General features: G+C 52.4%; 1 protein-coding gene across 1 annotated transcript; it reads right to left on the bottom strand.

Moving 5' to 3' along the window:
- Window positions 1–18214: 18214 nt before the first annotated feature.
- Window positions 18215–65481, bottom strand: LOC146859600 (endogenous retrovirus group PABLB member 1 Env polyprotein-like). Its single transcript, XM_085646555.1, has 2 exons — window positions 65388–65481; window positions 18215–21171 (listed from the first exon to the last, which is right to left on the bottom strand). The coding sequence occupies exon 2, from the start codon at window positions 20481–20483 to the stop codon at window positions 18960–18962; it is 1524 nt and encodes a 507-aa protein (XP_085502681.1). The 5' UTR covers window positions 20484–21171; window positions 65388–65481; the 3' UTR covers window positions 18215–18959.
- Window positions 65482–71543: the final 6062 nt, after the last annotated feature.

Below are 71543 nucleotides of genomic sequence, written 5' to 3'. Positions count from 1 at the left end.
GCGGACAGAACTGAGCCTCCTGCTGGCCACCGATGACGGGGCCGAAGATGAGTCGGATCCCCTCCCGGACCTCCTGTGTGTCAAGGAGCAGGATGGCTCCGTGGAAGGAGTGAACCTCTCCCCAGCCCTCACTGCCCAGCAACAAGCGGACTGCCGCCAGCTCCTAAGACAATTTTCTGACCTCTTCTCCCTGACCCCCCGGGTCACCAACTGGTGTGTTCATGATGTGGACACCGGGGACAGCCCACCGGTGAGACACCGAGCCTACCGGGTTCCTGACCGGGTCCGGTCCTGCATTCAAGCGGAAGTCTTGAAGATGTTGACCCTGGGGGTGATCGAGCCCTCTGACAGTCCCTGGGCCAGCCCCGTGGTCCTGGTCCCGAAGGCAGCGGCCCCCGGTGCCGCCCCCGAGCTCCGATTCTGCGTGGACTACCGGGGGCTCAACGACGTTACCCGAGCCGATGCCCACCCCATTCCACGAGCCGACGAACTCATTGACCGACTAGGGGCAGCCCGGTTCCTCAGCACATTCGACCTCACCTGCGGATACTGGCAGATTGCGCTCACCGAAGGGGCCAAAGAGCGGTCCGCTTTCTCCACCCCCGATGGGCACTACCGCTTCCGCGTAATGCCCTTCGGGATGAAAAATGCCCCGGCCACTTTCCAGCGACTGGTGAATAGGGTCCTGGCCGGGCTAGAACAGTTCAGCGCGGCATACCTGGACGACATCGCTGTCTTCAGTTCAGAGTGGAGTGAGCACCTCCAGCACCTCCGAAGGGTGCTAATCGCCCTGCGCCAGGCAGGCCTCACAGTAAAAGCCAGCAAGTGCCAGATCGGGCAAGGATTCGTGGTCTACTTGGGGCACCAGGTCGGGAGTGGCCAGGTCGCCCCTCTACAGCCAAAGATCGACGCCATCCTGGCCTGGGAACCACCCATCACCCAGACGGAGGTCCGAGCCTTTCTGGGACTCACGGGCTACTACCGAAGATTCATTCGGGGGTATGGCAGCCTTGTCGGCCCTCTCACAGAACTCACGTCTAAAAAACAGCCAAAAAAAGTGCAGTGGACGGCTGCCTGCCAGGAAGCTTTCGATGCCCTAAAAAGGGCCATGTGTACTGCCCCCGTCCTCCAGGCTCCCGACTACACCAAGGAGTTCATAGTCCAGACCGATGCCTCCGAGCATGGCATTGGGGCCGTCCTGTCCCAAGTAAATGACCAAGGCCTAGACCAGCCCGTCGCCTTCCTCAGTCGGCGGCTGTTGCCCCGAGAACAAAGGTGGAGCACCATAGAGCGCGAGGCCTTTGCCGTGGTCTGGGCACTCAAAAAGCTACGACCCTACCTGTTTGGCACCCATTTCAGAGTCCAAACTGACCATCGGCCCTTATGTTGGCTCATGCAGATGCGAGGAGAAAATCCCAAGCTACTGCGGTGGTCAATCTCCCTCCAGGGGATGGATTTCACCGTGGAACACCGCCCTGGTACGGACCACGCCAATGCTGACGGCCTCTCCCGGTTCTTCCGCCTGAGCGAAGAGAACCCCCCAAGCTGATGGGCAGTTCTCTCCGGCTTTCAGCTGGGGGGGACGCGTGTTGGACCCGGCCTCGTAGAATGGCCCTCCGTGCCCCCGCACCACCGAAACCTGGTACCTACAGCCCAAGCACCCGGCCCAGCCGAACCTCCCCACCAGGACACACGCACCGACCCGGACATCCCCGTCCCTGGCCTCTCTCCTTTCGGCCACCCCGGGCCCGCGTGCCCACTTCATGCACCAAGATGGCCGCCCGGCCCCAGCGCGACCCGGGCCTAGAGGCGCCACTCCGGCTGGAGGACATCACGCTTCCAGGGGATGAGAGAGGGAGGAGCAGTTTCTATCGCACCTCTGAACTCCCCCGGGACGATGGGTTTCGATCGGCCCTCCGGCCTCCCTGAGGGCTGGCTCCACGCCTGCTGGGTGTCTGGGACTCCTCCCGACCCGGCCCGGAAAGGATCAAAAGACTATAGCAGGAAATCCCGACAAGCGACCCCCAGGTGACAAGACCCCTGCCGGCACAGACTCCGGACATCAAAGAGGGGTCGAACTATAACAAGGGGTGCTCTGGGGCTGTCCGGCAGATTCGACGCTGGAACAACGAGAGCCTGCTGACGTGGTCGCGGCTCCTGGAACTGGAACTCACCTGAGCCCTGCTGAGTGACTCGCGGCTCCCTGAAGATCGTAAGACCTCCGAACTTGTACCTGAGCCCTGCTGAGTGACTCGCGGCTCCCTGAAGATCGTAAGACCTCCGAACTTGTACCTGAGCCCTGCTGAGTGACTCGCGGCTCCCTGAAGATCGTAAGACCTCCGAACTTGTACCTGAGCCCTGCTGAGTGACTTGCGGCTCCCCCAAATTCTCACGGTCCCGCTGGACCCCAACTCCGACCACGTATCCCCCAGCTCGAGGATTGTGAGCTGTGCGCCGGATACGTCCCTGCTTTGAACCGTTACCGGAGACAGTCCCGCTACCCCCTACCTTTCCGAGACTCTTGAACCCGTGCTCACCTTGTACATATTTGCAGTGATACCTGTTGGATAAAGCTTTGTCTGAGAATACCCAGTGTGGTCTCTCTGTGTCGTGTGGTGCCAGAAGTACGATCCTAGTTGCGAGATTCCTCCCCCGGGGGAATCTCCCGCCAGTGCCCGGCTACGATACTTTGAGGGTGGGTCTCAGGGTAGTCAGGACCCCTTTCCGGGCTCCTCTGAGGTCGCCGTCTAACAATGGCTTCGCCCAGTAGTGGGGTGGGCGGGTTCTTTGCCTGCGCTGGTTTTCCTTGCAGTGATTCCCTGCGTTCATGGCTTCCACCAGTAGTGTGGTGGGCGGTTTCTTTGCCTGCACTGGTTTCCCTTGCAGTGCTTCCCTGCGTTCATGGCTTCCACCAGTAGTGGGGTGGGCGGGTTCTTTGCATGCGCTGGTTTCCCTTGCAGTGATTCCCTGCGTTCATGGCTTCCACCAGTAGTGGGGTGGGCGGGTTCTTTGCATGCGCTGGTTTCCCTTGCAGTGATTCCCTGCGTTCATGGCTTCCACCAGTAGTTGAGTGGACGGGTTCTTTGCCTGCGCTGGTTTCCCTTGCGGTGATTCCCTGCGTTCATGCCTTCCACCAGTAGTGTGGTTGGCGGGTTCTTTGCCTGCGCAGGTTTCCCTTGCAGTGATTCCCTGCGTTCATGGCTTCCACCAGTAGTGGGGTGGGCGGGTTCTTTGCCTGCGCTGGTTTCCCTTGCAGTGATTCCCTGCGTTCATGGCTTCCACCAGTAGTGGGGTGGGCGGGTTCTTTGCATGCGCTGGTTTCCCTTGCAGTGATTCCCTGCGTTCATGGCTTCCACCAGTAGTGGGGTGGGCGGGTTCTTTGCATGCGCTGGTTTCCCTTGCAGTGATTCCCTGCGTTCATGGCTTCCACCAGTAGTTGAGTGGGCGGGTTCTTTGCCTGCGCTGGTTTCCCTTGCAGTGCTTCCCTGCGTTCATGGCTTCCACCAGTAGTGGGGTGGGCGGGTTCTTTGCCTGCGCTGGTTTCCCTTGCGGTGATTCCCTGCGTTCATGGCTTCCACCAGTAGTTGAGTGGGCGGGTTCTTTGCCTGCGCTGGTTTCCCTTGCAGTGATTCCCTGCGTTCATGGCTTCCACCAGTAGTGGGGTGGGCGGGTTCTTTGCATGCGCCGGTTTCCCTTGCAGTGATTCCCTGCGTTCATGGCTTCCACCAGTAGTGGGGTGGGAGGGTTCTTTGCATGCGCTGGTTTCCCTTGCAGTGATTCCCTGCGTTCATGGCTTCCACCAGTAGTTGAGTGGACGGGTTCTTTGCCTGCGCTGGTTTCCCTTGCGGTGATTCCCTGCGTTCATGGCTTCCACCAGTAGTGTGGTTGGCGGGTTCTTTGCCTGCGCTGGTTTCCCTTGCAGTGATTCCCTGCATTCATGGCTTCCACCAGTAGTGGGGTGGGCGGGTTCTTTGCCTGAGCTGGTTTCCCTTGCAGTGATTCCCTGCGTTCATGGCTTCCACCCGTAGTGGGGTGGGCGGGTTCTTTGCCTGCGCTGGTTTCCCTTGCAGTGATTCCCTGCGTTCATGGCTTCCACCAGTAGTGGGGTGGGCTGGTTCTTTGCCTGCGCTGGTTTCCCTTGCATGATTCTCTGGTTTCATGGCTTCCACCAGTAGTGTGGTGGGCGGGTTCTTTGCCTGCGCTGGTTTCCCTTGCAGTGCTTCCCTGCGTTCATAGCTTCCACCAGTAGTTGAGTGGGCGGGTTCTTTGCATGCGCTGGTTTCCCTTGCGGTGATTCCCTGCGTTCATGGCTTCCACCAGTAGTGTGGTGGGCGGTTCTTTGCTTGCGCTGGTTTCCCTTGCTGTGATTCCCTGCGTTCATGGCTTCCACCAGCAGTGGGGTGGGCTGGTTCTTTGCCTGCGCTGGTTTCCCTTGCAGTGATTCCCTACGTTCATGGCTTCCACCAGTAGTGGGGTGGGCGGTTTCTTTGCCTGCACTGGTTTCCCTTGCAGTGCTTCCCTGCGTTCATGGCTTCCACCAGTAGTGGGGTGGGCGGGTTCTTTGCATGCGCTGGTTTCCCTTGCAGTGATTCCCTGCGTTCATGGCTTCCACCAGTAGTTGAGTGGGCGGGTTCTTTGCCTGCGCTGGTTTCCCTTGCAGTGATTCCCTGCGTTCATGGCTTCCACCAGTAGTTGAGTGGGCGGGTTCTTTGCCTGCGCTGGTTTCCCTTGCAGTGCTTCCCTGCGTTCATGGCTTCCACCAGTAGTGGGGTGGGTGGGTTCTTTGCCTGCGCTGGTTTCCCTTGCGGTGATTCCCTGCGTTCATGGCTTCCACTAGTAGTTGAGTGGGCGGGTTCTTTGCCTGCGCTGGTTTCCCTTGCAGTGATTCCCTGCGTTCATGGCTTCCACCAGTAGTTGAGTGGGCGGGTTCTTTGCCTGCGCTGGTTTCCCTTGCAGTGATTCCCTGCGTTCATGGCTTCCACCAGTAGTGGGGTGGGCGGGTTCTTTGCCTGCGCTGGTTTCCCTTGCAGTGCTTCCCTGCGTTCATGGCTTCCACCAGTAGTGGGGTGGGCGGGTTCTTTGCATGCGCTGGTTTCCCTTGCAGTGATTCCCTGCGTTCATGGCTTCCACCAGTAGTTGAGTGGGCGGGTTCTTTGCCTGCGCTGGATTCCCTTGCAGTGATTCCCTGCGTTCATGGCTTCCACCAGTAGTTGAGTGGGCGGGTTCTTTGCCTGCGCTGGTTTCCCTTGCGGTGATTCCCTGCGTTCATGGCTTCCACCAGTAGTGGGGTGGGCGGGTTCTTTGCATGCGCTGGTTTCCCTTGCAGTGATTCCCTGCGTTCATGGCTTCCACCAGTAGTGGGGTGGGCAGTTTCTTTGCCTGCACTGGTTTCCCTTGCAGTGATTCCCTGTGTTCATGGCTTCCACCAGTAGTGGGGTGGGCGGGTTCTTTGCCTGAGCTGTTTTCCCTTGCAGTGATTCCCTGCGTTCATGGCTTCCACCAGTAGTGGGGTGGGCGGGTTCTTTGCCTGCACTGGTTGCCCTTTCAGTGATTCCCTGCGTTCATGGCTTCCACCAGTAGTGGGGTGGGCGGGTTCTTTGCCTGCGCTGGTTTCCCTTGCAGTGATTCCCTGCGTTCATGGCTTCCACCAGTAGTGGGGTGGGCGGGTTCTTTGCCTGCGCTGGTTTCCCTTGCAGTGATTCCCTGCGTTCATGGCTTCCACCAGTAGTTGAGTGGGCGGGTTCTTTGCATGCGCTGGTTTCCCTTGCGGTGATTCCCTGCGTTCATGGCTTCCACCAGTAGTGGGGTGGGCGGGTTCTTTGCCTGCGCTGGTTTCCCTTGCAGTGCTTCCCTGCGTTCATGGCTTCCACCAGTAGTGGGGTGGGCGGGTTCTTTGCCTGCGCTGGTTTCCCTTGCAGTGATTCCCTACGTTCATGACTTCCACCAGTAGTTGAGTGGGCGGGTTCTTTGCCTGCGCTGGTTTCCCTCGCAGTGATTCCCTGCGTTCATGGCTTCCACCAGTAGTGGGGTGGGCGGGATCTTTGCCTGCACTGGTTTCCCTTGCAGTGCTTCCCTGCGTTCATGGCTTCCACCAGTAGTGGGGTGGGCGGGATCTTTGCCTGCGCTGGTTTCCCTTGCTGTGATTCCCTGCGTTCATGGCTTCCACCAGTAGTGGGGTGGGCGGGTTCTTTGCCTGCGCTGGTTTCCCTTGCAGTGCTTCCCTGCGTTCATGGCTTCCACCAGTAGTTGAGTGGGCGGGTTCTTTGCCTGCGCTGGTTTCCGTTGCAGTGATTCCCTACGTTCATGACTTCCACCAGTAGTTGAGTGGGCGGGTTCTTTGCCTGCGCTGGTTTCCCTCGCAGTGATTCCCTGCGTTCATGGCTTCCACCAGTAGTGGGGTGGGCGGGATCTTTGCCTGCACTGGTTTCCCTTGCAGTGCTTCCCTGCGTTCATGGCTTCCACCAGTAGTGGGGTGGGCGGGATCTTTGCCTGCGCTGGTTTCCCTTGCTGTGATTCCCTGCGTTCATGGCTTCCACCAGTAGTGGGGTGGGCGGGTTCTTTGCCTGCGCTGGTTTCCCTTGCAGTGATTCCCTGCGTTCATGGCTTCCACCAGTAGTTGAGTGGGCGGGTTCTTTGCCTGCGCTGGTTTCCGTTGCAGTGATTCCCTGCGTTCATGGCTTCCAGCAGTAGTGGGGTGGGCGGGTTCATTGCCTGCGCTGGTTTCCCTTGCAGTGCTTCCCTGCGTTCATGGCTTCCACCAGTAGTGGGGTGGGCGGGTTCTTTGCCTGCGCTGGTTTCCCTTGCAGTGATTCCCTGCGTTCATGGCTTCCACCAGTAGTTGAGTGGGCGGGTTCTTTGCCTGCGCTGGTTTCCCTTGCAGTGATTCCCTGCGTTCATGGCTTCCACCAGTAGTGGGGTGGGCGGGTTCTTTGCCTGCGCTGGTTTCCCTTGCAGTGCTTCCCTGCGTTCATGGCTTCCACCAGTAGTGGGGTGGGCGGGTTCTTTGCCTGCGCTGGTTTCCCTTGCAGTGATTCCCTGCGTTCATGGCTTCCACCAGTAGTTGAGTGGGCGGGTTCTTTGCCTGCGCTGGTTTCCCTTGCGGTGATTCCCTGCGTTCATGGCTTCCACCAGTAGTGGGGTGGGCGGGTTCTTTGCATGCGCTGGTTTCTCTTGTAGTGATTCCCTGCGTTCATGGCTTCCACCACTAGTGGGGTGGGCGGGTTCTTTGCATGCGCTGGTTTCCCTTGCGGTGATTCCCTGCGTTCATGGCTTCCACCAGTAGTGGGGTGGGCGGGTTCTTTGCATGCGCTGGTTTCTCTTGTAGTGATTCCCTGCGTTCATGGCTTCCACCACTAGTGGGGTGGGCGGGTTCTTTGCATGCGCTGGTTTCCCTTGCGGTGATTCCCTGCGTTCATGGCTTCCACCAGTAGTGGGGTGGGCGGGTTCTTTGCATGCGCTGGTTTCTCTTGTAGTGATTCCCTGCGTTCATGGCTTCCACCACTAGTGGGGTGGGCGGGTTCTTTGCATGCGCTGGTTTCCCTTGCGGTGATTCCCTGCGTTCATGGCTTCCACCAGTAGTTGAGTGGGCAGGTTCTTTGCCTGCGCTGGTTTCCCTTGCAGTGCTTCCCTGCGTTCATGGCTTCCACCAGTAGTGGGGTTGGGCGGGTTCTTTGCCTGAGCTGGTTTCCCTTGCAGTGATTCCCTGCGTTCATGGCTTCCACCAGTAGTGGGGTGGGCGGGTTCTTTGCCTGCGCTGGTTTCCCTTGCAGTGATTCCCTGCGTTCATGGCTTCCACCACTAGTGGGGTGGGCGGGTTCTTTGCATGCGCTGGTTTCCCTTGCGGTGATTCCCTGCGTTCATGGCTTCCACCAGTAGTGGGGTGGGCAGGTTCTTTGCATGCGCTGGTTTCTCTTGTAGTGATTCCCTGCGTTCATGGCTTCCACCACTAGTGGGGTGGGCGGGTTCTTTGCATGCGCTGGTTTCCCTTGCGGTGATTCCCTGCGTTCATGGCTTCCACCAGTAGTTGAGTGGGCAGGTTCTTTGCCTGCGCTGGTTTCCCTTGCAGTGCTTCCCTGCGTTCATGGCTTCCACCAGTAGTGGGGTTGGGCGGGTTCTTTGCCTGAGCTGGTTTCCCTTGCAGTGATTCCCTGCGTTCATGGCTTCCACCAGTAGTGGGGTGGGCGGGTTCTTTGCCTGCGCTGGTTTCCCTTGCAGTGATTCCCTGCGTTCATGGCTTCCACCAGTAGTGGGGTGGGCGGGTTCTTTGCATGCGCTGGTTTCTCTTGTAGTGATTCCCTGCGTTCATGGCTTCCACCACTAGTGGGGTGGGTGGGTTCTTTGCATGCGCTGGTTTCCCTTGCGGTGATTCCCTGCGTTCATGGCTTCCACCAGTAGTTGAGTGGGCAGGTTCTTTGCCTGCGCTGGTTTCCCTTGCAGTGATTCCCTACGTTCATGGCTTCCACCAGTAGTTGAGTGGGCGGGTTCTTTGCCTGTGCTGGTTTCCCTTGCAGTGCATCCCTGCGTTCATGGCTTCCACCAGTAGTGGGGTGGGCGGGTTCTTTGCCTGCACTGGTTTCCCTTGCATGATTCCCTGCGTTCGTGGCTTCCACCAGTAGTTGAGTGGGCGGTGTCTCGCATTTATGTGAGTTTGAGCTATTGACATTGCAAATGACACTGCCAACCTTGCGTAAATGCGAGACCTGTTGCATTGCAAATGCTTGTTTTTAGTTGCTCCGCCCTGCGAGTCGTGTGTGACTGGGCAGCACCAGGTTGCACGGGGCCTTGTGGTATGGACTGCCACGGGCGGGGGAGGTGCGAGCCTTCGCGTGACCCCAGGTGGGCTTCTGGCCTGTATTATGGTGGTAGGGGCTTGGTGCGGGGCGTGCGGCGTGCATTGTAGCTGGGGTGGGCGTGGGCTCGGCGGGGGGAAAGCCGTTGTTCGTGGAGAGAGTCGCACCCCCTGCACCCCCCCCTCCCAACCAGACATGGCGCTGGACCTAGCGTAGGCCAGCATGCAGCGTGTTGGGGCACCATCGAGGACTGCAGGTTCACGGGTTGGTTTGTTGCCGCTGTGGGCGCGCTTGAACCCCGAGCCCCATGAAAGCGAGGGCACTGGCAGCGTGTACTCTGTGCCTCCTTGTGTCCCCTCCACCGACTCCCCATCAGAGCAGGAAAGCGGAGCTCTAGGGGCATTTTTGTCCAGTAATGTTGCTCGCCTGCGCCCTTACAGGTCTGTAAAATGTGGGCAGTTAAGGCCAACGCCCCCCGCCTGGCCTATTCCACGTCGTACTTTGGGTGTCTCAGGTGTTCTACACATTTTCAATGGGAACGCATTCTTCTCATGTTCACATATCTCTAAGGGGTCTTGTTTACTCAGGCCACAGGTTGTCTAGAGTCCTCGACTGTGTGAGTCAGAGGCTGTGTTCATTACTTGAAGGCTGGGGGGATTTCCTATGTGGAGAGGGGAATCGCGCGCCGTTTCTGAGGCCGAATTCAGCATAGCTTGGAGGATTCTGCATTTGAAGGGGTTTTCTACGGTCACTCTTTAGGAATAGAGGCCAGATGTGTTATTGGCCAGCTCGCATTGCAGGGCTATGTGTGCGTCTACGAAGTGACCTGGCAGAGTGTCCAGCAGACAGATTAATAGAAATCCTGGCTCTTGAATATTCAAACAAGCATTGGAAATGCAATAGGTCTCGCCTTTGATTAAGTTAAAGCCATTTGCTTTGCTAATGGTATTGTATAGCAAAGCAACTGGCTTTAACTGAATAAAAGACGAGACCTATTGCATTTTTAATGCTTGTTAGCTTCTGGCGTGGATTTTTCCTTACAAGTCCCCTCAGCCTCCCTATTGGTTTGAGCTCCAGTTTGACGGCTCGTGACCCCACAGCTCACAGATGTATATGGTTCAGGAGTTCTTTTCTGTGGCTTCTTTTCCAGTTTTTGGAGAAGGAGCGGAAAGTCTCTGGCGTGAGGCCAGAGCTGCTGCTTCTTTGCGAACGCTACTCAAAATGATTACAGAAACTGTTTTGAAATTTCCCATTTATGTAATTCCGAGATCCTGACACACTGTAGCCCTGTGATCATTTTGTAACTGTTTTAAGACATTTAGTGATACCGCCAAAGAGGATGTGTCACGCGCGGCAGTATAGATACTTGCCGCTGACCGCGGCCCCCGCAGGGTGCCACTAGAGCGGTCGGCGCCCTAGTGTCGCCTGGGCACCGGTCACCCCTCCCCGCCTCTCCCTCCTGGGGGGCAGGGACTCCGGCCAGTGTCCCCCTCCTCTTTCCTGCCCGAAAGTGACGTGACGGGCGTCACTTCCGGGGCTCCTCTGGGCGTGGGGGGAGGCTATATAGCCCTCCCCCACCATGCCAGCGACCTCTTGTCGCCCGCACGCCGCACACCGGAGGGTCGCTCGTCGTCGTTTCGTCATTGCCTCCATTTAGAATGGTGAGTCCTGCTTGCTACCCCCCCCCCCCCCCCCGCCCCGGCCCTGTCCCTGGGCAGCACCAGGTTGCACGGGGCCTTGTGGTATGGACTGCCACGGGCGGGGGAGGTGCGAGCCTTCGCGTGACCCCAGGTGGGCTTCTGGCCTGTATTATGGTGGCAGGGGTTGGTGCGGGGCGTGCGGCGTGCATTGTAGCTGGGGTGGGCGTGGGCTCGGCGGGGGGGAAAGCCGTTGTTCGTGGAGAGAGTCACACCCCCTGCACCCCCCCCCAACCGGACATGGCGCTGGACCTAGCGTAGGCCAGCATGCAGCGCGTTGGGGCACCATCGAGGACTGCAGGGTCACGGGTTGGTTTGTTGCCGCTGTGGGGGCCTTAGTTTATGGTTCGCGTTATCTGTAGGGCGGCGGGTGCGGTGATCATTCCTTGGGGGCATCGGTGCTCATGCTGGCTCTCCAGGGCCTCCAGGCTAGACCACCCGTTTTTAATGTGCGGGGCTCGGACGGCCGCGGACGCTGGACAGCTGAGCATGCTGCACGGCGAAATATTCATTTACGATGAGCATCAGGCTCATGGCCTCCGGCGCTCCGGAGAAGGGTCATGCTGCACCCAAGCGTGGGTTTGGTCTGCACAGAAAACAGGGCTTCGCCGGATCCGGGTAAAGGACGCTACTGAGGCACGCGTCCGATCCCAGTGCACAGCTCCACTGTAGGTGCATTGCCATGCACCGCCGCTGCCCAAGATCCGGCCAGGGGGCACCAAGTGGCCACTCCACCGATCCCGGAGGAGGGGAGTTTCGATGGGACCCCCAACCGGCCCCCAACGCCTGGTTTTGATCGCCCTCCGGCCTTCCAGGGCGCTGGCGCCTCTCCCGCTGGGTGTCTGGCCTCTCCCATCCCGGCCCCTCCGCCCCCCAGGCGCAAGGGTCCGGACATCAAAGGGGTCCAGACCTATATCTGGGGCAGCCTGAAACCAGGACGGCAGTTGTATCCTGGAGTCAAGGGCCCTGCTGATCGGATCGCGGCTGACCCTACGGAGAAAGACTCATTACGTGGAACTGGGAACTCTGAGCCCTGCTGACTGCGTCACGGCTCCCCCTTTGCTGAGAAGAAGACCCTCACGGAACATCGGAGCCCTGCTAACCTCGTCGCGGCTCGACCTCGCAGAAGTAAACCATCCGAGCCCTGCTGACCTCCTCGCGGCTCGACCTCGCAGAAGTAAACCATCGAAGCCCTGCTGACCTCGTCGCGGCTCGACCTCACCGCAGCAATCCCCCGAGCCCTGCGGACGACGTCCCGGCTCCCGGAACCCCCCGGCTCGAGGATTGAGAGCTAGGCGCAGGGTGTTCCAGTACCAGGCTAAGACTGAGACTGTCCCGCTACCCCATCCCAACCAGACTTTGAGGCTCTTTTGGATCCCTCGATCCACCTGTAAATATTGCCACAGAAATCTGCCTTGATAACCGATAAAAACGTAGAAGAATAAATACCCCGGCTGTGTCCCTTTGTGGTGATGGGGTTGCTTAGCTGATACGATCATAGGAGAAGGACCTCGCCCAGGAGGCTTCTCAGCGGCGCTCGGCTACTCGCCTACGGAACGGTGGCCCTCGGGGTGGTTAGTCCGACACCATCGGGCTCCCGGAGGGTGCCCTTCTAACATTGGTGGCCAGCGGTGCGATCCGAGCCCGACGCAGATCGTACAGCGAGTAACTCACCCACTACCTACCTAGACACAGGGTAACCATGAACGACCAACAGACCACCCCAACCGCGGAGTTCCGACAAGAACGGTTGGAGGAATATACACATAAGGAACTAAAACACTTTTGTAAAGACAAAGGCATCGCGACCACCGGATTAAACACAAAAGAAGACCTGCAAAAAGCCCTAAAGACCTGGGTAGAGCCTCCCCCCAAACCAAAGAAAACCCGGTGCCAAACGTACACCGGCAACCAACCGCCGCCCCGGCAGAGGGGAGGACAACCAGCATAGAGACCGGCCTCTCCCCGGAAGAGATACGAGAACGGGAGAGGGTCAGGACCCACGAGTTAGAGCTCGCCCGACTCCGCCTGGACGGCGAAATCCTACTAGCCGAAAAGACATTGGCCCTAGAGCAACTGCGGCTGCAAGAAGAGATAGAGGAGAAAAAGCGGCACCGAGAACTGGAAGAGAGGAGGCTAACCCTCGAGCATGAGCGGGGCCTTAAAGAACTTGAAATCAAGTCCAGAAATGGAGAGACCAGCACCCCCGGAAACCGAGACACCCCCACACCGGTCGAGGCGAAAGTACAAATACCCAAGGATGTCGTCAAAGAGTACTACAAGAACGACGACATCCAACAATGGTTCAAGGCCTACGAGGTAGCCATGACCGCCCATCGGGTACCCCGGAAAGATTGGGGTGCCGGCCTATGGGGACGGTTCCTCAGCGAAGGCAGAGACACTCTGCTACAGCTCCCCGACGCAGTGATGACCTCCTATGACCATATGAAGGAGGCCCTGCTCACCCGCTATGGGCTCACCCCAGAGATGTACCGCCAACGCTTCCGGGACTGCAAGAAGCTCCCAGGTACCACCTGGGTGGAATACGTAGACTTTTTTAGCAGAGCCCTGGAAGGTTGGATCAAGGGCAGCAAGATCACCTCCTACGATCAACTGTTCGACCTCATTGTATGGGAACACCTCTCCAACAACTGCTTCATCGAGCTGAGACAGCACCTCCTCGACAGCAAGCTGACCGAGCCGCGGAAGCTCGCCGCCGAGGCCGATCGATGGGTGAACACCCGGGTCCCTCGGAACTCGATGGGGGAGTACCAACGGAACACCACGGGGCCCCCCCGCCAGCGGGGCAGAGGAGGGGGATCGAACACGAACAGAGACTTTCCAGCGGGGCCACCCCGGAGTCCTCCCCGGGGACCGCCCTCAAACCGCACGTCCCCGTCCCTCGCCCGAAGAGGGGCTCCCCCAGCCCGACCAGGGCCTCAACTGACGGTGACGTGCTACAACTGCCAACAACCAGGGCACTATGCCAGTGACCCTACCTGCCCCGTGAACCGACGGGCAGGGACCACCGGGCCACCCCCCTGCCAGTTGGCGGCCGCTGCCCTGGGAGAAGGGGGAGAAGAGGAAGAGAACTACGACGCCAGACCAACCGAGTGGGAACCCGCCGCCATGACATTAGTCTGCCTGGGCAGCCGGGAAATGGTACCCCGGGCTCCCATCCCGAGCAACACCCAGAAGTACCAACAGTGGGTCACCATTAATGGGCGCCGGGCCGAAGCCCTCCGAGACACCGGAGCCAGCGTGACAGCCGTCTGCTGCCACTTGGTGACCCCCGAAAAGATCTTGCCTAATGTACTGTGCCCCGTCCGGTCGGCAGACAACACTGAGAGCTTGTGCCAGATGGCCCGGATCCCCTTCGAGTGGGGGGGAGTGTCGGGCATGCTGAAGGTCACCGTCCGCGATGACGCCCCCATGGACTGCCTCCTCGGGAACGACCTGGAAAGTTCCCCCTGGGCCCCCGTTGAGCGCCGAGAGCATCTGGGGATGCTGGGACTGCCCGAATGGGTCTGCGCAACCACCCGGTCCACGACCGCCCGGGCCATCCAACCGAGCGTCGAGGCTCCCCCCGAAGAGCCGGAAGGGCCCGAACCACCACCCCCCTCCATCAAAGGCCGGGCCGCCAGATCTCGCCCCAGACGAGGTCGCCGCGCTCGGCGACCTACACGAACTCGCCCAATGGCGCCAAGAAGGTGGCCCCACAAGGGAGCAGTTCCGCCAAGAACAAAAGACCTGCCCCTCCCTCGAAGGGACCCGACAGCAAGCAGCCGCCCAGGCCGCCGGAGACCAGACGGGGACCCACTGGGTCTATTGGGACAATGACCTCCTCTACAGCGAGCAGAAGACCGCAGAATTGGGGGCCAGCCGCGTGCTGGTGGTCCCCCTCAGATTCCGGGACTTCCTCCTTAATCTGGCGCATGATGTGCCCCTCGCCGGGAACCTGGGGAGGACAAAACATACAGCCGCCTGGTGACCCACTTCTACTGGCCCCGAATGCGGAAAGACGTGGACAATCATTGCCGGACCTGCCCGACCTGCCAAGCCAGCGGGAAGAGCGGGGGAAGGGTCAAAGCCCCTCTCCAGCCCTTTCCAATAGTCAACACCCCGTTCGAGCAAGTAGGGATCGACATCGTGGGGCCCCTGGACCCCCGAACCTCCCAGGGGCAACGCTTCATCCTCGTCCTGGTCGACCATGCCACCCGATACCCCGAGGCCATCCCTCTCAGTGACAGCCCCCGTGGTGGGCCGGGCCTTGATGGGAATCTTCTCCCGAGTAGGCTTCCCCCGGGAGGTGGTGAGCGACCGAGACACCAACTTTATCTCGAAGTATATGCGGTCCCTGTGGCAACAGTGCGCGGTCACCTACAAATTCACCACCCCGTACCACCCCCAGGGGAACGGTCTAGTCGAACAATTTAACCGGACATTGAAAGGGATGATCAAAGGCCTGGAGGAGCCCCTGAGACGCAAGTGGGACGTACTGCTGCCCTGCCTCCTGTTTGCCTATCGGGAGGTCCCGCAAAAGTCTCTGGGGTTCAGCCCCTTCGAACTCCTGTACGGACACCCTGTCCGAGGCCCTCTCAGCCTGGTCAAGGAAGGCTGGGAGACCACCATCCAAGATGCTCCCCCCGACGTCTATCGGTACCTCCTGACCCTGCGAAACCAAACCCGGAAATTCAGGGAGCTGGCCGAAGCCAATCTCGAGGCCAGCCAGGAGGAGATGAAACGCTGGTATGACCAGAACGCCTCCTCCATCGAGTTCGAGCCTGGCCAGCAGGTCTGGGTCATGTCGCCCGTCGACCCCTGTGCCCTCCAAGACAAGTGGACCGGGCCCTTCAAGGTGGTCGAGAAGAAGAGCCCCGTCACCTACCTGGTCGACCTGGAATCCCCCAGGAACCCCCTCCGGGTCCTCCACGCCAACAGGCTCAAACCCCACTTTGCCCGAACAGAACTTAGCCTGTTGTTGGCTACGGACGATGGGGCCGAGGACGACTCCGAGCCCTTACCCGACCTCCTGAAAACCTCCGAAAAGGACGGCTCCGTGGAGGGAGTCATCCTCTCCGCCACCCTGACTGCCGATCAGCGCCGAGAGTGTCAAGGACTGCTGCATCACTTCGCTGCTCTCTTCTCCCTCACTCCCGGAGTCACACGATGGTGCGTCCACGGCGTCGACACCGGGGACAGCCCCCCCGTGCGTCACCGAGCCTACCGGGTCCCCGAGCGAGTGCGGGCCTGCATCCACGCCGAGATCGCCAAGATGTTGGCCCTGGGGGTCATCGAACCCTCCGACAGTCCCTGGGCCAGCCCTGTGGTCCTGGTGCCGAAAGCGGCCGCCCCCGGCACCACCCCGGAGCTCTGATTTTGCGTGGACTATCGGGGATTGAATGCCGTCACCAAAACCGATGCCCATCCCATTCCTCGGGCAGATGAACTGATCGACCGCCTAGGAGTAGCCCGCTACCTTAGCACCTTCGACCTCACCGCCGGATACTGGCAGATCGGGCTCACCCCCGGCGCCCAAGAGCGTTCCGCTTTCTCCACCCCCGATGGCCATTACCACTTCCGAGTGATGCCCTTCGGCATGAAAAATGCCCCGGCGACTTCCAGAGGCTGGTAAATAGGGTACTGGCCGGCCTAGAAGCGTTCAGCGCCGCCTACCTGGATGATATTGCGGTGTTCAGCAGCCACTGGGCCGAGCACCTGAGGCACCTCGGGGAGGTCCTGACCGCCCTCCAAAGGGCCGGACTTACCGTAAAAGCCAGCAAATGTCAGATAGGCCAAGGATCAGTAACCTATCTGGGACATCAAGTGGGGAGCGGCCATGTGGCTCCCCTCCAGCCAAAGATCGACGCCATCGTAGCCTGGGAGCCCCCAATCACCCAAACCGCTGTGAGGGCCTTCCTGGGACTCACAGGCTATTACAGGCGGTTCATTCAGAACTATGGAAGCATTGTGGGCCCCCTCACGGAGCTCACATCAAAGAAACAGCCCAAGAAGGTGCACTGGACGCCCCGCTGTCAGGCGGCCTTCGAGACCCTCAAGACAGCGATGTGTACCGCTCCCGTGCTACAAGCCCCCGACTACAGCAAGGAGTTTGTGGTGCAGACGGATGCCTCGGAGTACGGGATCGGGGCTGTCTTGTCCCAAGTGAATTCTGAGGGGGTTGACCAGCCGGTGGCCTTCATCAGCCGGCACCTGCTGCCCCGGGAGCAGAGATGGAGCACCATTGAACGGGAGGCCTTCGCCGTGGTGTGGGCCCTCAAGAAGCTCTGGCCCTACCTCTTTGGCACCCAATTTCGGGTCCAAATCGACCACCGACCCTTGCGGTGGTTGATGCAGATGAGAGGCGAGAACCCGAAGTTGTTGCGATGGTCCATCTCTCTGCAGGAGATGGACTTCACTGTAGATCATCGGCCCGGCAACGACCACGCCAACGCCGACGGCCTGTCCCGCCTCGGCGAGGAGAACCCCCAAGACGATGGGTGACTCTCCCTGCCTTCAGCTGGGGGGGGACGCCTGTTGGACCCGGCCTCGTGGCGTGGTCCCGAACCCTCCTACCCGACCCGACGGGGGCAGCCCCCACCCTTCGGGGTCCCTCCGGATTGTACCTGGCTACCCGCACCAGCCTACGCGACACGGCTCGCCCTGGCCTCGGCCCCAGCGAAGCCCCGACATCGAGGCACCAAGATCCGGACAGGGGGCACCAAGTGGCCACTCCACCGATCCCGGAGGAGGGGAGTTTCGATGGGACCCCCAACGCCTGGTTTCGATCGCCCTCCGGCCTTCCTGGGCACTGGCGCCTCTCCCGCTGGGTGTCTGGCCTCTCCCATCCCGGCCCCTCCGCCCCCCAGGCGCAAGGGTCCGGACATCAAAGGGGTCCAGACCTATATCTGGGGCAGCCTGAAACCAGGACGGCAGTTGTATCCTGGAGTCAAGAGCCCTGCTGATCAGATCGCGGCTGACCCTACGGAGAAAGACTCATTACTTGGAACTGGGAACTCTGAGCCCTGCTGACTGCATCGCGGCTCCCCCCCTTGCTGAGAAGAAGACCCTCACGGAACATCGGAGCCCTGCTGACCTCGTCGCGGCTCGACCTCGCAGAAGTAAACCATCGGAGCCCTGCTGACCTCGTCGCGGCTCGACCTCACCGCAGCAATCCCCCGAGCCCTGCGGACGACGTCCCGGCTCCCGGAACCCCCCGGCTCGAGGATTGAGAGCTAGGCTCAGGGTGTTCCAGTACCAGGCTAAGACTGAGACTGTCCCGCTACCCCATCCCAACCAGACTTTGAGACTCTTTTGGATCCCTTGATCCACCTGTAAATATTGCCACAGAAATCTGCCTTGATAACCGATAAAATTGTAGAAGAATAAATACCCTGGCTGTGTCCCTCTGTGGTGATGGGGTTGCTTAGCTGATACGATCATAGGAGAAGGACCTCGCCCAGGAGGCTTCTCAGCGGCGCTCGGCTACTCGCCTACGGAACGGTGGCCCTCGGGGTGGTCAGTCCGACACCATCGGGCTCCCGGAGGGCGCCCTTCTAACACCGGTCTAGGAAGTGAAGTACTGGGTTTTTCAGAACCCCCCGGTGCCAGGGAGCACACCCAAAGACTTCGAGTTCTTCCTGTTTCAGACTACAGAAATACAGAGTCTTCTTGGTTAAGTCAAAGATCGTATTTATTGGCTGCAACCAGTAACAGGTATCCTAGAAGTACAACACGGTGTATATTCGCAGGAGACTGCTCAACCTTACAAAGCCAGCCTTCTCTTTTTATACAAAATATTATGCTTTAGGCAAACATTCCTTATTTTACAGTTGACCATTCACATATTTTCACTACAAAGAAAAAGCAAAGTCATGATGACAAGCCCATATTTCAGTTTGCCCAGCCCTCAATCAATTTCCCGGCGAGGCTCAGTACTTTCATCAGATATCGACGGACCCCCAATAAAAACGGGCACCTCCTCCTCGTAAAGCAAGTCATAAAGTAGGAAACAGTGACAGGTGTGTGTAAGATTAGGCATGGTTTGTGTGTGATGAAAGGTTTTATGATATGTTGTGCCTTGATACTAATCACATTCGGCCACTGGGAAAGGAACTGGCCGAACAGGTTTTGGCTTCAGGCAGTGGAGTCAGCTTGCCCAGGTCACAGAGGAGTCAGCAAAGGTGCATGTGTCCTTCAGACTCAATTTTTGGCCTAGTCATTGGCCTATGTGAGGGCAATCACAAAATGGCTGCCGTACAATAGAAACCGAGGGATCAGAACGGAAACTATGATTTCAGGGTGATTTCTTCACCCGAATATGGCGAAAATACTTATGCATAGTATCCTAATCATTTGCGGTCTGCTGATACCAAAATTGTCATGATACGACGATGTTTATAACACGGGTCCAGAATTTACAGTACCACAGACCCTCCTTTTGCCCTTACATAGGCAATAACCTATACTCACGTTAATCTGAGTCTAGGTCTGAGTCCAGGTCTATATTCATAAAGTCGTTGAGATGTTGCTGTAGCATCATCCTATTACTTAGCTCGTCTCTTGATACAGGTTTCCTTACACACGATGTAGTACAGAGGCCACATATTGCAGGAGCACACTGTACACACACACAGAACAGGAAAAGAATGGCTAAGATCATCCCAATGACTATCAGAATCTTCCATCCCCAGGCGGATATCAGTTCCCAGAACCACCCCATCAATGACCAATCTCCTTTATCCACGTGAATAGATTCGGAGATCTTATCCAGTTTGGAAATGGCCTGGTAAACTGTCGGAGCGTTATCTGGAATGAAAACACAGCAACTTGATTGGATCACTTTACACACCCCACCTCGGTCTGCAAGTATGACGTCTAATGCGACCCTGTTCTGAAGAGTCATAAGGCGATCCGACTGGAGCTCAGCAGTCAAATTACTAAGGGCACCGGCGGTTTCATCTACCGTGGATTCAACCACCCTTGTCAATTGCCTTATGTTCCTGCTGTTAACCATAGGCCCCCAAAACGGCAAAAAACCCTTTACGAAATCTCCAAGTTCTTGTCCTGCAGTGTCTTCTTTACTGATGACACCTCTAACTATCCTTTTCTTGTGGTAATCTGCCGCGGCCGTGTAGGTGGGAGGCAACAGGAACAAAACAAAACATGTGCCTGAGAAGTCAGGGGGCAACCATGTATAGGCTCTATTATGGCAGATGAAATAGGTACCCTTAGCTGCTAAGAACGAAGGGGAAGTCTGAGACGTAAAAACATATGTTTCAGTGCAGATACTTCTCCCTAACTGAGCTCTGGGATTCTTGCCATTACCTTGCAGACATAGGTGACCCTGATGGGGTACAATCCAAATCGGGGAGGATCTCTTTGCTCGCTGGTTCTCACTCACAGTAACTCCATATCCTGTTACGTTCCATCCAATATATGCTAGTGTCTCATCTCTCGGGATAGTCTCATAGGAAATATCTTCCCTAATCATATCTACTATACCCTTAACTAGAGCACTATTCTTAGCATCATCTTTCACAGAACGTAGGGGGTTGGCTTCATGAGCGTATATGAACATCGTTCTATATGCCCACACAGAACCATTATGGCTGAAAGGCAGGACCAGATAAGGGATACCTTTATCAGTAGTATGAGGCATAAGGCCACACACCCAACAGTTAGTTGTGTTCCCTACTAATTGGTGTTGGTGTAGAAGCTGAATTAATGAATTATTGACAAATTCTAATCTTCTAGCAGACTCGTGCTCAGGCAGAGGGTGAAAAGAATGCGAGGAAACAGTAGAAGGAGGTATGGGCTGTGTAGTGGGTGCAAATGTCACTTGAAAAGAGAATAAAACATATCCTATTAAAAACGTCATTACACTAAGCAACATGAAAATACATAATATCAAAAATCGTTTCTTTGTCATCATTATACACATTCTGGCTTTAAAGTTCATCTGTTTGGCAGGTCTCTCATTCTCGAAAAACTCCATCCTCTCTAATTGCTGCTCGTGGTGGTAGGGTGTTCTATGCTAAGGAATGCTTCTGTCAGTCCAGGGCAACTCCCTTAGACCGACCAGAACTGTCGACCTAACGTCTCCAGCTGCACTCCAAAGACTTGGGCAACCACAACCCTACAGCTGAACCCGGATGGCGGTTCGAAAAACAAAAATAAGAAAGTTTCTCAGATGAGAGAGCTGCACTTTCAAAAAAAAAATAGCAAAGAAAAAGAATTTTTTATTTGTCCATAGTTCTCGGCCTCAAATTGTAGCGGGTTTTTCCAGGTACTGTCTGGTTCTGGAACAAGAGTTCAGGCTCTGTAGTGTTCAATAGAATTGACGGTGGCACAAAATATTGTCACTTTCTTGTTCAGAAAGTGTTCCTTTTACACGTGCATCACTAAAAGGCAGAAAACGAGGCACAGTCTCAGTCTCAGAGTCGGCGATCCCCTCCTGGGCCCACCGGTCGTACGGTAGAGGCAAAGGGACCCTCTTGCAGTGTACGCCGTGGATCCAGTTCTTTTTCCCTTCCACTCGATCTTGTTGAGAGAAGGACGAGATGGGGACCGGTCCAACGGGGCTGGTCATTCTTCGTCCGTTGGAAGTTTTTGACCAGCAACCATGATCCAGGATCGATAAGATGTCCTGGAGCTTCAGAGACCTGAGGCAGAGTATCGTGAACCTGTTGGTGTAAAACACGCAATTTAGCCGTCAATTCATGCAGATAATCAAGCAGTACAGGGTGTTGGATCTCACTGAATTTTGTCGGCCTTGGCACTCCCCATATGTTAGCCGGGCGGCCGAACACAATTTCATAGGGACTAAGTCCCACTCGCGAATGCACAGTCATTCTTGTTGATAGGAGTGCTAAAGGCAGAGCCTCAGGCCATTTAAGACCAGAGCGCACTTGTATCTTTGCCAACTTCAATTTGAGCGTGCCATTATAGCACTCTACTAGTCCAGCTGATTGGGGGTGATTTGCAGCGTGAACTTTTTGCTAGATACCTAGTCCTTCACATACTTTCTTCATCACTCGACCCACAAATTCACTCCCATTATCACTCCAGACCATTCTCGGCATTCCAAACCTAGGGAAGAATTCTTTGGCAAGGGCTTTAGCTGTGGATAAGGCAGTGTTGTCTTTTAAGGGATATGCTTCTACCCATCTTGAAAAGGCACAAACAACAACGAGTACGTATTTCAAATTGTTGCACCTTTCCATGTGGATGAAATCTAGCTGGAAACCTCAAACGGATACGTTGGAGGCGCAAAATGACCAGCTGGAGTTGGGGTTCCCCTACCAGGATTGTATTTCAGACACACCATGCAATTCTTGACCACATTCTCTGCACATTTAGGAATTCCAGCATTGTGCCATACTGGAGCCAACAACTTACAAATCCCTTTCACACTGATATGGGCCATTCCATGAGCCATTGTCACTACTGCAAGCACATACGCATCGGGTAACAACCATCGCTGATGTTCTGACAAGTCAACCCAACAACCATTTTCATCCAATTTACCCGTACTTTCTCTCGACACACTCAACTCTTTCTCTGAAGCTTCAGCTTGAAGAGACTTCACACTCTCTATCGTATCTTCACACATTCCAACGTCACCAACCCATCTTGCAGGGCCTGCAACATAAATTCGATTAATCACATCTTTTGCTGTTTCTTTTGCGATTTCGTCAGCAAATGCATTACCACGGCCAACATCATCAGTAACCTTCTTGTGTGCACTGCATTTCACAATTGCAACTTGTAACGGCAAGGTCAGTGACTCAAGAAGTTCATTCACCAACTGACCATGCTGAATCTTGGCTCGATGCGAAGTCAGAAACCCACGTTCTTTCCACAATCGTCCAAAACTATGAGCCACACCAAACGCATACTGGCTGTCAGTATATATGGTCACCCTTATTCCTTTCGATAACACACACGTAAGTACAATCAACTCTGCTGCTTGGGCTGAATTATGTGGTATACGTGCAGCTTCAACAATCGTATGCAAGGTCGTGACAGCATATGCTGCAGTCGTATCACCATTCGGAAGCTTGAAGCATGAACCATCCACCCATAAGGTACCATCACACTTTAAAAGAGGAGTATCTTTAAGATCTACTCTCCCTTTCGTTTCTTCTTCTGTCCTGAGAAAACAATCATGCTGTTCAACATCATCTGTCTCTATTGAAATCGGCAATAACGTGGCTGGATTCAACGTATTGCATCTCTTTATGTGCACATGACTCGCTAACAGTGTTAACTCGTAACCCGACAATCGAGCACTAGTTAAGTGCTGTGTCTTGGTCCTGTTTAACAACGTGTCCACTGCATGTGGAACCATCACAATCAACATATTATTCATCACTAACCCAGCAGACTGTCAAATAGAAACAGCTGCTGCTGCTGTGGCTCTCAAGCAACTCGGCAATGCTTTAGCTACCGGATCCAAAGTCGACAAAAAATACGCGCATGGACGCTGCTTGTCTCCGAAAGACTGTGTCAGCACTGACAATGCACAACCCTCTTTCTCATGGACATACAGCGTAAAGGGCTTACTGTAGTCGGGGGTACCCAACACAGGAGCCGAACACAATGCATTACGCAATTCGGAAAAACTTTTCTGACAATCTTCAGACCATGGAACGGGATTCGGTGTATCTTTACAGGTCAAAGCTACCAAAGGTTTGGCCAGCAAAGAGAAATTCGGTATCCACTGTCTGCAGTATGATGTAATGCCCAAGAAAGCACGTACTTCTCTCTGTGTCCTGGGCACACTCAATTTTGCAATTGCCTGAATTCTTTCTGGGGTCAGTTTCCTTCCCTCCTTCGATAAGAGATGACCTAAGTAGGTCACTTCTTGTCGACAATATTGCAGTTTTGAAAGAGACACTTTGTGATGTAAATCAGACAAATGACGCAACAACGACAAGGTGGCTTCTTTACAAATCTTCTCAGTATCTGCAGCGATTAGCAAGTCATCGACGTATTGAATAAGGGTAGCGCCATCAGGTAAAACAATTGCATCAAGCTGTGTTTTTAAAGCCTGACTATATATTGATGGACTTTCACAGTAGCCTTGAGGAGCGCGTTTGAAGCGGAAGCTTCGGCCTCCTAAACTGAAGCCAAAAATATCCCTGCTCTCCTCGGCAATCGGGATGCTGAAGAAAGCATTCTTTAAGTCAATCACCGAGAACCAGGTGGCGAAAACTGGAATCATAGTCAATAGGGCAGTGATATCAGGAACAACTGGAAACTGTGGCACAACTATTTTATTGACCTCTCTAAGATCAATCACGAACCTGTAAACAGGTGACTGAGAAGGATCAGTACGTTTCAAAACAGGCAGAACAGGACTATTACAAACGTTGCCTCTTGTCTCTTCAATTACATCTTTTTCAATCAAATCATAAATGATCGCTAATAACGCCTTTTCACCTTCACTAGAGATCTTGTATTGGAGAATGCGTGGCAATTTAACATTGGCTTTCAATGTCACAACATATGGCGGTATTTCCAAAAGACCCACATCATTAGGACCAGTAGCCCAAAGAATATCAGGAAGAAACGACAATTCTGTCGGAAGTTTATCCTTCGACAAATACATTGGAGAGATCACTTTCCTACCCAGTGTAAGTTGTACACCCGAAGGAGAACAATATAATGTTGCATACAATCTTTTCAACAAATCCAATCCTAACAAGTTTTCACCACAACCTGTCGTCAGAATAAGGGGTGCTTCCAATTCACAAGGTCCAACAGAAAGGGACATAGGACTAGAAATCGGATTCCTAACCGGGGCACCAGAAAAACCTACTGAAACATTCATCTTGCCAGACAAAAGTGCGCCAGGGAGTTTTGAGTGCATAATAGAACTCTTTGTAGCACCAGTATCCAACGGAAAAGGCTCTGACACACCTGATGTAGTCACCTTAACATACGGTCCACCTTGATCTACTGGAACTGAAACAACTCCCTCTCTTTGTCTATGGCTGTCCTAGCAATCATTACCTTCCATATTCTCATCTTCTGCATAATAATCGTCAGCATAGTACTGAGCCGTCCTACCAGACGCGTTATTTTGCTGGTCAAAACTATTCATTGAATTCTGAGGCGGAAGGGAACGCGCGTTCTGGGGGGCACTTCCACGTCCTCTACCTCTAGGAGCTTGTTGAACACCTTGACCTCTTGCGCCAGAAACACCATTCGCACGCTGTAACAAAATAGGACAACTATACTTGAAATTACCCTCTTCTTTACAATATGAACACTGATTGGGACCTACAGGAACACGTGGTTGAGAATACTCGAACCTTTGCGAGTTTCTCTTAAACTGTTGAGGTTGCTGATAGTTACTCTGACCACCACGTGGCGGATACGCCTGTTGTAAAAGAACCTTCGTCTTTAATTCTTTAGTTTTCTTGTCTGCTCTATCCTTCTCATCTTTATCCCTATTTTCGTAGTACTGTGCAGTAGCCAATATTTGTGCTGAAGAGGAAACGGCCCAAGAACTCTCTGAATCTTTCAATTTCTTACACAGCTCGGGAAGCAAATTGTGCACAAACTTGTCAACGAACAACCGTTGACCACCTTCTGTACTCATGTCTTGACCGCTGTGGTCGATAAACGTTTCCTCAAACCTAGTGAAGAAATCAGACACTGTTTCATCTTTCTTCTGCTTACACGCAGACAATTTATCCCAATTCACACAAAAGTCTTCATGTAAGTAATGATCCTAGCAGGAAGTTCTGCTACCAAAGGCTCAGGCTTGGCACCACCAACTTGTCTATCATTTGTAGTACTAATATTAGCCCATGTGTCACCTAACTCTTGCGCATGATCTGTATGGCGAATCAATCTCCACACAGGCTGTGGAACAACATTCCCAAATACCATGTCTATGTCGGCTAAATTCATAATGCATGAGTCTGCAGTCTGTGAAAATTCCTTATAATACCCTGCAGGGTTTTTACGAGTATCAGGCAAAGTCTGCTTAAGGGCTATAACTTCAGCTCGCTTCCAAGGAACATGTACCCAAACACGCTGAAAATGAGCTGGAGCAGCATCAATGTTATTAACGGCATCAGCCGCAACGGCGTCCTTCCATACCGGAGGGACTTCTCTCATTGGGTATTGTCGCACTTTTTTCCTAACTGAGGAGTCAGGCTCAAACAGTGACTGGGAAGGATCCTTATTCCTAAAGGACAACAACGTCGCAACTGCTTTCTCAACATCGGAGCCCACAATCGTGCCCTTTGAAAACTCAAACCGTACACGGCATAATTCAGGCGGATTTGTTTCTAACTCATTATCCTCCAATTCCTCACAAAGGAAAGCACACATTTTCTCAAAAACGTATCTTTGTTTTGGTGCTTCCCATTGAAGGAAGACATCCATAACAGACTCTATATCATATCTAAAAGGAAAAGTAACCCATTTACGCGCCAAATGGTCAAACGCTTCTCTCTCTCTCGAGAATCAGGCAGTTGACTACGCGACTGTTTACGCTCCGAACCAGGGGTCACACCAGCTGACCCGAAGAGAGGAAATATAATGCTAGCAACAGTGTCAGTCATTCTCTGTCGGATAGAAGGAGAAGTTGACAAAAGAACAGGATGAAAAACAGAGGGAGGCAAGGCAGACGCAGATGCAGATGCAGAGGCAGTATCAGGAGGAACACTAGAAGAGGCAGTCGATGTAGTAGACAAAGTCGTAGGAAGTACAGATGAAGCAAGTAGCAAAGTCGGCGGCCCTTGAGGGGGCTGCGCCATAGGAGTAGGAGCCAACTGAAGAGGAGCTGGCGGCTGTGGAAGAACCTGAGGCACAATAACCGGAGGTTGCCCAACTAAAGGTTGCGGAGGTGCTATAGCACTCTGCGCATAAGGGGGTGGCGAACTCAACAAGTGTGACATTAAAGGATCTTTCTCAATTTCTTTTGCTGCATCTTGCTGAAGAAGCGGCAAAATTGGATAACATCTATCGATCACCATTTTATGTTGCCTGTGCAACTGCTCACTCATCTGTTCTTCTTCATTATCTTTAAACTGCATAGCTGCTTGCATTACCGAGATACCCTTTTCTCTCTTATTTCTCTTTGCTAATTTAATTTCCTTCTGTTTGGCTTCCTTATGCCATAGGCGGAAAGAGTCAAACATCGCCAGCCGGGCTTTCTTCTTAAAAAGTTTAACCTCCAGATTATCCAGAATCTCCGTGTCAAAACTACCATATTGGGGCCATTTTAACGCACCATCTTTCCTGGTGTATCGGATCCATACTTCATTATATGTGATGGGGCCTACGCCATGTTTCACATATAGTTCATAGGTTGGAGTTCCAATCGGAGGAACCGGACACGAGTCCTCCAATCGGGAATCCTTATTACAACTAAGACAAAACAAATTTCCAAGTCTGCTAAGACCAGGCATCTTCGCTCTCTAGTCTAGCTTCAAACTTCAAAGGATTATCGAATACGATAGTCTCGTGAATACACGAGTTCCTCGGCTTTGGTACTTGCAAGTTCCAAATCAAAGATCCCAAGGGGATACCAAACTAAGAGCCAAACTAAGGACTGGGAGACGCTCCACTTATACTTAACTGAGGTATCGATGACGTCACCAGCAGACTCGTCTATCGTTTCGCTCTACCAATCATCAAGGGTCCAAAACAGGGCGATAGTCAGGGCAGCAGTCCTTCGTAGCCGTCGGGAAGCGGGGCACCTCGCAGCAAAGACTTTCGGACCACGTCGACATGCAGGGGTCGATGAAGTGGCGGCCTTCCACCAGAATTTTCACACAAAGCTCCTCACGAACCTCTGGCTTGGACCGGTACCGCTGAAATCGCCCCACGTTGGGCGCCAACTGAAGAACTGGGTTTTTCAGAACCCAGCGGTGCCAGGGAGCACACCCAAAGACTTCGAGTTCTTCCTGTTTCAGACTACAGAAACACAGAGTCTTCTTGGTGAAGTCAAAGATCGTATTTATTGGCTGCAACCAGTAACAGGTATCCTAGAAGTACAACACGGTGTATATTCTCAGGAGACTGCTCAACCTTACAAAGCCAGCCTTCTCTTTTTATACAAAATATTATGCTTTAGGCAAACATTCCTTATTTTACAGTTGACCATTCACATATTTTCACTACAAAGAAAAAGCAAAGTCATGATGACAATCCCATATTTCAGTTTGCCCAGCCCTCAATCAATTACCCGGCGAGGCTCAGTACTTTTATCAGATATCGATGGACCCCCAATAAAAACGGGCACCTCCTCCTCGTAAAGCAAGTCATAAAGTAGGAAACAGTGACAGGTGTGTGTAAGATTAGGCATGGTTTGTGTGTGATGAAAGGTTTTATGATAGGTTGTGCCTTGATACTAATCACATTCGGCCACTGGGAAAGGAACTGGCCGAACAGGTTTTGGCTTCAGGCAGTGGAGTCAGCTTGCCCAGGTCACAGAGGAGTCAGCAAAGGTGTATGTGTCCTTCAGACTCGATTTTTGGCCTAGTCATTGGCCTATGTGAGGGCAATCACAAAATGGCTGCCGTACAATGGAAACCGAGGGATCAGAACGGAAACTATGATTTCAGGGTGATTTCTTCACCCGAATATGGCGAAAATGCTTATGCATAGTCTCCTAATCATTTGCGGTCTGCTGATACCAAAATCGTCATGATACGATGATGTTTATAACACGGGTCCAGAATTTACAGTACCACAGAAGCTTGTTTCCGGTCCAGGGAAGGCATGGCTTGGCAGTTCGGGCTGGACTGTTCCCATGAGGCACAGGGTCAGACTGATTTGCATATGACCATGTCTGAACTGGGGTGGCAGAGTGGGCTAAAGAACGGTGATGGATCAAACCCAGATCTGTTGACTGGGTGTGAGTGTTAGATTGGTTCTGATGCTCCGTCCATCACCATCCCCTTTTGTACCGCTTTGTTCGCCATAAGTTGGCAGGGTATGCTCAGACGTGAGTCCCTTGCTCACTTTGCCACTGGATTCAAGCAAGCCTGGCTGAAGACAGCTGAAATGCCAGAAACCGGTCTAGGAAGCTTGTCTCCGGTCCAGGGAAGGCATGGCTTGGCAGTTCGGCCTGGACTGTTCCCATGAGGCACAGGGTCAGACTGATTTGCATATGGCCATGTCTGAACTGGTGTGGCAGAGTGGGCTAAAGAACGGTGATGGATCAAACCCAGATCTGATGACTGGGTGTGAGTGTTTGATTGGTTCTGATGCTCCGTCCATCACCACCCCCTTTTGTACCGCTTTGTTCGCCATAAGTTGGCAGGGTATGCTCAGACGCGAGTCCCTTGCTCACTTTGCCACTGGATTCAAGCAAGCCTGGCTGAAGACAACTGAAATGCCAGAAACCGGTCTAGGAAGCTTATTTCCGGTCCAGGGAAGGCATGGCTTGGCAATTCGTCCTGGACTGTTCCCATGAGGCACAGGGTCAGACTGATTTGCATATGGCCATGTCTGAACTGGGGTGGCAGAGTGGGCTAAAGAACGGTGATGGATCAAACCCAGATCTGTTGACTGGGTGTGAGTGTTTGATTGGTTCTGATGCTCCGTCCATCACCACCCCCTTTTGTACCGCCATGAGAGTCCCTTGCCCATGGCCACACACTTCAGTTATGAACACTCCTGCGCGTCAGGATTTAGCAAACAAAGGGGACTGTTCAAAGGTTAAATAGAATCCCTCTCGCCAGAATAGCCAGAGCAGCCAGGCGGGTGGGGGAGTCGTCACCTAGCAAGCGAGCTGCTGTCCCATACCTGGGCACGCAGGTTTTCAGGCGCACTCAGGGCTTGGAGAACAACAGCTAGGTGAGATCAGCACATAAACGGGTCCGTGCGAGCCTGGGGGTCAGCGGTCACCCTGCCCAGAGCTGGCTCGGGGCTGAGGCGAGTGAAGCAGTGGAACTTTGACGTATGGGGGTGAATTGCTCTTGGCACAACTCCCCAGGCCTGACGTGCCTCTTGTTTCAGCAGACACTATCTGACCCAGGATAGCGTCAAGGGCTTGGGATATAGATGGGGCCATATAAGGTTCCTAGCGCTTGGACGCCCCCGGGCAGCAATCGCGCTTTTATAAATTTACTTTTCATTTCATTTCATTTCATAACCAGAAGGGATGGTTCTCTTTCATCTGGATTGCAGGAAGCTCCAGACAGGAGAGGTGGCAGGTAAGACTAGAGCTGCTTTGGTGGGGGGCTCTGGCGGCGACGGTGGCCGCCTCCAGAGCTGTGGCAGAGTTACAGGGCGATCTGGAAGCAGGCCGGTACCAAGGGTACCTCTGCGCGGCACCATAGGGGTGCCAGAGCCAAATCCGAGGAGCCTCACGGGAGGGTCCCGGAAGCCGTGTCGGCGCCCCGCTAGTCCTTCGGGCGGTTGTGGGCCTGAGTGTGTGTTATTATTGGGTAATGTATTTTGTTGGAGGGGGGACTGAGGGGTGCCAATGGCGATACAATGCCACTGAACGCGGCCCCCGCAGGGGGCCACTAGAGCGGTCGGCGCCCTAGTGTCGCCTGGGCACCGGTCACCCCTCCCCGCCTCCCCCTCCTGGGGGGCAGGGACTCCGGCCGGTGTCCCCCTCCTCTTTCCTGCCCAGAAGTGACGTGACGGGCGTCTCTTCCGGGGCTCCTCTGGGCGTGGGGGGAGGCTATATAGCCCTCCCCCCCCATGCCGGCGACCTCTTGTCGCCCCGCACGCCTCATCCCTCCCTACCGCTTACCCGGCGTGGTTGGCAGGTGGGGGTGAGAATATTGTAATATTTCCTTTTTTCGTTGAAGGCGGAGTTACAGGGCGATCTGGAAGCAGGCTGGTACCAAGGGTACCTCTGCGCGGCACCATAGGGGGTGCCAGAGCCAAATCCGAGGAGTCTCAAGGGAGGGTCCCGGAAGCCGTGTCGGCGCCCCGCTAGTCCTTCGGGTGGTTGTGGGACTGAACAACCGGGGGTTTGCTATGCTACGCTCCGCCCCGGGAAGGGGCGTGAGTAGAAGTTACCAATGGTCACGTGATCGTGAAAGAGAATCACTTGGACGGCAGCACAGGCGGGGTTTGCCCCAGTGCTGCCCGGCTCATCAGGCGGGCAGGCGGCCCAGTTGGTTGCCTGCCCTTGGATCGCCCGTAAGGTAACCCACCTATTATATAACGGTGTATGTAATAAACCTGCAGCATTTTGTACCCAATCAAACAGTCTGAGTGTGTGTTATTATTGGGTAATGTATTTTGTTGGAGGGGGGACTGAGGGTTGCCAATAGCGATACTATGCCAATCGACTTCTGCGGTTGCTACATTCTTCCACAGGGGTGCCACCCCCAAGGGAGGACACATAACCAGAATTCTATGCTTATCCCGGGGTGTTGTGTGAGGATAGAATATTTCCAGCTGATTTGCCCTGCGAGCAGTCCTGAAGGATATTTAGCTGCCTGTCCCGGGCTTGTTGCCTATAATAGTGTTTGTGGCCTGTGGACATGTTGCCTCTAAGGCAACCTGTCCCGGGGGTGCAGCTCCTGCTGGAAGTCTGTGTCTGCAATGCTTTGAAGTATGTATTCTCTGATCCTCCTATATAAGGCTACTGTCTGCTGTAATTTAACTGCTACCTCTCTAGTCTGTGGGGCTCCTGGGTTAGGTGTATATCCGACCAACAAGGGCCATGGGGCCCCATCATTACTTAGAGGACCCAATATGACCTTCTGACGTGTGTATGTGTGCGGTAATTGACAACCAGCGCAGTTTCGGGTGTTCTTCGTCGGTCACACACAGGGGCCTCCAGCTCATGCTATGCTTTGTATGTGTGGACGGGACAAGAACTGGCATCTACTGGCTCAAGCTCCACCCAGAGGCAGATGCGGCGTTGGTACCTCCGACAGATGTTACTGCATCATCGCGTCGGACTGACCTCTGTCTATGAGATGCTGGCAGTGCTGCCTGTAATTTACTTCTATCACAACAGGAGGGGTCATTTTTTATTGGACGGATTCAATAAACATGACATTCAAAATGCAGAAACCACTGATGGGGAAATACACTTTTAAAAGCCGCAATGAATAACAAAGCAAGCTACAGCGATATGAACACTCCTAACATGGTTAGCAAGTTCCTAGCATCCTCACACCCTATTGCTACTTCTAAGCACTATGCTACATTTTAGCAGAAAATAGCAAGCCTATAAATCAATGTTCTGAAGATGGATCGCACAGCGCACCTTCTCTCAGTAAAGATGGCTGTCTAAATATCTCCATCGCATCTCTTGCCTGGGAATGAATCACAGCGTGCCTTCTCTCTGTAAAGATGGCTGTTTAAATATCTCCATCACATCTCTTGCCTGGGAATGAATCACAGCGCACCTTCTCTCAGTAAAGATGGCTGTCTAAATATCTCCATCACATCTCTTGCCTGGGAATGAACCACAGCGCACCTTCTCTCAGTAAAGATGGCTGTCTAAATATCTCCATCACATCTCTTGCCTGGGAATGAACCACAGCGCACCTTCTCTCAGTAAAGATGGTTGTCTAAATATCTCCATCACATCTCTTGCCTGGGAATGAATCACAGCGCACCTTCTCTCAGTAAAGATGGCTGTCTAGCTGTCTCCATCAGATCTCTTGTCTGGGAACGAATCACAGCGCACCTTCTCTAAGTAAAGATGGCTGTCTAAATATATCCATCGCATCTCTTGCCTGGGAATGAATCACAGCGCACCTTCTCTCAGTAAAGATGGCTGTCTAAATATCTCCATCACATTTCTAGCTGTTTAAATATGTCCATCACATCTCTTGCCTGGGAATGAATGACAGCGCACCTTCTCTCAGTAAAGATGGCTGTTTAAATATCTCCATCACATCTCTTGCCTGGGAATGAATCACAGCGCACCTTCTCTCAGTAAAGATGGCTGTCTAAATATCTCCATCACATTTCTAGCTGTTTAAATATGTCCATCACATCTCTTGCCTGGGAATGAATGACAGCGCACCTTCTCTCAGTAAAGATGGCTGTTTAAATATCTCCATCACATCTCTTGCCTGGGAATGAATCACAGCGCACCTTCTCTCGGTAAAGATGGCTGCCTAGCTGTCTCCATCACATCTCTTGCCTGGGAATGAATCACAGCGCACCTTTGTGAGAAGTTGGCCTGGCATATGCTGGTCACTAGTTATAGTGGCCACCTTGCACCAGTCCAATTCGACTCTTATGGTAGATAGGTTTAAGACAACCTTTTAAAGAAAGCTTTCCTAGTGGTAGCTGTGGAGAGCAGCCTTCAGGCTAAGTCTCTGAGGAATGTAAAGCAGCTTGTTTTACCTTATAATCTCTTGAATTACCAAATGAAAAGGACACCACACAGGTATATATATCAAATATATATGTATTTATTTCTAGATACACTCTACTAATCTCTTTATGAGATTAGAACCCAGATACACAATCAAATGTCAACATTTCTCAATAAATTAAGCACAAATATAGCTGTAGCTCTAGGGGCGTACCAGACCATATACTAAGAAAATGGTTTAACAAACTCGACTTGCAAAATGAAAAGGCCTAGGGCCTTGGGAATCGCTGGGACTTCACTTCTGCAGTGTTAGCAGGTAAGTAATCAGCCCACGGGAGACGCGTGCAGTGTCTAAACACAGCCGCGGGTTTCCTATTGGTTTTAATGGCACAAGTTGTGGTTTGTAATTTAAAGTTTAAGGCACTTCGGAGAAGTCAACAAGCAAGCCACTTACAGGGTAAGTATTTCGAGGGCCAACACACACTTGGGCACCGGAGTGCACGAGTTACCTCACCCAGGGAAGCCGGGTGCATAGGTGTCTTTTGGTGTCGGGTCGCGATGCTGTTTTCAATGGAGATCACTGAAGATTTGCTGCTTGTGAGTTGTGATTAGCAGGGACCCAGCCAGACTATAGCCAGAAACCAGTGTATACATCAGAAAAAAAGTGGGGGCAACATAAGTGCAGATCCTACTCTCCTAAACAACCCCCCCCCAAACGCAGGGACATTAAACTAACCTTGACCGGTTGAGTCTTCGTGTTCTAAGTGGAAATATCTTGAGAGTCCACCTGCATTGGCATGTTGGGTCCCAGGTCTATGTTCCACTGTATAGTCCATCCCCTGTAGGGAAATGGACCACCTGAGCAGTTTAGGATTTTCACCTTTCATCTGTTTGAGCCATAGGAGGGGCTTATGGTCAGTCTGAACTATGAAGTGAGTGCCAAACAAGTATGGCCTCAGCTTCTTCAGGGCCCACACCACAGCAAAGGCCTCCCACTCAATAGCTGACCAAAGTTTCTCTCTAGGGGTCAGCCTTCTGCTTATGAAAGCTACTGGCTGGTCTTGACCTTCATCATTAAGTTGAGACAGTACAGCTCACACACCCAGCTCTGAAGCATCTGTTTGAACAATGAACTTCTTTTTTGTAATCTGGACTCTGTAAGATGGGGGCAGTGCACATTGCCTGCTTGAGGTCATCAAATGCGTTTTGACAGCTAGCTGTCCACTGAACCTTTTTTTGGCATTTTCTTGGAGGTCAGATCATTTAAGGGGGTCACTATAGATCTATATCCCTTAACACACCTCCTGTAATACCCAGTCAGGCCCAAGAAGGCTCTCACATGTGTCTGGGTGGTTGGAGCTACCCATTCCATTATGGTCTGGATCTTGCTCTGCAATGGTTGAACCTGGCCTCCACCTACAAGGTGGCCCAGGTACACAACCTGACTCTGCCCTATCTGGCACTTAGTAGCCTTGATAGTGAGGCCTGCTTTCTGCAGGGCCTCCAGTACATTCCCGAGGTGGACCAGGTGATCCTGCCAGGTGGAACTAAAGACAGCAATATCATCAAGATAAGCTGAGCAATAGGTTTCCATACCAGTTAGAACTTTATTCACCAACCTCTGAAATGTGGCAGGTGCATTCTTCAAACCAAAGGGCATTACCACAAAGTGATAGTGCCCACCAGGGGTCGAAAATGCTGTTTTAGCCTTGGCATCATCAGCTAACTTGATTTGCCAATAGCCAGCTGTAAGGTCAAATGTACTGAGATACTTGGCTGAGGCCAAAGTGTCTATTAGTTCATCTGCCCTTGGTATTGGGTAGGCATCAGTCCTGGTGACTGCATTGAGGCCTCTGTAGTCAACACAAAACTAAGCCTGGGCAAAGCACTACGCTACGCTCGCGTAGTTTGCGAAGTTCGCGCTACTTCGCACTACGCGAACTGCACGTAGCACAGTGCGAACACGCGTAGCGTAGTGTTGCGTAGTGCTGCGGTCATTTTTTGCTTGCTCGCGGTCCTCAACGTCAAGTTGGCGACCGCGAGCAAGCAAAATGACATCCCGGCGAGACTTTTTCCTTGTTCGCGATCAGCAACATCAAGTTGGCGATCGCGAGCATGGAAAATAAACCTTCCGGCGAGATTCCCAACGCGAGGAGGTCAGGTTTCTCATTGCGAGTGGTCACGTATGCTCGCGACCGCTCGCGATGCGAAACTACCAGTTCGCGTTGAGAAAGCTGCCGCTCGAGTAAAAATCTACTCGAGCAGCAGAAAACTACAGCTCGCACTGTGCAAGATGCCATTTTCAATGATTGCACAGTGCCGGTTGCTTGTCCGCACTGTGCAATCATTGAAAACGACATCTGGCACAGTGCGAACAAGGTACTACGCAGTTCACGAGGTGCTACGCGTAGCTCGCGTAGTGCGAACTGCACTTTGCGTTGCTTCGCGAAGTGCTACTTCGCGAACTACGCCCAGGGTTACACAAAACCTCATCTCTTTCTTACCACCCTGGGTGTGAGGTTTTGAGACAAGGACTACTGGGCTAGCCCAAGCGCTATCTGAGGGCTCAATAACACCTAGCTCCAACATTTTCTGGACTTCAGTCCTGATACAGTTCCTGACATGGTCAGGTTGCCTGTAGATTTTACTCTTTACAGGCAGACTGTCTCCAGTGTCCACCTCATGGGTGCACCAGGAAGTCTGATTTGGGGTCAGGCTAAACATATGTCTAAACTGATGTAGCACTTGTCTACATTCAGTTTGTTGATGTTCAGTGAGGCTGCTTGCCAAAGCAACACCATCAACTGACCCATCATCAGGGTTCTGTGAGAGCAGGTCAGGGAGAGGGTCACTCTCCTCCTCCTGGTCCTCATCAGTTGCCATGAGCAAGCTCATGTCAGCCCTGTCCACATATGCCTTGAGTCTGTTGACATGGAGCACCCTAAGGGGGCTCCTGGGAGTGCCAAGATCTACCAAGTAGGTGACCTCTCCCTTTTTTTCAACAATTGTGTGGGGCCACTCCATTTGTCCTGGAGAGCTGCTGGGTCCACAGGCTCCAACACCCACACTTTCTGGCCTGGCTGGTAAACAGTCAGGACAGCCTTTTGGTCATGCCAAGCTTTTTGGAGTTCTTGGCTTGCCTCAAGGTTTTTATTAGCCTTCTTCATATACTCTGCCATCCTGGAGCGGAGACCAAGTACATAGTCCATTACATCCTGTTTGAGAGGTTTGAGAGGTAACTCCCATCCCTCCTTCACCAGACATAATGGTCCTCTAACGGGGTGCCCAAACAGAAGTTCAAAAGGGCTGTAGCCAACCCCCTTCTGTGGAACCTCCCTGTATGCAAACAGGGAAGTAAAAGGTCCCATTTTCGCCTAAGCTTTTTTGGGAGTCCTTTAATCATTCCCTTTAGGGTTTTGTTGAATCTCTCAACTAACCCATTGCATTGTGGGTGATAGGGAGTAGTGAATTTGTAGTTTACACCACACTCCTTCCACATTGCAGTTAGATATCCTGACATAAAGTTAGAACCTCTGTCAGAGATGACCTCCTTAGGGAAACCCACCCTGGAGAAAACTAGGCCTGGGCAAAGCACTACGCTACGCTCGCGTAGTTTGCGAAGTTCGCGCTACTTCGCACTACGCGAATTGCACGTAGCACAGTGCGAACACGCGTAGCGTAGTCTTGCGTAGTGCTGCGGTCATTTTTTGCTTGCTCGCAGTCCTCAACGTCAAGTTGGCGATCGCGAGCAAGCAAAATGACATCCCGGCGAGACTTTTTCCTTGTTCGCGATCAGCAACATCAAGTTGGCGAACGTGAGCATGGAAAATAAACCTCCCGGCGAGATTCCCAACGCGAGGAGGTCAGGTTTCTCATTGCGAGGGGTCGCGTATGCTCGCGACCGCTCGCGATGAGAAACTACCAGTTTGCGTTGAGAAATCTGCAGCTCGAGTAAAAATCTACTCGAGCAGCAGAAAACTACAGCTCGCACTGTGCAAGATGCCATTTTCAATGATTGCACAGTGCCGGTTGCTTGTCCGCACTGTGCAATCATTGAAAACAACATCTTGCACAGTGCGAACATGTTACTACGCAGTTCGCGAAGTGCTACGCGTAGCTCGCGTAGTGCGAACTGCACTTTGCGTAGCTTCGCGAAGTGCTACTTCGCGAACTACGCCCACCCTTAGAGAAAACTCCAATGAGGGCTCTTGCTACCACAGGAGCTGTGGTAGTCCTTAGGGGTATAGCTTCTGGATACCTGGTGGCATGATCCACTACCACCAGTATAAATCTGTGCCCAGATGCAGTTGCTGGGTCAAGGGGACCAACAATGTCAATCCCTACCCTTTCAAAGGGAACCCCCACCACAGGTAGTGGTATCAGGGGGGCCTTTGTGGTGCCACCTGTCTTGCCACTAGCTTGTCAAGTGACACAGGAGCGACAAAACTCCTTTGTGTCTTCAAACATGTGTGGCCAATGAAAATGTGGTACAAGCCTGTCCCAGCTCTTATTTTGGCCTAAGTGTCCTGCCAATGGGATATCATGTGCTAGGGTCAAGAGGAGCCCCCTAAACTTCTGAGGAATTACCAACCTCCTGGTGGCTCCAGGGTAGGGTCTCTAGCCTCAGAATATAGGAGCCCCTCATCCCAATAAACCTTATGGGACCCACTAGCACTCCCAGAAGCCTCAGCAGCAGCCAGCTGTCTGAGGGGTTCAAGAGTGGGGCAGAACTGTTGCTCTTGGCTCAGATCTTCCCTGGAAGGTCCCCCTGCCCCCAAGAACTCAACCTGATCAGGCTCAAGTTCCTCTGGGGCAGTTCCTTCTTCAGGCTCTGCTTCGCCTCCCTCAGGAGGGGAATCTGAGATCTGAGACAGAGGGGAAGGCCCAGCCTTAACCCTACTGCTCCTCCTCTTGGGTAGCATCTGGTCCATAGTTTCAGGATCCAGAGCTGGGTCAGCTTTATGCATTTTGGCTTGTGACCCGGTCACAGCAAATACCTCTGCAGGTATGCCCAAGATCTCAGCATGAGTCCATAATTCTACTTCAGACCAGGCTGAAGTCTCCAGATCATTGCCCAACAAACATTCGACAGGGAGGTCTGCACTGACTACTACCTTTTTGAGGCCAGTTACCCCTCCCCAGGAGAAATTCACAACTGCAAGGCTATGGTTGGTCCTGGTGTTGCTTGCATTGGTTACCTGGTACATTTCACCCAGGATGATCTGTGTAGGGTCCACTAGGTCCTCTGCCACCATGGTGACACTAGCACCTGTGTCCCTAAATGCCAAAGCCTGTTTGCCATTTATAATAGGCTGCTGTTTGTATTTGCCCAGATTACTGGGGCTCACTAGGAAGGACATATCAAGGTCTCCCTCACAAACTAGCAATGCCTGTGTTGGTACTCTGACTAGGCCAGAGTCTACATCAGAACCCAGGGTCAACCCTACTACACCCTTATTCTGAGTATTACCTCCACCAATGACTGCACTAGGGGGAACAGTTGCCTTAGGGGCTGGAGTGGTGGTGGTTTGGTCTTTGGACTTTGTACAGTCAGAAGTCCAGTGCCCTTTCTGTTTACAGAAGTTTCACCAGGGCTTCTTTTGGCCTTTTCCCTTTGCAGATTGTGACTCCCCACCAGTTGCAGATTTTTGGGGCACTTGTGAAGACTTCTGGTCTTTAGATTTATCCCCACCTTTCTCTGAGCCTTTAGGATGTTGCTTCTTAGTGTCACCACCTTGGTTCTGGTTTTTCTGCCTCACCCTGGTTCTGACCCATTTGTATGCCTTCTTTCCCAATACTTGGGGAGAGGTCAGATCAGAGTCCACCAGGTACTGATGCAACAACTGGTTCTGGCAATTATTAAGGATCTGTTCTCTCATTATAAGATTATACAATCCCTTAAAGTCAGTTACTCTACTACCAACCAGCCAACCTTCTAGAGCCTTGGTTGCACAATCAACAAAGTCAGTCCAATTCTGAGTCTGTGCTTTCTGGGTGTCTCTGAACTTCAACCTGTACTGTTCAGTGGTTAAGCCAAACCCATCTATCAAAGCGCTCTTCAGGGCTTCATAATCATTAGCATCCTCTTCTCTAACAGTGATGAGCTTGTATCTACCTTTATCTGAAAAGGAGAGCCACAAGAATGCTGCCCACTGTGTCTGGGGGACCTGTTGAACTTTACAGGCCCTCTCCATAGCAGTTATCCATTTGTGGATATCATCCCCACTCTGGTAGAGAGGAACAACCTTGGACAGGTTCCTTTGGTCTGGAATGTAATCTCTGCCTCTAGGGACACTGTTGCTGCCACCAGGGGTATCTAACCCCTCCTTCTTAGAAGCTCTTTGGAGCTCGAAGGCTTCCCTATCTAAGGCCAATTGCTTGGTTCTGAGGGCAAGCCTAGCTTCCTCATACTGGAGCATCTTGAACCTTCTTTCAGAGGAGGACTCCCTGGGATAGGTGGAGTTCCCCTGGTGAACAGATTCTCTTCCAGAGGGGTATGAATGGTCAGCGTCCCTTGAGAGGGACCAAGGCCTTTCTCCCACTTTGTCAGTTCTCTTAGGGAGAATTCCTCTGTTCTTTTCAGACCCTTCTGGGCCTGGCCCTTCAATCACAGACTCCAGGTCATCTTGATTTTCATCATCAGACCCAGAGCCTATGGCTGACCCACTCCTTGATGCAGACCCACTTGCTCCTTGAGCTTGTTTCAGGTCATCTGCTACTAACAGATCTATCAGGTGCTGTGATGAGGGACTCCTGCCCACCCTCAGTTGTCTTTCAAAGCATAAGGCCTTCAGTTCAGTGTAGGCTATATCTTTGTACTGAGATGGGGTGGACCCACTGGCTCCACCTTGGTGAGACATACTAGTGTTGTGCAGTGTTGTACTACGTACACTAGTTGAGGCCTACTGGACCTAGTTTGAGCTGTAGCAAGGGTGTGCTTATCCCTTCATAAACAGCTCTAAGTTCAGTAGAACTTATTGATACTAGCTTGACTTTATATGTACCTTGAGTACCTTTAGTGGTTTTCAATTAGTAATTCAAATAGAGATTCTCTGGTAAAACAATGGCAAGCTGAAATCCCACACGCTGCCCACCACTGTGAGAAGTTGGCCTGGCATATGCTGGTCACTAGTTATAGTGGCCACCTTGCACCAGTCCAATTCGACTCTTATGGTAGATAGGTTTAAGACAACCTTTTAAAGAAAGCTATCCTAGTGGTAGCTGTGGAGAGCAGCCTTCAGGCTAAGTCTCTGAGGAATGTAAAGCAGCTTGTTTTACCTTATAATCTCTTTAATTACCAAATGAAAAGGACACCACACAGGTATATATATCAAATATATATGTATTTATTTCTAGATACACTCTACTAATCTCTTTATGAGATTAGAACCCAGATACACATGCAAATGTCAACACTTCTCAATAAATTAATCACAAATATGGCTGTAGCTCTAGGGGCGTACCAGTCCATATACTAAGAAAATGGTTTAACAAACTCAACTTGCAAAATGAAAAGGCCTAGGGCCTTGGGAATCACTGGGACTTCACTTCTGCAGTGTTAGCAGGTAAGTAATCAGCCCACGGGAGACGCGTGCAGTGTCTAAACACAGCCGCGGGTTTCCTATTGGTTTCAATAGCACAAGTCGCGGTTTGTAATTTAAAGTTTTAGGGCACTTCGGAGAAGTCAACAAGCAAGCCAATTACAGGGTAAGTATTTCGAGGGCCAACACACACTTGGGCACCGGAGTGCACGAGTTACCTCACCCAGGGAAGCCGGGTGCATAGGTGTCTTTTGGTGTCGGGTCGTGATGCTGTTTTCAATGGAGATCACTGAAGACTTGCTGCTTGTGACGACTGGAGAGATGTCCGCTGGAATTCGAAGATGGATTAAAGTTGAAGAGGACCTGAAAATTGAGGGGACAGTGTTCAAAGTCACTTGCCAGTGACCAGTGGCCTGCAGGATGGATTACCACTGATATCGCGTCGTTTCAGGTCGTCGATGGTAATTTGACTCTTTGCTCACGAGGTCCAGGAGAGATCGACGATGACCAGCAGCTGGATTCGGAAGGTCCCATAACGTCTGCAGCTGATGACGGTGTTGGCAACCGGATTAAAGCCAACAAACCTTGGCAACTGCAAGTCTCGTGTGGAATAAAGATTGACAGTGATGCAGACCAGCAAGGTTTGATGGACTTACCCAGCAAGGGTAAGTGAGGGCAGGCCCAGAGCAACCAGAAGAGCCCTTGAAGTCAATGAGAAAGTCTTTGGGTGAGTCACTAGCCAATGGGCACGCAACCGCAAAGATGCCTTTGCAGGAAAAGTTCCACAGGAGCCCACCGTCACTCGGGACAGGGTAGGCCACTGATTGTCGGCACCAGACCTGCTAGGGACTTGGACTACAGATGGTCCAAAGCACAAGTTCATAGAACGTTGTTTAGGGTTTGCACTAAAAATCAGTGCACGGTTCCCTGGTATTGCTGTTCCTCGTCACTCGTGGGGTCCAGATGCCACAGCTTCGCTGGGGACTCAAAATGGCTATCGAGAGGTCAGGAAATCTACTTCAGGGGATGCAGGGACTTCGGACTCCGGCGGGAGCGGTGAAGTTTGCAACCATTGATCAAAGTTACTGGTTCCTGCCAAGCAGGGGAGTCACTCCTTGACTCCAAGGGAGATTCTTCAGTCTTCCAGAGATAGTGGAACATCTAAGGGCCAGGATTCTTCTTTGTAGAGCGTCGTCCAGGGTTAATCTGAATTGCATTGGCAATGCTTGGTATCTTATGGTGAAGATAGGGGAGGGACTAGCTCTATGACCACTCCTCTAGGAGGGTCAGGGTAGTGGGTGGTTACACCCACTTCCCTTTGTCCAGTTTCACGCCAGAGCAGGGGCAGGTAGCCCCTGAACCGGTTTGAGCTGGCATATGCACAGAGGATCCTACTGCTCCCCAAGTGCAGGACTTCAAAGCACTCTAAGAGTGCACCCACCCAGCTCCAATACAATAAATCCTGTCTGGGAGGTGGTGACACCTCCCTGTGACAGGATACCCTTTGTTGGGCTTCCTCCACTGCGAGTTTCGGTCAGCAGCAGGAGGGCAGCCCAGTGTCTGTGCTGGTGGCATCCATTTTGTGATGCCCGGGCTCTAGAAGATTTCTACCGTTTAGTACAGTGGGTACATGTCGTCCCCTCTAGAAGGGTGGGATCATACTCCCACACCAGTTACTGGTGTGGGGGTATGATTCCAAGTTGTTTGACACCAAACACGACATGTTTTGATGCAGTCATTACAAAGTTAGCATTTACCGCGAGGTTATAATGCACTTAAGAGTATATGGTTTAACCGCATCCACAAACAGCAGCAGAGAATCAACTCTGCCAGCTGCAGAGGTGTCCTGCTCAGGCAGAAGCACCCCCTCACATAGTAAACCAAGCACCCTGCCCTCAGGATTGTTATGGCCTGCTAGAGGGGTGACTGATAGGTTTATATGTGTGTGTATGGTGAGATATAGGAACCAATACCTCAGTGAGGAGTGCTAACACTACCTCACACAGGCTGCAGTAGCAGGCCTGTGGTGTCAGATTGTGAATGCTTCCCAGGGGTGGCATAATACATGCTGCAGCCCCTGGTAGGCCTGTGAAGTACCAATGCCCTAGGTACCTAAGGTACCATATACTAGGGGCTCATAAGGTACCACAGTATCCAATCACTAGTGCATCTAATATGCACACCAAGTTGTTTTAGAGAGATCAGTGAGACTGGGGCCCTGATTAGGAGGGACCCAGCCAGACTATAGTCAGAAACCTGTGTATACATCAGAAAAAAAGTGGGGGCAACATAAGTGCAGATCCTACTCTCCTACAACCTTCTCTCAGTAAAGATGGCTGTTTAAATATCTCCATCACATCTCTAGCTGTTTAAATATGTCCATCACATCTCTTGCCTGTGAATGAATGACAGCGCACCTTCTCTCAGTAAAGATGGCTGTTTAAATATGTCCATCACATCTCTTGCCTGGGAATGAATCACAGCGCACCTTCTCTCAGTAAAGATGGCTGTTTTAATATCTGCATCACATCTCTTGCCTGGGAATGAATCACAGCGCACCTTCTCTCAGTAAAGATGGCTGTTTTAATATCTCCATCACATCTCTTGCCTGGGAATGAATCACAGCACACCTTCTCTCAGTAAAGATAGCTGTCCAGCTGTCTCCATCGCATCTCTTTCCTGGGAATGATTCACAGCGCACCTTCTCTCAGTAAAGATGGCTTTTTAAATATCTCCATCACATCTCTTGCCTAGGAATGAATCACAGCGCACCTTCTCTCAGTAAAGATGGCTGTTTTAATATCTCCATCACATCTCTTGCCTGAGAATGAATCACAGCGCACCTTCTCTCAGTAAAGATGGCTGTCTAGCTGTCTCCATCACATCTCTTGCCTGGGAATGAATCACAGCGCACCTTCTCTCAGTAAAGATGGCTGTTTAAATATCTCCATCACATCTCTAGCTGTTTAAATATGTCCATCACATCTCTTGCCTGTGAATGAATGACAGCGCACCTTCTCTCAGTAAAGATGGCTGTTTAAATATCTCCATCACATCTCTTGCCTGGGAATGAATCACAGCGCACCTTCTCTCAGTAAAGATGGCTGTTTAAATATCTCCATCACATCTCTAGCTGTTTAAATATGTCCATCACATCTCTTGCCTGTGAATGAATGACAGCGCACCTTCTCTCAGTAAAGATGGCTGTTTAAATATCTCCATCACATCTCTTGCCTGGGAATGAATCACAACGCACCTTCTATCAGTAAAGATAGCTGTTTAAATATCTCCATCACATCTCTTGCCTGGGAATGAATCACAGCGCACCTTCTCTCAGTAAAGATGGCTGTTTAAATATCTTCATCACATCTCTAGCTGTTTAAATATGTCCATCACATCTCTTGCCTGGGAATGAATGACAGCGCACCTTCTCTCAGTAAAGATGGCTGTTTAAATATCTCCATCACATCTCTTGCCTGGGAATGACTCACAGCTCACCTTCTCTCAGTAAAGATGGCTGTCTAAATATCTCCATCACATCTCTTGCCTGGGAATGAATCACAGCGCACCTTCTCTCAGTAAAGATAGCTGTCTAGCTGTCTCCATCACAATTCTTGCCGGGGAATGAATCAAAGCGCACCTTCTCTCAGTAAAGATGGCTGTCTAAATATCTCCATCACATCTCTTGCCTGGGAATGAATCACAGCGCACCTTCTCTCAGTAAAGATGGCTGTCTAGCTGTCTCCATCGCATCTCTTGCCTGGGAATGAATTAGAGCTCAAGGATGAAAGCCACTTGTCTGCACCGCTCCCCGAGCAGCCCCGACAAATCATGGCTGTTTGTCACTGTAGACAGGCGTGACCCCTGGCCTGATAGTTCTATCATGAAGCCCTCAACATGTTTCTACTGTGAGAAGTTGGCCAGGTATATGCTGTCCACTAGTGATAGTGGGCACCCTGTACCAGTCCAAAGAACCCCTTATGGTGATAGGTTAAAGACAACCTTTATTGAAAGCTATCCTAGTGGTAGCTATGGAGAGCAGCCTTCAAGCTAAGTCTTGGAGGAATGTAAAGCAGCTTGTTTTACCAGTCTATAATCTCTTAAATGACCAAATGAAAGGAGAACCACACCAGGTATATATATAAAATATATGTATTTATTACTAAACACACCCTGCTAGTGTCTTTATGAGGCTAGAGGTCAAAGCACATATGTTACACCGAAAATATCACAGTAAATTAGCACAATATACGTCAGGCCCTAGGGGCGAGCCAAACCATATACTAAGAAAGTGGTATAAGAACCACGACTTCACTAGACACAAGTCATAGAGCACGTAGAATCGCAGGGACCCCAAGGAACCACCCAGGGGACCCACGGGTGACGTGTGCAGTGTGAGAACAGAGCCGCTAGCTCCCGTTAGCTTCTATGGGGAAAGTCGCGGTTGGAATTTTAAAGGTTAAGGACACTTAGATTTGGACTAGGAACAAACCCTTTTGGACTTAGAGGGTTCTAGGGCCAACACCCACGTGAGCACTGGAGGACTCTTGTTACCTCACCCAGGGAAGCTGGGTGCATAGGTGTCAAATGGTGTCGGCGTCTTCGTCGATTTCAATGGCAAGATGCTGAAAAGTGCTGCTGCGGGGAAGAGAAGAAGTTTCCGAAGAGATCCAAGCCTGGATCGAAGATGTGAAGAACCTGAAAGCAGAGGGGACAGAGTCTGGGTCACTTGCCAGTGACCAGGGGCACGATAGACGAATGCCCACCCATGTCGGGTGTTTCAGGTGCAAACAGGTGAAGCTTGACTCTTCAGCCATGAGGACCAGGAGGCATCGAGGACAACCAGGAGCTGGATTCAAGCTGTCCCATAAAGGATGTCAAGTGCTGCAGCATCAGTGCCTGGATTGGGCACAACAAGCCTTGGCAACAGCAACCCACGCTGGAAGAGGAAAGATGCTTTGGTGTAGACCAGCAAGGTCCTGGAGACTCCCCAAGCAATGGAGAGTCAGGGCATAACTGGAGTAATCAGGGAAGCCCAATTAAAGTTAGAGTTGCCTTCACAGGGACCCACCAGTCAACGGACCAGGGATTCCAAAGGGACCTCAAGAGAAAACACAAAGGGCCAGCTCACAGAACACTCGTGGAGTGTAGGCGGGCAATCTTCAGTGCAAATTCTGCTCCGGGTCAGGGCTACAAGTAACTCAAAGCTCAGCTGCAGAGGTCGCCTCAAAGCTGATGCTTCTGCAAATCATCGCGGTGTCCAGGGGTTCGGGTTGCACGGGCTCCATGAGGGATACAGGTCTCAGAGTTGCTGAGCGCACAGATTGACCTCAGAGACCACAGGAAACCACCTCCTGTGTTGCAAAATTCTTCGGAGTCCTCAGGAGCTTCAAAGATGCAAACTGGACTGTTGCGTCTTTGGTGCCTGCCAAGCAGGGGAGTAACTCCTTTACTCCAAGGGAGATTCTTCAGTCATCTAGCGTCGTGTAGATCGTCGAAGTTCCAGGATTCAGTTTCAGAGTTTCGTCCAGGGATATCTAATGTTCTGTAGTCAGGGGTTCCTTCTTTATACCCCAAAAGGGGTTAGACTAACTCAGGGGACCCACCTATAGGAGGGTTTGGAAAGAGGGTGGCTACACCCATTTCCTTTGTCCAGTTTCACGCCAGAGCTGGGGCTGGTAACCCCTGCAACCGGTTTGAGCTGGACTATGCACAGGGACACCAAATGTGCCCCAGTGCAGACTTCAAAGCACTCTTGAAGTGCACCCACTAAGCCCCAATCCACTAAAGCCTGTCTGGGAGGTGATAACACCTCCCTTTGACAGGAAGCCTATTGTCCAGGCCTCCCCTGCCAGAGTTTCGGTCAGCAGCAGCAGGCCAGACTTGTGTCTGTGGCTGGCAGCATCCATTTTGTGATGCCAGGGCTCTGTTAGCTGGTACCGGGTATACTGGTGCTTTCATGTCTCTCCTTCTAGAAGGGTGGGATCATACTCGCACACCAGTTACTGGTGTGGGGGTATGATTCTAAGGTGGTTGACACCAAACACGACATGTTTCCGTGCAGCCATCCCAAAGTTAGCATTTACAGTGAGGTTATAATGCACTTAAAAGTATATGGATTATATGGTCAGGCTGCATCACAGACAACCCCGGAGAATAGATTCCGAAGGCTGCAGAGGGGCTCTGCTCATGAATGGGCACCCTCTCACATAAAACCAAGCACCCTGCCTTCAGGATTGAGAAGGCCTGCCATAGGGGTGACTGATAGGTTTATAGGTGCAGTGATAGGGTGAGATATAGTGAACCTATATCTCAGTAAGGGGTGCATGCACCACCTCACTCAGGCTGCAGTAGCAGTCCTGTGGTGTCATTTTGGAAGGCTTCCCAGGGGTGGCATAATACATGCTGCAGCCCCTGGTATGCCTCTGGGGTTCCTATGCCCTGGGTACATAGTTTACCATATACTAGAGACTTATAAGGGTACCCCAGAATCCAATCTGGAGTGTACCTAAAGTATATGGAATCAATTTAGAGAGGAAGCAGCTAGGCTGGGGTCCTGGATAGCAGGGCCCGAGCCAGACTAAAGTCGAAAAACAGTGAAACATCAGCAAAAAGTGGGGGTGACAATAAGAAGCAGATCCTGCTCTCCTACACAACCCCCCCCCCCCAAACGCAGGGACATTAAACTAACCTTGACCAGTTGAGTCTTCATGTTCTAAGTGGAAGTATCTGGAGAGTCCATCTGCATTGGCATGGTTACTCCCAGGTCTACGTTCCGCTGTATAGTCCATCCCCTGTAGGGAAATGGACCACCTCAAAAGTTTGGGTTTTCACCCTTCATCTATTTTAGCCATAAGAGGGGTTTATGGTCTGTCTGAACAATGAAGTGAGTGCCAAACAAGTATGGCCTCAACTTCTTCAGAGCCCAAACCACAGCAAAGGCCTCCCTCTCAATAGCTGACCAACGTTTCTCTCTGGGGGTCAACCTTCTGCCAATAAAAGCTACTGGCTTCTCCTGACCTTCATCATTTAATTGTGACAGTACAGCCCCTACCCCCAATTCAGATGCATCTGTTTGCACAATGAACTTTTTGGAGTAATCAGGACTCTGCAGAATGGGAGCAGTGCACATGGCCTGCTTCAGGTCATCAAATGCCTTTTGACAGCTAACTGTGCACTGAACTTTCTTGGGCAATTTCTTGGAAGTAAGGTCATTCAATGGTGTCACAATGGATCCATAACCTTTTACAAATCTTCTGTGGTACCCAGTCAGGCCCAAGAAAGGTATGACCTGAGTCTGGGTGGTGGGAGCAACCCAGTCCATTATGGTTGGGATTTTGCTCTGCAATGGTCGAACCTCCCCTCCACCTACAAGGTGGCCCAGGTACACAACCTGACTCTACCCTATCTGGCACTTAGTGGCCTTGATTGTTAGGACTGCATTTTGCAGGGCCTCCAAAACATTGCTCAGGTGGACCAGGTGATCCTCCCAGGTTGAGATAAAGACAGCAATATCATCTAGATATGCTGCACTATAGGCTTCCTGGCCCGGAAGGAAATATTCACCAACTTTGGAAAGTGGAAGGTGCATTCTTCAAACAAAAAGGGCATCACGAAAAATTGGTAATGCCCACTTGGGGTAGAAAATGCTGTCTTTGGATTTGCATCATCAGCTGGTCTGATCTGCCAGTAGCCAGCTGTCAAGTCAAATGTGCTCAGAAACGTGGCTGAGGCCAAAGTATCTATAAGCTCATCTGCCCTTGGTATTGGGCACAGGTTCAGACTGATTTGCATATGGGCATGTCTGAACTGGGGTGGTGGAGTGAGCTAAATAATGATGATGGATTAAACCCAGATCAGTTGACTGGGGGTGAGTTTTTGATTTGCTCAAACGCTCCGTCCATCATCCCCTTTGGTATCGCTTTGTTCGCCCTAAGTTGGCAGGGTATCCCCAGACGTGGGTCCCTTGCTCACTTTGCCACTGGATTCAAGATAGACTGGCTGATGAGGGTTATGAACCCGAAACCAGTCCCAGGATGCTTGTTTCCGGTCTAGGGAAGACATGGCTTGGCAGTTCGGGCTGGACTGTTCCCATGAGGCACAGGGTCAGACTGATTTGCATATGGCCATGTCTGAACTGGGGTGGTAGAGTGAGCTAAAGAATGATGATGGTTTAAACCCATATCAGTTGACTGGGGGTGAGTGTTTGATTTGCTCAAACGCTCCGTCCATCATCCCCTTTGGTATCGCTTTGTTCGCCCTAAGTTGGCAGAGTATGCCCAGACATGGGTCCCTTGCTCACTTTGCCACTGGATTTAAGATAGCCTGGCTGATGAGGGTTATGAGCCGGAAACCGGTCCCAGGATGCTTGTTTCCGGTCCAGGGAAGACATGGCTTGGCAGTTCAGGCTGGACTATTCCCATGAGGCACAGCGTCAGACTGATTTGCATATGGCCATGTCTGAACTGAGGTGGTGGAGTGAGCTAAAGAATGATGATGGATTAAACCCAGATCAGTTGACTGGGGGTGAGTGTTTGATTTGCTCAAACGCTCCGTCCATCATCCCCTTTGGTATCGCTTGGTATTGGATGGGCATCAGTCCTAGTGACTGTGAGAAGGTGACCTGATATATGCTGTCCACTAGTTCTAGTGGGCACCTTGTATCAGTCCAAATAACCCCTTATGGTGCTAGGTTAAAGACAACCTTTATTGAAAGCTATCCTAGAGGTAGCTATGGAGAGCAGCCTGCAGGCTAAGTCTTGAAGGAATGTAAAGCAGCTTGTTTTACCAGTCTATAATCTCTTGAATGATCAAATGAAAAGACAACCACACCAGGTATATATTCAAAATATATGTATTTAAGATAAAACACACCCCTCTAGTCTCTTTATGAAACTGGAGTTCGAAGTACTTTGTTTACAAGTCAGCAATTATCAATAATAGCACAAATACACGTTTGGGCCCTAGGGGCGTACCAAACCATATACCAAAAAAGTGGTATAAGCACCACGACTGGAATAGACACTAGGCCTAAAGCCTGTAGAATCGCTGGGACCCCAAGGAACCACCCAAGGTAGTGACACAGGGGACCCACGGGGACTGTATGCAGTGTGTAAACACAACCGCGGGTTCCCGTTATCTTCTATGGGCAATGTTGCGGATGGAAATTTAAAGATAAGGGACACTTCTAATCGAGTCAGGACCAAACCCTTTTGGACTTAAGAAGTTCTAGGGCCAGCACCCACGGGAGCACTGGAGTACTCGAGTTACCTCACCCAGGGAAGCCGGGTGCATAGGTGTCTTTTGGTGTCGGGTCGCGTCGTCGATTTCAATGGAAGCCTGCAAAGAACTGCTGCCGTGAAGAGGAGAAGTGTCCGAAGAGATCCAAGCCCAGATCTAGGATGGAAGGAACCTGAAAGCAGAGGGGACAGAGTCTGGGTCCCTTGCCAGTGACCGAGGGCAGGATGAACCAATGCCCACAGATGTCAGGTGCTTCAGGTGAGTTGATGGATGTGTTGACTCTTCAGCCATGAGGTCCAGGAGGCATCAATGAAGTTCACAAGCCGGATTCCAGCTGTCCCACGAAGTCCATCGAGTGCTGCGGTGTTAGCGACCAGATTAGACCCAACAAGCCTTGGCAACAGCAAGTCACTGGAATTCAGAGAAAGGACTGCGGTGCAGACCAGCAAGGTTTGAGGGACTCACCCAGCAAGGGTAAGTCAGGGCACGTCTGGAGCAACCAGGTAAGCCCAATTAGAAAAGAAGTTGCCTTCGTGGGGACCTGCTAGCCAATGGGCTAGTGATCGCAAAGGAGCCTTGCGCTGTCTCACTTGAAGCTGGCCCACGGGTCACTAGTGGAGTGGAGGCCAACAATCTTTGGTGCAGAAGGTGCACAAGGCTGGGGTTACCGGGAGCCCAAAGCACAACTTTGAGGATGACCAGGAAGATAGTGTTGCTTCAAAAGTTTACATTGTCCAGGGGTCATGGTGCCACGTCACCCATGATAGCCACGGGCCTCAGCTTTGCTGTGGACTCAGGGTAGCCTCGGGGAAGTCTGGAAATCTATGTCTGGTGATGCAAAAACTTCGGTGTCCAGCGGGAGCTTCAGCGATGCAGACCGGTCAGTTGCTTCTTTGGTGCCTTCCAAGCAGGGGAGTCACTCCTTGACCCCAAGGGAGATTTCTTCAGTCTTCTAGTCAGGATAGAACATCGAAGGTCCAGGATATATGATGCAGAGTTTCATCCAGGGTAATCTAAAGACCTAGGGACTGGATTCCTATACTTATAGTAAGTTTAAGGGATGGACTAAATCCAAGGCCCCACCTATGGGTGGGCCTAGAAAGAGGGGTGGTTACACCCATTTCCTTTGTCCAGTTTCATGCCAGAGCACAAGGGTGGAATGCTACCCCCGGAACCAGAATTGGTGGGGGGGTAGTATTCCAAAGCGCTTGACACAAAACACGACATGTTTTGATGCAGCCATTCCAAAGTTAGCATTTACCACGAGGTTATAATGCACTTAAGAGTATATGGTATGGCTGTATCACAGAACAGCCATAAGGAAGTATTTCCGAAAGCTGCAGAGGGGCTCAGCTCATGCTTGGGCACCCTCTCACATAAAACCAAGCCCTCTGCCTTCAGGATTATCAAGGCCTGCCATAGGAGTGGCTTATAGGTTTATATGTGCCTGTATATATGTGTAGATATAGGTAGCCTATACCCCTGTAAGGGGTGCAAGCACACCCTTACCCAGGCTGCAGTAGCAGACCTGTGGTGCGATTTTGGAGTGCTTCCCAGGGGTGGCATAATACATGCTGCAGCCCCTGGTAGGCCTCTGAGGTACCTATGCCCTAGGTACATAGTATACCATATACTAGGGGCTTATAAGGCACTCCAGAATCCAATTAGATATGTACCTAATGTACATGGAAACCATTTTAGAGAGGAAGCAGCTAGGCTGTGGCCCTGATTAGCAGGGCCACAGCCCGACTAAGGTCGAAAAACAGTGAAACACCAGCAAAAAGTGGGGGTACCCATGTGAAGCAGATCCTACTCTCCTACACCTACAGTATCAGATTGGCAGTTTTATTTCATATTTATAAAATAACACATCAGTTGTAGACACTAAAGTATCATCAAGACAAACAGATAAGGAAATTTACATATAGAAATGTCATCTTTCGCTGTAAGCGCCCATGCTCCTATGGCAGCGGCCATAGTAAAAAACAACAAGCATGCAGCTGAGAAAGGAGGCAGGTATGATACTAACCCTTCTGCATCATCTCTCTTCTACTAAAAGATAAGAGAAGCTACAAGAAGACTCGTGATAAAAACAGAAAAGGTCTCAGCTGCCACAGCGTCAGGGTGTCAGGACCTCTCACTGTAGTGCTTCCTCTGTGCCTGCCCCTCTCGGCCCCCACTTCACTTTCACTATCAGATTCGAGGAGACCAGCGCTGAAACTCTGATGCACCGGTCCATGAGGCCCATCCAGGGAGAACATTAGTGACTCTGCACTTCCGACACCCATCTGGGTTAAAGCATGCCACACTACAAGGACCACAATTCTGTGGGAAAAGCCAGAAAAAGCTCATATGAGCAACAGCCTATCAGAAGGCAGCTGAATGTACTTAAAGGTGTGGCCTATAATGTCGTGTCAAGCAGACTAACAAGCCTTTGAAAGAGAGATTTCACTCGAAACGCGTCAGGCTGTATCTCCTGAACTGGCAGCATCTACATAGCATTAGCTGTTCCCCGAGTGCGCTCCCGCCACGTGGGCAACTTTGCAGCTTTGATATATATATATATATATATATATATAGATATGTTAGTGAGTGTCTTATAATAAATACATAATTTTATAAATACATTGTGTGGTTCTTTTTCACTCAATCTATACCAATAAGATTCCGTTCTTGTAAAACAAGTTGCTTTACACTCCTTCTGAACTAAGCCTGAAGGCTGCTCTCAACAGCGACCACATAGAGAGCTTTCTAAGGTTGCCTAAGAACACTAAAATCACAATAAGGGTTGTCTGGACTGGTGCAAGGTCTCCACTTACATAAGTGTACATCACATACCAGGCCAGCCTCTCACATCCATTTTTTAGCATTGTGCTTTTTCATCAGTTTATTTGGCTTTCCCATCTGCTCTAGATTTCGTCCTGCTGTTGGGGTGTCTTTGGTGGTTGGGGCTCCCACTGTTGAGATAAAGGCAGAGTCCTCTGCACGCCATCTTACACAGCAGTCTCCCCTCTTGGTAGTGTTAGGCCACCGCAAGTTGTTGGTATCTCACACCCAGAGGTGAGGTGTGAGATTGTCTCCCGCACCATCTGCTCTGCCGTGTTTCTGCACATGTAGTTATCGAGGCAGCCCAGTGTCATGGGCTCTTGCAGTGAATCTGTCCCTTTCAGGCCTCTCTGGGGTCCCGGCCCCCTTCATGGAGGGATTCTCAGCTCCACCTTGGCTGCTGCAAGCTGCAGAGACCACGACGCCTCTCTATACAGCTCTGAAGGTGCATTTGTGACAGGATCTTGCCTGAATGTCTGCAGCTGCAGGATTGAAATGCAGCTAGCCTCACATGCCTGTTGTCAGATTCCATTTGGAGGAGCTTGAGGCAGGCAGGATCTGCGGGCCTCAGTCGTAGAGGTTGAGGTCATTTACCACTGATGTCCGGGGGTCCATCCTACTATCACTCTGCAAGCATGGCCAAGTACAACCCCTTCCGCACTTGAATCTCTGGGTAGTGAAGGCGAGCAGTCACAGGCGTCGCAGGGAGGCAGCGAGGACAAGCAGTCACAGGCGTCGCAGGGAGGCAGGGAGGCTCAGCAGTCGCATGCGTTGCAGGAAGACAGCGAGAGTAGCAGTCACATGTGTCTCAGGCAGGCAGTGAGCAGTCACAGGCATCTCAGGGAGGCAGCGAGGATGATTAGTCACAAGCATCTCAGGGAGGCAGCAAGGACGAGCAGTCACAGGCGTCTCAGGGAGGCAGCGAGGACAAGCAGTCACAGGCGTCGCAGGGAGGCAGGAGGACGAGCAGTCACAGGCGTCGCAGGGAGGCAGCAAGGGCGAGCAGTCACAGGCGTCGCAGGGAGGCAGCGAGGACGAGCAGTCACAGGCGTCGCAGGGAGGCAGGGAGGCTCAGCAGTCGCATGCGTTGCAGGAAGACAGCGAGAGTAGCAGTCACATGTGTCTCAGGCAGTCAGTGAGCAGTCACAGGCATCTCAGGGAGGCAGCGAGGATGATTAGTCACAAGCGTCTCAGGGAGGCAGCAAGGACGAGCAGTCACAGCCATCTCGGTGATGCAGAGAGCAGTCACAGGCGTCACAGGGAGGCAGCGAGGACGAGCAGTCACAGACATCTCATGGAGACAGTGAGCAGTCACAGACATCTCAGGGAGCAGTCACAGTCACAGACGTCTCAGGTAGCAGTCACAGTCACAGACGTCTCAAGGAGGCAGCGAGGACGAGCGGTCGCAAACGTCTCAGGGAGCCAGTGAGGGCGAACAGTCACAGGCATCTCAGGGAGCCAGTGAGGGTGAGCAGTCACAGGCGTCGCAGGGAGGCAGCGAGGGCAAATGTTAGAAATGGGATTTCTGGTTGGCTAGGGCTTGCGCCAAAGCCAGGCAGAAACCACCACTCTAAGTCAGGGCTGGGGAGTTACACGCCAAAGATAACCCCTGCTCACCCCCTTGGTAGCTTGGCACGAGCAGTCAGGCTTATTCCGGAGGCAATGTGTAAAGCGTTTGCGCGCGCACACAGCAACAACACCCTAGGCCCACCACAAAGGAAACTCCACACAAGGTTATATATAAAAATAGCCTTTGTATTATAATAAGCACATTAGATAATAATCACATAATTTACACTGTGCCAACTGGCACTGGGCAGAATTTTACAGGGGACTATTTACACAAGACAGGGCCACATGGACCACTGTCAGAATCACCACAAATCACTAATTGTAGCTGTAGAACATATATCAACTGTACATGAATTATAACTGTAGAGCACAACCAGTAACTACTGGCGAGATACTATACTCTGGAACATATCATGCATAATTATTCTGGCATTGCAGCAAGCATAAACACATTGCGCCCCCTCGGTAGGCATAACCTCATTTGTGAAAGCACGTGATGTAAGAATCATGGGGCAATAGGTTTAGCAAGCATACCCCTATTATGCAGAAATCTTTGGAGGCATCACATTCGGTATAAATCATATTAGGTATAAATCACATTAGGTATAAATCACATTAGGGCCCTCTTATGCGCAACCCTCACAGCTGCTGAGAACAACCAGTACTGCCCGGTAATAGGCCCTTACACTTAGCACATCCCAGTATGCCCAAGCGCCATGAGCAGCAGGAATGAATGGCACAACTCCCCCAGGGTTACTGTCCCAACGTTAGTGTTCCCCGAGTGGGGGCCCTGTCCTGGGCTCGCCCGCAGTGCCTCTTCAATTCGCACTTGCCCCCAATAGCACTAGCACCACTGTGCCTCCACGTTGCAAATGGCACTGGTGCGGCTGTGCCGGTTGAAACCCCCCCACCCTCCGGGGGCTTCGTAAATAACTTTGGCCCTACGCGGCAGCTGCCCACTACGGCGCTGCAGCTGCAGAGGAAAAATAATACTGGCAATCCTAAAAAAAAATGCACCCGGTCTGCCCGTCCACTCACCGGGCAGTTACGGAGGCTCCCCGGACTTGACTGCGGGGGTCATACAAAGGCGGGGTAGGCTCCCGCCTTGACCCAGACTCCGTCAGTGTCTGCTTCGTGGCCTCAAAGGCGGGGAGGATCCTCCTCTGGGGACCTTCCCTCTCTTCCGGCACCACTCTCCTGGGCACCGGGGGACTTGCTCCGACACTCGTACCAGCGCGGTGTAGGCTCCCGCCTGGGTCGGGAGCTCTTGACCAGCCGAACGACGTGCCACGCGGGGCTCTCCCTTTCCTCCTGGGAGCCCCGCTCCAGCCGGCGCCGACTTCCGCGTTACCTCAACCCACAGTCAGGGGTTGCCTGGTTTAGTTTCCTGGGCTCTCACTGGCCCTTTAACCAACTATGACCCCGTTGGAGCACACAATCAATCAATCAATCAAAAACACTTGGAAAGCGCGCTACTCACCCGGAAGGGTCTCAAGGCACTGGGGGGGAAGGGAAACACAGGCTCTGAACCAAAAACTGAGCAGCGCTGGAGCCACCTAGGCTCTGGGAATAAACGTGTCCCCCAAACGTTGGAGCCTCTCTGGGCTCTAGACTAGGAATGCCCCCTTCGGTGGAGCCCCTCTGGGCTCTAAAAGAATAATGCCCCCAACGATGGAGTCCCGCTCTCGGACTCGAAAGGGAATCCAAAACCATGCCCACGTTTTGCAGCTGCCCTCTGACAAGTGGGGCAGCTGCGAGCACCGACAATGAGCCTCGCCTCTAGAGGCAGCCCCCACTCATCGGACTGAAGCGGGGACTCCTCTCCGGCACTGCTCCTCGTGCGGGCACTGCTTGATGGAGCCCTCTTCACCGGGGCTCTCATGTCGGCAGTAGGTGGTACGTGGGGCTCTCCTCAGGCACAGGAGCCCCACGCAGTCAGGCGCGGTCCTTCCTCCGCCTCGCCTCTTCACCCGGGCCCCCTCCTGGGACCCGGGACTTTCTCCCTCGAGCGCGTGGAGGCGGGGTAGGCTCCCGTCCTCCTCCAGACATCCCGGCGTTTGGTAGGATCCCACCCGGGTTGCTCACGAACTCCCGCCCTCCTGTCCTTTTCCGCTTCCGTCCACCGGCCCCGCCCACAACCAGGCGGGCTGTGGATCACAGCGGCAGGGGGGTCTTCTTTTGGCAGTAACAAGGGGTAGGCTCCCTCAGATTAAATATACAACAGCGGGGTGGGCACCCGCATTTTCGCTATGTGTAAAGCGGGGTGGCACCTGCGTAGCAAAATAATTAAATAAGCGGGGTAGGCTCCCGTGTAGTGCACAGCACAATCAGCGGGGTGATCTCCCGCTCGGAAGGCGCAAAGCGGGGGAATCTCTACATCGGGATTCCCTCGGAATCTATCGCAGTTCAGCGCTGCTGTGCCCAACGAAGGCGCTCCTCCAGACGGTCAGGCGCTCTTCAGTCCAAAAATGCAGCGTTTCTGGGCCCTGGGAAACACAGCGCTCCTCTAAATAAGGCAAGGCTCAGGACAAAGTCTTTCAGGAGGCAGGGGGGCAAGGGCTGGGCCCAGGGGCCAGCTCACAGGGCCCGCCAGGCAGGGAGGCAATCCCCAGTGGCGGTCTCTCCTGGCGCCCAGCAGCAGCAGCTGGCCCCCCCTCTAATTAGGATCAGAAGAAGAACATTTTACTTGGGTTCACAGACCCTTTTTATATACACATTTCCTTTGTTCCCAAGGTACAGGGAAGGGGTGAACCAGATGCAACCGGTTCCTGAGCACTTTGTTTTGCTCAGCCGCTCTCCCTATTCACAGAACAGGCCAGGGTCATCAGTCGCACCACAGGGGGCGGAGCCAGCATTGTGTGGGGAAAGCCCAGCCCTATTCAGGTCCCAGGTGTACTCCTCCCTGCCATCAGCATGCAGATCTCTCCACTCACCACTGGGGCAGACCCATCCTGACTCCTGGAGCCAGACACACCAGCCAATCACCAGCCAGACAGTCACTTCACATTTATTCCACAGACATTCCAGCTTCTAGGAGTGGCACTTCTACACTAGACACACTAACGCCGCACACATCATCACGATTCAATCTCACGAGTTCGCACATACCAAACTCGACCCTGCACTCCCCACGCACCAGGAACTACCATGGACACATACATTCCCCATGCATTCCTATGGGAGGGCAGGTCATTCTCACTAACTGTAACACAGCGCGCACGCACTTTACACTGGGACACAGTGTAAAAGTGCCTAGAGGCCTAAAACCACTTACACAACATAGGGAAAAAGCTAGGATAATTGCAAAAAGTTTTGGGGGTGAACCCGCCAGAAGGGCCAAGTCCAACAGCGAACAGTCACAGGCGTCTCAGGGAGCCAGTGAGGGTGAGCAGTCACAGGCATCGCAGGGAGACAGCGAAGTCGAGCAGTCACAGGCGTCGCAGGGAGGCAGCGATGGGGAGCAGTCACAGGCGTTGCAGGGAGACAGCTGGGACAAGCATTCACAGGCATCTCAGGGAGGCAATGAGGACAAGCAGTCACAGACGTCTCAGGGAGCCAGTGAGGGCGAACAGTTACAGGTATTGCAGGGAGACAGCGAGGTCGAGCAGTCACAGGCGTCGCAGGAAGGCAGTGATGGTGAGCAGTCACAAGTGTATACATTGATTGGTTTCCATGTTTGGCTTATTTGGTTTACTATCAGCCCCTAGTAAAGTGCACCAGGGGTGCCAGGGCTTGTAAATGCAAATGCCGCTGGTGGGCTCGCAGCCCCGGTTGTGCCACCCACAGAAGAGGCCTAGTAAAATGTGTCTAGGGTCTGCCACTGCAGAACCTGCGTGCAGTCTGGTACTGACATGCTGACTGCGCAAGTGCACCTACTTGCCAGTCCCTAAACCTTCCCTTAACTACATATTAGTCACCCCTCTGGTAGGCCCAAGGGCAGGGTGCATTGTAGGTATAAGGTAGGACATGCCCTGATGTGTGTGGCATGTCCTGATAGTGAATTACAGCCATTTTCGTTTTTCCCTATTGAAAGGCTACCTGCTCTCCATAGGCCAGAATAGGGCTGCTGGAATTATTATACACTATAATCCCAGAGGACTCAGAGAGCATGGTAGAAAGTCAAGTGTAGTATGCATGAACTCAGAATAATAAAATACTTCTTTTAGTAAAGTTTATTTTAACCCCTTCAGTGCCCATGACGAGCTGGACTCGTCATGGGCCGCGGTGGCGCTGTGCCCATGACGAGTCCAGCTCGTCATAGACCCCGCCCGCTAATGCAACGGCCGGCACTGGGCGGGGAAAGGGGCGGGCACTGAAGGGGTTAATATCCTGTGTTTGTAAATACTACTTTTAGAAAGTTAGTATTTACTTGCCTAACCATTTCAGTCCGCCTCTGCTTTGTGTGTGTGCTGCCTAGTTTCAGTGAGGGGCAGGGCTGGGGAATTCCAGGAGACAGGCTGGCTGCCAGGTGGTGGGTAGAGAGATTACACCAGGATGGGTGGGAGGAGTACACCTTGACTCTGAATAGGGCGGTGCTCTGCCACCACAATGCTGGCTCAGCCCCCTGTGGAGCGGCTGATGTCTCTGCCCTGTTATTAGAAATGGGATTTCTGGTTGGCTAGGGCTTGCGCCAAAGCCAGGCAGAAACCACCACTCTAAGTCAGGGCTGGGGAGTTACACGCCAAAGATAACCCCTGCTCACCCCCTTGGTAGCTTGGCATGAGCAGTCAGGCTTATCCCGAAGGCAATTTGTAAAGCGTCTGCGCGCGCACCCAGCAACAACACCCAAGGCCCACCACAAAAGAAACTCCACACAAGGTTATATATAAAAATAGCCTTTGTATTACACCAAACACATTAGATAATAAATACACACTTTACAATGTGCCACTGGTACGGGCAGAATTTACAGGGGAATTATCTACATGGGACAGGGCCTCCTGGACCACTGTCAGGAATAAGCACTTTTAGAACTAGCACGTGGTAGAGTTAGCACTTTGTAGGAATAACACTTTAGACCATAGCACATATAATCACTGTAGCACCAATTAGAAAATGTAGCGCACAACCAGTAACCACTGGTAACAGGTAAGTACCACCTACACAACCCTAACCACCTTAGGAAAATATTACGCAGGGAACCATGAACTCACTAGTATCACTATACTAGGTAACATAACCTCCTAGGTATAAAGATACATCTAGAGGGATATAAAAAAGCATTGCATAAATCACATTAGGAATGAAAATAGCATAAAGGCAATGCACAGGCGCAAAAGTACACAGGTAACAATGATCATGTACCCTAGGTGAGGGCACCACACAAGATAAACTGTCCCTAGGCCAACTTGGCCTCTCAGGGGCTCAAACGCCCTTTGTCGATAGAGTCAGGGCTGGACTGCGCAGGCTGCGCAAGCCAAAGCGCAAAGGGGCACTACCTAAACGTTGCAGCTGCCCACTAAGTGCTGGGCATCTGTGGAGAATGGGGCCTGGCACCTCGATGCCCTCACGTTGGAGTCCCTCTAGACTCTAAACAAATATGCCCCCTTCGTTGGAGCCTGTCAGGGCTCAGCAAAGAAGGCCCGACGTTGGAGCCTCACTCGGGGGCTTAAGACAAATATGCCCCCGTCGTTGGAGCCTCACTCGGGGCTCTAAGCAAAGAAGAATAATGCCCCCAAAATAACTTGCCCCCTCGGTGCAGCTGCCGTCTGCAAGGGGGGCAGCTGCACGAACAAAAGTGAAGGGTAGGGAGGCAGGATACGGAGGAGGTCTACGGGAGCTCCTAACTCAGCCCCCACTCACCGGACTGAAGCGGGACTCCTCACGGCGGGGGCGACTCCTCCGGGGTAGGCGCGGGGCTCTCCCCTCCTCACGGGAGCCCCGCCAACCACTGCTGCTTTTCCTTCGCTCCTTCGGCGCCGTCCAGCGCGGGGTGGGCTCCCACCTGGACCCTTCTTCTCGGGCTTCGTGTACCAGAGCGCGGAGTGGCCTCCCGTCGGCTTCTTCCGGTTCCGCAACGAGGCCCCGCCAATGTCTCCACGGAGTTCGCCTGACTTCCTATTGAAGCCCGGCTGCAGCTGTGATTTTCCTTTTGGCGGCTGCTCAGTGCAGGGTGGGCGCCCGCTGTTCTAAATATGCTCAAAAGCGGCACAGATGCGGGGTGGGCTCCCGCCAAAGTTTTAAAGGTAAATATGAGAACATAAGCGGGGTGGGCATCCGCCAACGAGCGCCACAATGCGGGGTGGGCACCCACTTGAAACCAAGGCAAACAGCGGGGGAATCCCTATGTCGGGATTCCCTCAGAACTATCGCAGCACAGCGCTGCCGCTCCCAACGAGGGCGCTCCTCAGCAAGTAAAAGTAAAGCGCACCTCGGCCAGGGAAGACACAGCGCTCCTCCCAGGCAAGGCTCAGGCACAAAGTCTTCTTAGGAGGCAGGGGGGCAAGGGCTGGGCCCAGGGGCCAGCTCACCGGGCCCTCCAGGCAGGGAGGCAGTCCCCAGTGGTGGTCTCTCCTGGCGCCCAGCAGCAGCAATAGGCCCCCCCAGTTAGGATCAGCAGACAACATTTTGTAAGGGGTCACAGCCCCTTTTTATACACATTTTTCTTTTGTGACGCAGCACAGGGTTTAGGGCAGAACCAGTTACAACTGGTTCAGGAGCACTTGAGCACTTTGTTTTGCTCAGCTCCTCTCCTTCCTTTCACAGGACAGGCCAGGGCCATCAGACGCACCACAGGGGGCGGAGTCAGCATTGTGTGGGGAAAGCACAGCCCTATTCAGGTCCCAGGTGCACTCTTCCCACCCATCTGGCTGCTGACCTCCCCATTCACCACTGGGTGACTCATCTTGACTCTGGGGATTCCCTAGCCCATCACATGACCTTAGCCAGCCAATCGCCAGACAAGGCACTCATCTCACACTGCACACAGAAATGCCAACTTCGAGAAGTGGCACTTCCACACTAGGTACATTGACGCCGCACACATCATCACGCAGCATTTCATCACACGAGTCCGCACATACCAAACTCGCACCTGCACTCCCCACGCATCAGGAACTACCAGGGACACATACATTCCCCCATGCATTCCTATGGGAGGGCAGGCCAACCTCACTACACGCACGCACTTTACCCTGGGACACAGTGGTAAGGTGCGCAGAAGCCAAAAATCACTAACACCAGGTCACAATAAAAAGCAAAAAGTTTAGGGGTGAACCTGCCAGAAGGGCCAAGTCCAACACCTGTGCACTGAAAGGAAAGAGCAGAGTCACCACAACAAAGTGCTCCAAAACCGGACTGAGCCAGGCACCGGCCCCCTGGACACAAAGAACAAAAGAAACTGTGTATAAAAGAAGGCGCTCTGCTCCTAAGAAATGAGATCCTGTTTATGCCAAGAAGAACCTCTGCCCGACGAGAAGGACCTGGGAAAGCTGCATGGAGGACTACTGTCTCTGACCTAGGTGACTGGCCTGTGGTGGGTGCCTTGCTGCAAGAAGGAGAGGAAAAGACTGAGAAAGACTTTATTTTCAACTTGTGCTTCATGACAATCTCCAAGGGCTTGCTTGTGAACTTGCCCCCTGAACTGCGCCCCAGGAACAGTGGGCGCTACCCCTCCCTGGAAGAAAGGAAGCTGCTGCTGGTGAATTGCCCTTCAACGCTGACTCCAGAAGCCTGAGTGCGACTGGGAACCTGTCCCGCACTCTGAGAACCCGTGTGCCCTCATCCCGCCGAGCAACGTGGCCCCTGCACGACTGTGCCGCAGTAAACACTGTAACGGCCTGCCCCGCCTGGCCTGAGCACCGCGAACTGCTGCCCCCTCGAACCGGAGCTCGCACCGTAAGAAAGGACCGTCCGGTCTAAGCAACGAGCCTCTGGGGCCCCCGAGCCGTAGAGCCCACCGTAAGGACCAACTGCACCCAAGTTCGCAGCTTCGGGACGACGCCCCGTTGGCAGCGCCTCGCCGCTGGATTCACCCCCGAGCCGCCCCTCCTTCCACAAACATCACGATGAGCATCGGAGTCCAGAGGCGCCCCACAATGCATCGCTGCCCTCTGCAAAAACGGGACTGCACCGCGACGTGGGACGCCCCCTCTACAACTGCCGAAGCCGCCTCGAACTCCCCGTAAAGAAACAAGGTACGGTGCGCTGTTAGAACCCCCAGCATACGGCTGGAGCATAGTCAAGTTGTGAGCGTCTGATATCCAAGCGTACCTGCAGAGTACAGCTGCAGGATAGAGAACTGTGCGCTATCGGAACCCCAACGTACGGCTGCTTCCCTAGAGAACTGTACGCGTCAAGCGCAGGCCACCCGTACGGTCCGTTCTGCATGCATATCATCGGCCCCGTACGCCTGCTCACGCGGGAAGCGCTGACATAGTAGGGATCGTCCCGAAGAGCGGTACGAAGCGTACCAACAGCTGTACGACGCGTACCAACGACGGTACGACACGTACGGACAGCGCTACGATGCGCACTGGCACTGCAGTCAGCACCCAACTTTGCCTTTTTAAGAACTGTGGCCTCCTAAGACCAAATTGGAACATTATAACAAGTAACTGGAACCGTGTCTGGAGTCTAAAGACTGAAACTAAAGCCTGCTTGAAGAATCGATATAAAGAGCTTTATTTTTACAAATACAGTCTGGTGCCTCTGTGTGGGGGGGTTGGTGATTATTGTGGGACATTACAGCTGCTTACCCATATGTGCTCTAGAGATTAGCCTGACTGCTCGCGCCACACTACCTAGAGGGTGAGCAGGGGTAATTTGCTGAGAGCAATCCTTTGCCCTGACTTAGAGGAGAGGGTCCCTGCCTGTCGCAAGTGCATACCTGCGCCAACCAGAGACCCCCGATACTAACAATCAGTCTCCAATCAGAGCGCATCGGTCTCCAATCAGAGCGCATCGGTCTCCAATCAGAGCGCATCGGTCTCCAACCGGAGCGCATCGGTCTCCAATCAGAGCTTCATCCATGAGCAGAGTGCATCAGTCTCCAATCAGAGCTTCATCCATGAGCAGAGTGCATCGGTCTCCAATCAGAGTGCATCGGTCTCCAATCAGAGTGCATCGGTCTCCAATCAGAGTGCATCGGTCTCCATCGGTCTCCAATCAGAGTGCATCGGTCGCCAATCAGAGTGCATCGGTCTCCAATCAGAGTGCATCGGTCGCCAATCAGAGTGCATCAGTCTCCAATCAGAGCTTCATCCATGAGCAGAGTGCATCAGTCTCCAATCAATGCTTCATCCATGAGCAGAGTGCACCAGTCTCCATTCGGAGTGCACCAGTCTCCAATCCGAGTGCACCAGTCTCCATTCGGAGTGCACCAGTCTCCATTCGGAGTGCACCGGTCTCCATTCGGAGTGCACCGGTCTCCATTCGGAGTGCACCGGTCTCCATTCGGAGTGCACCAGTCTCCATTCAGAGTGCACCAGTCTCCATTCGGAGTGCACCAGTCTCCATTCGGAGTGCACCAGTCTCCATTCGGAGTGCACCAGTCTCCATTCCGAGTGCACCAGTCTCCATTCCGAGTGCACCAGTCTCCAATCCGAGTGCACCAGTCTCCAATCCGAGTGCACCAGTCTCCATTCGGAGTGCACCAGTCTCCATTCGGAGTGCACCAGTCTCCATTCGGAGTGCACCAGTCTCCATTCGGAGTGCACCAGTCTCCATTCGGAGTGCACCAGTCTCCATTCGGAGTGCACCAGTCTCCATTCGGAGTGCACCAGTCTCCATGTGGAGTGCACCAGTCTCCATTCGGAGTGCACCAGTCTCCATTCGGAGTGCACCAGTCTCCATTCGGAGTGCACCAGTCTCCATTCGGAGTGCACCAGTCTCCATTCGGAGTGCACCAGTCTCCAATCGGAGTGCACCAGTCTCCAATCGGAGTGCACCAGTCTCCATTCGGAGTGCACCAGTCTCCATTCGGAGTGCACCAGTCTCCATTCGGAGTGCACCAGTCTCCATTCGGAGTGCACCAGTCTCCATTCGGAGTGCACCGGTCTCCATTCGGAGTGCACCGGTCTCCATTCGGAGTGCACCAGTCTCCATTCGGAGTGCACCGGTCTCCAATCGGAGTGCGTCGGTCTCCAATCAGAGCGCATCGGTCTCCAATCAGAGCGCATCGGTCTCCAATCAGAGCGCATCGGTCTCCAATCGGAGCGCATCGGTCTCCAATCGGAGCGCATCGGTCTCCAATCGGAGCGCATCGGTCTCCAATCGGAGCGCATCGGTCTCCAACCGGAGCGCATCAGTCTCCAAAGTGCTTCATCCATGAGCAGAGTGCACCAGTCTCCAATGGTTGAAACAACACAACAAATTATGGGAGGGCATTTGTAAAACCAAGAAAACATCAGCGAGGGAAAAAAAGACAATATAGTATAAGTTGTCAGAATGCCCCATTGTGAGGAGACCGCGCGTATACAAGACAGGATGAAATAAAATTACCGGTATGCAGGTATATAGAACGAGTAACATGATCATAGACAGACATTTTGGAGATATAAATTAAACGGCAAACAATTATTTATGGAGAGAGAAACAATATATATACATGTCGTATGAGAACAAAAGCGTCAAGAGATCCAGCATAGTTGAGACAAGTTGATGCGGGTTCCAAAGTGGTTTCACGGTAAATATGCAAACAATCAAACACAAATTGACCCAGCCATATAGACATGAGTAAAGACAATTAGAAACATTTCAATCCAGCGTAACGATTAAGCGATCAGTCAAGGACAGAAGTAGCGAATAAAAACAATAGTAAGAAGCGAGCATATATTTACAGTGTAATTGTAATTTCAGCGTCAGGGGCAGCAGGGTCAGGTATGGGATGAAAGAAAGCATTGGTTACTTATTCCTATAGCTTTGGTAGAATTTGCGGATATAAAAGCGAGGGCGTGATGCCGAAATTCTAACGGTAGTGAAGCGGTAAACCGAAAGAAGGTGCGTCAGCGAACCAATTAGAACCGTGATATGGGAGATGATTGAATGCAGTAACATGCAATGGCTTGGATGAAATATAATAGTATAACAGATTACAATTTAGTAGGTGCGGTCTAGAACGAGGCAAAAGTGCATGAGGATTAAGGCGTGGAGCTAGCCCGGGATGTGAAGAGTGCTCATCGTGGCTTGACACACTCTAGTACGTGAAGTATGACGTGAGCGCCAACCTAGGAGAGATGCGGACATAATCGGGGAGTGGAATTGTAAAGTATAAGGTGAGGTAAACGTGCACTTTGCTAAAAGATTTAAGAAATGTCGTAGAGAGTGCACAGTACGATCAGAGTCCCTTACCGGGTAGTCACGTAAAAGGGTTTCTGTGAAAGGATTGGGTTTGTAAACCCTAGATTCTAAAATAAGGAGAAAACACAAAGAAAGAACGGATTGTGATATTATATCTTGTAAGCTACAGTCTGGCAGGGCACAGGGGTGGTAGTGATGTGTCTCTTACCTCCGGTCTCGGCTAATGCCAGATTTAGTGGATTTCTACGGCTTCGGTGGTTAGGGTGAAGCCGAAGGGAGCTAGCATTCTTAAGGGAGTCGCGTGTGAGAACTTCCGGGATGCAACCCGGAAGAGAAGGGTTCAAACGCGCAGCGCCATTTTGGGATGGTGTGATTAGTGAGGGAAAGTGAACGACAGGGGGGTGGGCGGGAAAGTAATTATTGGCCGCCATGTTAGAATGGGGAGAAATGTCAGAAAAAGCAATCGGAAGGTTAAGGTGTTTGGTTGAGATAAACTGTACAGTAAGTAATAATGTGTCAACAGGTAATACACATGAAAAACATTGTTATCAGAGATGTGTTCAGCATTTCAGGACTTATATACATGGAAACTAACAGTGAAAACACGAGAAGATGCTCTTGTAAAGCTTGGAGAGCCTCAGTTAGAGGGTATTAGTGAGGTACAAATGGAAGGTGGGATGAAGGTATCCTTGGGCTGAGAGAGACATACTGTCAAGTATTTGTGAGCAAAATGCAGCTAATCATCTCCTAACCATACATGCATTTCTGCATCTTTGTTAAGTCCCAGATTGGTAGTTTTGTAATTCATGATCAGCTCGCTTTCGCTTTCCGTAGTCTGAGTTCGCGGTTTCCCCCTCTCTTGGTATGCTGCCACCACTGCTGCGCAGGACGCTGCCACCAGTGCTGCGCAGTACGCTGCCACCACTGATGCGCGGTATGCTGCCACCAGTGCTGCACAGTACGCTGCCACCACTGATGCGCGGTATGCTGCCACCAGTGCTGCACAGTACGCTGCCAATACTACTCTGCAGTACACTGCCACCACTGATGTACGGCATGCTGCCACCAGTGCTGCACAGTACGCTTTCACCACTGCTGCGCAGTACGATTCCACCAGTGCTGCGCAGTACGCTGCCACCACTGATGCGCGGTATGCCGCCACCAGTGCTGCACAGTACGCTGCCACCTTTGATGCACAGTACGCTGCCACCAGTGCTGTGCAGCACGCTGCCACCACTGCTGCGTAGTACGTTGCCATCATTGCTGTAGAATACACTGTCACCACTGCTGCACAGTACGCTGCCACCACTGATGTACGGTACGCTGCCACCACTGCTGCACGGTCCGCTGCCACCACTGATGCACTGTTCGCTGCCACCACTGCTGCCCAGTACATTGCCACCACTGATGCACGGTACGCTGCCACCACTGATGCATGGTACGCTGCCATCACTGCTGCGCAGTACATTGCTACCACTGATGCACAGTATGCTGCCACCAGTGCTACGCAGTATGCTGCCACCACTGCTGGGCAGTACGCTGCCATCACTGCTGCACGGTACGCTGCCACCCGTGCTGCACGGAACGCTGCCACCAGTGCTGCACGGTAAGCTGCCACCACTGCTGCGCAGTACTTTGCCACCACTGATGCACGGTACGCTGCCACCACTTCTGCACGGTACGCTGCCACCACTGCTGCACAGTAAGCTTCCACCAGTGCTGCACGGTATGCTGCCACCATTGCTGTGCAGTACGCTGCCACCACTGATGCATGGTACACTGCCACCAGTGCTGCACGGTACACTGCCACCACTGCTGCACGGTACATTGCCACCACTGATGCATGGTACGCTGCCACCAGTGCTGCACGGACCACTGCCACCACTGCTGCGCAGTATGCGGCCACCACTGATGCACGGTACGCTGCCACCACTGATGCACGGTACGCTGCCACCACTGCTGCACGGTACGCTGCCACCATTGCTGCACGGTACGCTGCCACCACTGCTGCGCAGTACATTGCCACCAGTGCTGTGCAGTACGCTGCCACCAGTGTTGCACTTGCTGTACCCACAGCGTGGCCAGCAGTCCACCGTCAGCAAGGACAGCCTGATCCGTGCCCCCCTCCGGGGCACAGGAAAGGTCCAGGACTTCTCATGGTCTGGACAGGCCTGGGGTCTGCACACATCCTGGGATTAGTGTCATGCTAGAGCCAGAATAAGGCAGCATTGCAGATATGCAGAGAGTGCAGCGCTCAGGGCACTCAGGGCAGGGGAACGCACCCGTGCACCACCCAAGGGCCACACCTGTCCCAACACGCTGTCTCTGGGTCCCCAGAAGCATCGTGACAACTGCAGGGCTTCACTGCCCACTGTGGGCATCCGGGAGAAACTTTACAATGTGCGACTCGTGCTCTTGTGTGGCAGCCACAGAACGAAAGCCGCAGTCTGCTGGCTTCAATACCTGCTGCAAAGACCTGCACAGGCCACTGCCCCTCCGAACACAGGACGCTTCCATATGTGCTGCATGTCCACACATGACAATGGAGGCGATCTGACCATGCCGCATGCTTGAGGGGAGGGGAGGCAGCTCTGGACAGCCTGGCTTGCACTCTTATAACCTTTCAACTGTTGACTGTGAGAAGGTGGCCTGGTATATGCTGGTCACTAGTTATAGTGGCCACCTTGCACCAGTCCAATTTGACTCTTATGGTAGATAGGTTTAAGACAACCTTTTAAAGAAAGCTATCCTAGTGGTAGCTGTGGAGAGCAGCCTTCAGGCTAAATCTCTGAGGAATGTAAAGCAGCTTGTTTTACCTTATAATCTCTTGAATTACCAAATGAAAGGACACCACACAGGTATATATATCAAATATATATGTATTCATTACTAACAACTCCCTGCTAATCTCTTTATGAGATAAGAAGTCAGGAACCTAAGCACAAATCAACATTTCACAATAAGTTAAGCACAAATATGGCTGGGGCCCTAGGGGCGTACCAGATCATATACTAAAAAAGAGACTTAGAGATAACGACTTGCAAGGGGACAAGGCCTATGGCCTTCAGAAGCGCTGGGGCCTCACAAAACCACCCAAGGCAGGTAAGTAAAGGACCCACGGGAGACGCATGCAGTGTGAGAACACAGCCGCGAATCCCTATTGACTTCAATGGAGCAAGTCACGATTGGAAATTAAGAGTTTAAGGATACTTCGGGAGAGTCTACAGGCAAGTCACTTACAGGGTAAGGGGTTCTAGAGCCAACACCCACAGGAGCACCATAGTGCTGGAGTTACCTCACCCAGGGAAGCCGGGTGCATAGGTGTCTTTTGGTGTCGGGTCACGGCATCGTTTTCAATGAGAGCCAAAGAAGACTTTCTGCTTGTGAAGACAGGAGAAGTGTTTGGTGGAATCCAAGGCTAGATTCAGAAGAAGGAAGACCTGAAAGCAGAGGGGAGAGTGTTCAAAGTCACTTGGCAGTGACCCGGGGAAAGGAAGATGGATGCCCACAGTCATCGGGTGATTTCAGGTGATGGAGGGGTGTCTTGACTCTTCAACCACGAGGTCCAGGAGGCGTCGACGATGACCAGGAGCTGGATTTGGTGTGTCCCACAAAGTCTGCAGCTTACTGCAGTGTTGCTGACCAGATTGGAGCCAACGAGCCTTGGTAACAGCAAGTCTCGTGGAAAGGATAAAAAGTCAGCGGTGTGGACCAGCAAGGTCTGAGGGACTCACCCAGCAAGGGTAAGTCAGGGCAGGCCTGGGGCAACCAGGGGAGCCCTTTGGAACTGTAGAAAAGTCTTCTGGGGACCCACAAGCCAACCGGCAAGGGATCGCAAAGATTCCTCGGGAGGATTCACTCAACAGGGGCCCACGATCACTCGGGATGGGGTAGGCCTCTGATCTTCGGAGAGATTCCTGCTGGAGGCTTGGACCACACGTGGTCCAATGCACAGGTTTGTAGAACGTCGTGAAGGGGTTGCACTCAAAAATAGTGCATGGTACACAGGGATTGCGGTTCCTCGTCACTCTTGGGGTCCACTTGCCTCAGCGTCGCTGGGGACTCACGATGGCCTTAGCAAAGTGAGAAAATCCTCTTCCTGGGCTGCAGGGACTTCGGACTCCAGCGGGAACGGGAAAGTTTGCGACCGTTGATTGCATGATTGGGGGCCTGCCAAGCAGGGGAGTCACTCCTTGACCACAAGGGAGATTCTTCCATCTTGCAGAGGTAATGGAACGTCAAAGGTCCAGGATTCTTCTTCAGAGCGTCATCCAGGGATATCTAGTTTGCAATGGCAAGGGTTCCTTAACTTATTCTAGAAGGAAGGGAGGGACTAGCTCTATGACCCCACCTATGGGAGGGTCAGGGGAGTGGGTGGCTACACCCACTTCCCTTTGTCCAGTTTCATGCCAGTGCAGGGGCAGGTAGCCCCTGAGCCGGTTTAAACTGGTGTATGCACAGAGGAGCCTACTGCTCCCCCAGTGCAGGACTTCAAAGCACTCTAGGAGTGCACCCACCCAGCCCCAATACACTAAACACTGTCTGGGAGGTGGTCACACCTCCCTGTGACAGGATACCTATTGTTGGGCCTCCTCCACTGCGAGTTTCGGTCATCAGCAGGAGGGCAGCCCAGTGTCTGTGACTGGTGGCATCCATTTTGTGATGCCAGGGCTCTTCAGGATTCTACTGTGTTTCCCCAGTAGGTACATGTCTATCCCTAAAGAAGGGTCGGATTATGCTGTGTGGGGGTATGATTCCAAAGCGTTTGACACCAAACATGACATGTTTTGATGCAGCCATCCCAAAGTTAGTATTTACCTCGAGGTTATAATGCACTTAAGAGTATATGGTTTGACAGCATTCACAAACAGCCTCAGAGAATGGACTGTGAGAGCTGCAGGGGGCCCCTGCTCAGGCAGAGGCACCCCCTCACAAGGAAACCAAGCACCCTGCCCTCAGGATCGATAGGGCCTGCCTTAGGAGTGACTGATAGGTTTAAATGTGTGTGTAGGAGAGATATAGTGAACCTATATCTCAGTGAGGAGTGCTAGCACCACCTCACCCAGGCTGCAGTAGCAGGCCTGTGGTGTCAGATTTAGTCTGCTTCCCAGGGGTGGCATAATACATGCTTCAGCCCCTGGTAGGCCTGTGAAGTACCTATACCCTTGGTACCTAAGGTACCATATACTAGGGGCTCATAAGGTAACACAGTATCCAATCACTAGTGCACCTAATATGCACTCCAAGTTGTTTAGAGGGAACAGAGAGGCTGGGGCCCTGATTAGCAGGGTCCCAGCCAGACTATAGCCAGAAACCAGTGTAAACATCAGAAAACAAGTGGGGGCAACATAAGAGGCAGATCCTACTCTCCCACATTGACATTTTCTGACAACTTCTTCCGGGACAGCTAGGGTGTGTGTGTGTGCATGTGTGTGTGCGCATGTGTGTGTGTCTGTGCATGGATGTTATGTGTATGTACATGTGTGTTTGCATGTGTGCATGTATGTGTATGTGTGTGTGTGTACATGTGTGTGTGTTTATGTGTATGTTTGTGCGTGTGCATACGTGTGTGCATGTATGTCATGTGTGTGCGTGCATGTGTGTGTACGTGTGTGTGTCATATGTGTGTGTGTGTGAGGGGGTGGGTTTGTGTGTGTGTGTGTGTGTCACATGCGAGTGAGGCAAGATGCAGTAGATAGTCCTTCTGTTGTAACACTAACTTTGGCCTGGCCTAGCCCTGACTATTCCACAAAAGCAGTAACGAACACTGTTCAATGGGTGATGGTGTACTACTCTGAGGGTAGTGTGCACTGTGCTGAGGGTGATGGTGCACTCTTCTGAGGGTGATGGTGCACTCTTCTGAGGGTGGTGGTGCACTCTTCTGAGGGTGATGGTGCACTCTTCTGAGGGCGGTGGTGCACTCTTCTGAGGATGATGGTGCACTCTTCTGAGGGTGATGGTGCACTCTTCTGAGGGTGATGGTGCACTCTTCTGAGGGTGGTGGTGCACTCTTCTGAGGGTGATGGTGCACTCTTCTGAGGGTGGTGGTGCACTCTTCTGAGGATGATGGTGCACTCTTCTGAGGGTGATGGTGCACTGTGCTGAGGGTGATGGTGCACTGTGCTGTGGGTGATGGTGCACTCTTCTGAGGGTGATGGTGCACTGCTCTGAGGGTGGTGGTGCACTCTTCTGAGGGTGGTGGTGCACTCTTCTGAGGATGATGGTGCACTCTTCTGAGGGTGATGGTGCACTGTGCTGAGGGTGATGATGCACTGTGCTGAGGGTGATGGTGCACTCTTCTGAGGGTGATGGTGCACTGCTCAGAGGGTAGTGTGCACTGTGCTGAGGATGATGGTGCATTCTT

Source organism: Triturus cristatus, chromosome 3_1 (genome assembly GCF_964204655.1).
Source record: "Triturus cristatus chromosome 3_1, aTriCri1.1, whole genome shotgun sequence".
NCBI lineage: Eukaryota > Metazoa > Chordata > Amphibia > Caudata > Salamandridae > Triturus > Triturus cristatus.
The sequence above is the reverse complement of the archived record's forward strand: the minus strand, read 5'-3'. Positions and strand labels throughout refer to the sequence as shown.

What these genes read in the sequence shown, in the direction of transcription:
- LOC146859600 (XM_085646555.1), bottom strand. Translation starts at nt 20,483, where the DNA reads ATGGAGTTTTTCGAGAATGAGAGACCTGCCAAACAGATGAACTTTAAA.